Genomic DNA, 56,768 nt, shown 5'->3' on the forward strand with positions numbered 1-56,768 from the left:
TCCTGGGGACCACAAGGGGTGCAGCGTTTCCCAAACTCGTTCCTGGGGACCACAAGGGGTGCCTAGTACTACACAGCTGATTTCAAATCATTAAAGCTTGATGATGAGTTGATTATTTGAATCAGCTGTGTAGTGTTAGGGCAAAAACCAAAACGTGCACCCCTTCGGGTCCCCATGACTGAGTTTGGAAACACTGCTCTGCTGTCTTGCTACAGTAGAAGCATCAGGTAGCCTAGTGGTTAAGAGCGTTGGGCCAGTAAACGAAAGTTTGCTGGTTTGAATGCCCCTGAGCAAGGCAGTTAACCGCCAACAACAACTGCTCCCCGGGCGCCGATGATGTCGATTAAGGTAGATCCCCACACCGCTCTGATTCAAAGGGGTTGGGTTAAATGCGGAAGACACATTTCGGTTGAATGCATTCAGTTGTACAACTGAATAGGTATCCCCTTTCCCATAAGCTCCTCAGTCTAGAGAGTGATTTATTGCACACTGTCCTACACAACACAGTTCCCATGGACTTTCCCCCAGGCATTATCAGCTAAATGCTTGCACATAATGAGCCCTTTGGGGATTACTGCTCAGCAGCTCTGTGCTCCTCTATTCCAGGAGGATGATGAAGCTGATATAAGTTAAGGGTTTTACAACCGTAATCATCTGAAGAGTTTCCAGAGAGTTAGTAACAGAAATCCCTCCCCACTATCATTGTGTGGGACAGAGAGTGTTTGGAGAGAGATAGAGATGAAGAGTAAACATGTTGATATTTCCTCCCCGTATAGAGACGTGATATGACTGAAGAGCTTAATTTCACTAGTGTGCACACATACATACAAACACACACACACACTTGTATACACCAAAAAACGCTGCTGGGTTCTGACCTTTCCCACCCAAAACCAGGAAGAAGCCTGGTGAGTTAGCCAGCTTCTGAGCCAATCAGAGGTGAGGCTGCCCTAGAGTTGACCTTTTGGTGTGTTTACTAGAGGATCATTCCACTCGCTTACCAGTCAGACACAGCATGTGGCTTCACTGCAATTAGGAGTCAGGCGGTGAACCTCTGGTTAGTCTACAAAAACAACATTAGCATTTGTACTTTAGAGACATGCAATGTTTAACAGAGTTTTACAATAGTACTTAAATAGGGCCAAAGCAAACAGTGCTGAATTAATTATCTTGAAATTGCATCAAACAGTGGGTAACATAAGAACTTACTATTCAAGTTGTTGTTCATGTGTGCTCCCACCAGGGGCTGCTAGCGACCAGAGTGCCCCAAAGGCAGATGTGATGCTGCTTAAGGCCGCTACACACTTCACAGAGCGACGGAGCGTCGTATACGTTACAACATTTTTACCAGAGTGTGAGAGAGAGATTAGAAGCTACTCTTCCTGGGGTCTAAACAGTGTTAAAACAATTACATCACAGCAAAACACAACAACAGCCTACATCATCAATAACACAATACATCATACATTATTACTCTATTATACAACATTTACAATATAAAATACACTATACCACAATATGACAACATTGCATTGTGTGTGTGTGTCTCTTCACAGTCCACGTTGTGCTGTGAGTTGTTTTTTTTAATCTGATTTTATGGCTCGCTTGAAGTTACTTGATGTGGAAGAGAGTTCCATGTTGTCATGGCTCTATGTAGTACTGTGCATTTCCCAGAGTCTGTTCTGTACTTGGGGACTGTGAAGAGACCCCTGGTGGCATGTCTTGTGGAGTATGTATGGGTGTCTGAGCTGTGTGTTAGCTGTTTGAACAGACAGTTTGGTGCATTCAACACACCTCTCACAAACACAAGTAGGGATGCAGTCAATCTCTCCTCTACTTTGAGCCAGGAGAGACTGACTTACAGGTTATTGATATTGTCCCTCCGTCTACATTTAAGGGCCAGCCGTGCTGCTCTATTCTGGGCCAACTGTAATTTGACTGTATTCTTCTTTGCTTTACTTGACCATATAACTTGGCAGTAGTCCAGGTGGGATAAAACTAAGGGAGCTCTTACTGCTCTTTGCCTCAGGCTCACAGTGGATGAGTGACTTATCCACTTACACATAGGACCAAGAGCTTTTATATACCGACAGCATTAGCTATACATTTTTGTGCTTTTGTGGTAATCAATCCGATATGGCTGTGTAGTTTGTTGGCTGCATCCTCAACGGTGGAGAACGTTTTCATTACAGGGAAGTGTGAAAACAGTTGTGCATCATTATTCCACTATTGTCATCCAATGTGCCAACGATGGTATGTTAGTAATGATTTACCATCCCTCTTTTATCCCTTTCTCTCTCTCTCTCTCACTCCCTACACTTTCTAGGTCTGTGGTTTGATCTGGAGGTGTCCTACACTGGTTCCTTCATCATGACCCTGGAGACCAAGATGAACTTGGCCCGTCTGGGGAAGGAAGGAGAGGGGCTGGGGGAGCAGGGGAAAGAGGGGTGAGTATGGAGGAGGGGCTGGGGGAGCAGGGGAAAGAGGGGTGAGTATGGAGGAGGGGCTGGGGGAGCAGGGGAAAGAGGGGTGAGTATGGAGGAGGGGCTGGGGGAGCAGGGGAAAGAGGGGTGAGTATGGAGGAGGGGCTGGGGGAGCAGGGGAAAGAGGGGTGAGTATGGAGGAGGGGCTGGGGGAGCAGGGGAAAGAGGGGTGAGTATGGAGGAGGGGCTGGGGGAGCAGGGGAAAGAGGGGTGAGTATGGAGGAGGGGCTGGGGGAGCAGGGGAAAGAGGGGTGAGTATGGTGGAGGGAGAGGGGCTGGGGCAGCAGGGAAGAGATGGGTGAGTATGGAGGAGGGAGAGGGGCTGGGGCAGCAGGGGAGAGATGGGTGAGTATGAAGGAGGGAGAGGGGCTGGGGGAGCAGGGGAGAGATGGGTGAGTATGAAGGAGGGAGAGGGGCTGGGGGAGCAGGGGAGAGATGGGTGAGTATGAAGGAGGGAGAGGGGCTGGGGGAGCAGGGGAGAGAGGGGTGAGTATGAAGGAGGGAGAGGGGCTGGGGGAGCAGGGGAGAGAGGGGTGAGTATGAAGGAGGGAGAGGGGCTGGGGGAGCAGGGGAGAGAGGGGTGAGTATGAAGGAGGGAGAGGGGCTGGGGGAGCAGGGGAGAGAGGGGTGAGTATGAAGGAGGGAGAGGGGCTGGGGGAGAAGGGGAGAGATGGGTGAGGACATAGAGATAGGTGGTATTTAAAATGTTCTATTTACATGTGGTTAAAAAAGAGCACCCAGGGAGATATTATAAATCTTAAAATAAAGTACTTAATTATATAGTACTTTAAAGTATGTGCACCTCTTTGGCTATGTAGGCAATCACATGTGAGGAATTAGTGGCATTCAGGATGTATGATACTGAACAGAGTGACTTAGCAACACCTTTTCTAAATACTTATTGGTTCCATTCACTGCCTAACTTCATCTGGAACTGTCAAAGTGTTTTGTTTGACATCCAACAAAAATGCTATTTGTCAATTAGTGGATGCTGGGAGGGGATAATGAGAAGTAATGTTTTTTGCTGTAAATCTAGGATCAACAGCATGGCTTTGAGCATGTGCTAATGGCTGAATTGATAGGGTTTGTTCAGTGTTGTTCTACGCTAGTCCTGGGGACTCATAGGATTTGCAGGCTTTTGTTCCAGCCCACACTAACACACATGATTCAAGTACGTGTGTGTTAGTGCTGGGCTGGACCAAAAACCTGCACCACTTGAGCAGGATTGAAAACACTGCGTTTGAATGAGGGACATTGTTAACTTACACATTTGCATATTTTTTTCTCTCATTCCTTTATGCCCTCTCTCTCTGGATTCTACCTCTGACCTCGGTGGATGTGTCTTATTGCTGGTGAGTTTGGGAAAGATTTCTTTCTGCCTGGTATACTGAAATCATCCCTCTTTTTTTCTCTTTTCATATTTCACCCTCTTTTGTCTCATGGAATCAGCTTCCCTGCAAGCCAGTCGATCCTTTAAATGCCCCGGCAAGGAAGTCGTCTGGTACCAGATCTGTTTGTGCTGTCTTGCCATCTTCTATGGCAGTGGTCCCCAACCTTTTCTGAGTCAAGATCACTTTCTGAGTCAATATGCAAGCCGATATCTACAGCTCAGATTTTTTTTAAACATGACTTAAATGTAAGCCCATTAAAAACAGTTCTGTAACAATGAGGTTTGTGCAGTAGACTATAGGCCCAATATATTATCATTGCATATTTGCCCTGCCAATGTTGTTCTTCTCTGACCATTTTGAAATTACATTTAAAAACATTTAGGTATATGATCACACTGTTAATAGCAATGCAAGCTTATCGGAGCACTTTGCTATCGACTACTCCTTCAATGCAGCTGCAGTGCTAGTTTTAGCGTAAGTGGAAGTAGGGAGAACGCACATTTTATTGGTTAAAGTGTTGACCGTGCTGAATAACAACTTAAACATAAACTTACTCACAAAAACAGCAGCTCTTTGCTGTATTCGTAAACTTTTTGAAATCTCACAGTAGTAACTTTACTGTGCCTTCGAGGCTTCTTTTTACCGTCTATGGCTCGAGGAAACTGTGCACACACGATGATCTGAGCTACCTGATTGGCCAGTGGTAGGCCTATAGGTACACTTGATTTGCTCTTTGGGCCTGCTGTGTTGTCGGAGTTCTACCTTCAGACACATGAAATTGTAAAAGAATGGGAACACTGTCTTCCTGGTGCAACTAATGATGCTGAATCAAGTGCACCTCCCACCAACAGTGAAAAGAATAAAAAGGAACACAAGGCTTTATTATTGGGTTTTTTACAGAAATGTTTGGTGATCTACTAGGAATGGCTTGGAGATCGACCAGTCGATCGTGATCAACCGGTTGGTGACCACTGTCCTATGGCTTGCCAATGACCATAGGAATTAGCAAGACAGCACAAACAGATGTGGGACCAGGCTATTTCCCAGCCGAGGCCTCTGAGGGATCAATCGTTCTGGGAATGTTTAATAGGGGGTTTGATGATAGTTTTTGAGCTGCTCAGCAAATGCTCTTTGGAGTGTACTTGGTTTGACGAAAAGGGAAGGAAATCCCTCTGCAAACAGTGGGGATGGCCTTGTGAGCAGAAATATGACTTCTCATGCTGTACCACATGGGAGTCCTTTAGGCTTTAGTCTATGGTAAATGTTAGTCCCCGTTCAGGACTGAAGGAGTGTCAATACCTCAGCTTTGACCGATGGAACGAGCTGCTGTGTCCAGACTGGATTTGATGAGGGCTTCCTACGCACAAATGCTGCCAACACCGCTCCCCAATAACAACAGACAATTGTTCATACTCATTTTCATCTGTTTTCCACTTCCATTTCTTAAAGCTGACTAATACTCATCCCCTTTGTTCTCATGTTTTGTGTGTTCAGGCCCAGACCTCGGGCCTACTGCCTGGCAGACAGTGATGAAGAGTCCTCCAGTGCTGGATCGTCTGACGAAGAGGATCCCCCAGAAATCCCCATGGACATGCTGGGGGCGGAGGGGTGAGAACATCATTAGCATCAGACCGTGTCTGTCTGTTTCCATTAGTGTGTTTTTAGAGACTTCAGAGACTCTTTCTAACACTAATTGGTGAATTGCAGCTCATTTTAACTGTTAGAATATTACAATGAAGAAGATACAGAGAACACAGTCAATTATGCAGGCTAATAATCGTGCAGCAATTGTCGGTTACACTTTATTTTACAGCCCAGTTTAAGGTATTGTCCTAAGTGCCACAAACAGATACAGGCAGGAACTGCTTTCCGGCCCAGAGTGACAGAATGTACCCACTCACTGCCCTGTATCGTGGGTGGAGAGACTAATGAATATCTGATGATGCTGACTCACTCCCCCCGCTTCCTTTTCCGACACCTCTTTCACCTCCTCTCCCTCATTCTCTGTCCTCTCTCCCTTCTTCTTCCTCCTCCTCATCTCACCCTCCTATTACTCCATCTCCTCCTCCCTCAGTTTCGTCGGAGGCCACCGGCCCAGTAAGATCATGAGGTTTGTGGACAAGATCGCCAAGTCTAAGTACTTCCAGAAGGCCACGGAGACAGAGTTTATCAAGAAGAAGATCGAGGAGGTGTCCAACACGCCACTGCTTCTCACCGTGGAGGTGCTGGAGTGCCGCGGGGTGCTGGCTGTCAACATACCACCCCCACCCACCGACAGGATATGGTACGTTCCATCCATGCCCACCTCCCCTCACTGACAGGATAATGGTACGTCCCAATACCTTCATACAGTTACATACCACCTCCCCCCACCATTAGGATATAGAACGCCCCATCACCCTCATACAGTATACATAACACCTACCCCCGCAGACAGAATTTGGTACATTCCGCTCAATGGGTAAGGTCTGAATATTGCATATCCAGTGTGAATATGCATGTTATTCAGCTATAGAGATACATAAGAGCTTAGCCTGGCTTGTTGACACAGTAGCCCACATGTCCTCTACTGGTAATATGAAGTAGAGGAGTCAAAGCATTATAAAAAGGAAGACTAGACTAGTAGCTCACTAGTTCAATGGGTGTAAGAAAAACCTTCCCCAGGATATTAGGATACAGTAAGCCAATGGGTGTAACATAGGGAACCTTCCCCGTCCAGGTATGGCTTCAGGAGTCCCCCCCACTTGGAGCTGAAAGCCCGGCCCAAGCTGGGTGAGAGGGAGGTCACGCTGGCCCACGTCACCGACTGGATCGAGAAGAAACTGGATCAGGAGTTTCAGGTACGCTGAGACCAGGGAGAGTAGAGCAATAACGGCTCTCTACTTGGATTATGTAATAACTGTATTGTGTGATCTGAAATCCAGGTTTCCTGAATCGAGTTTTTCCTGAACATGGGATCTGCCTGGGAACATCTCTGGGCTCTATAGTCTTTCCTGGTCAGAAAGATCTAAGTCCCCCTAACTATTTGTGAATACAATTTGATTAATCATATCATCACATGAATGTATCTTTTGTTCAATATGTATCGAAAGCTTTCCATTTCTCTTAGCTTTGCATCTCTTCCCTTGTCAACAAAGTGAATGGGACAACAGAAGAGTGGTTTGTGATGTATTTACAGCAGCCCACCAAGCTGTACTTCAAAGACAGTATGCTTGTGGCTCTCTGTCTTCATATAATGATCAGGCTGCTCCTAGAACTCTGCCCTGAGGCACACCTGTTGACAACTCAGTTATTCTGCCAGGCTACGAAGTAGAACTACATGTATCCCTGTTTGAGACTTCTCTACATTATTATTATCCTTACCACACACACCCAGGCACAGAAGTACGCACACATCAGTTGTGAGTGGCTATGTATGGCTTCCCAAAAATACCAGACTCCAGACAATCCCCAAATCCAATCACACAGAATAAGATTGACTGCAGTCTCCTGGGTTTTTGTCCTAAATCTGCCTTTCTGCTGTTGTGGCCTGTTTGTTGTTTTCACAGAAACATATACTGTATAACTACTATAAATTGCTATTTTGTGATACCGGCTAGACCAGCACCTCGTTCAGCATTCAAGTGATAAACTAAGATTTGTGTTCTTGTCAAACATGCAGACAAAATGCTTATCATAAATGTAATAAATATTCGTGCCCCCCCTTTAGCTTGAAGTGTTTTCTGTTTTACTCCTAGTTACTCAAGTTCTCGTTTTTGTTCTCACAGAAAATATTTGTGATGCCAAACATGGACGACCTCTGGCTACCCATCATGCACTCTGCCATGGACACCCGTTCTAACGCCAACCTGGCTACTGTGACAACATCGACCGATGCCTTGAGGGACCCAGACCTCTCGGAGCCTGAACTCTTTGACATGTGAAGACAAGACTCTCCGTTTCTGGGGTGTTGCTAAGGATAAGTCACTGGCGATAGGACAGGGAGGCCCAGGCGACCTGACATCCCAGTAACCACTGGTGCCAGCGCCGCAGTGGGCAGGGCTTACTGTTCTCCCCTCAGAACAGTGGGCCAATCCCACAGCCACTCCAGACTGTGGATCCTCTACCAGGAAGTGAAGAAAGGCAGAGATGGAGAGACAGCCTGCTTACTTCTCACTTGGCTGGGAAATACTGCATCATTGGTTTGAGAGAATATTAATCCGAGGATGGTGTCAATCAGGCAGGTCATGGATTCACCTGGATACACAGACCATTTGGATTGTAAGTGTGTGTGTGGTCAGACAAATTGCCATGCAGTGTAAACTGAAGAACCACACTACCTGTGATATACAGCAGCTACACCAAACGTCATAGACGAACATGAAAAGTGTGTGTACTAATCGGAGTCCATGATATGCCCTGCATTTCTTTTTCCATTGAGTTTCAGACCTGAAACCCATGAAAAAAGAATGGGTGTAGATGGTCAGAGAGAAGGCTGTGTGTGTGATTTGTCACATGCTTCATCATCTAATGCACATATGGGCATTGTGAGACAATGTCTATCCCTCTCTCCACCCCTCCCCATACATCGCATGGCATTCCTTATGCAAACAGGTCAACGCCACTGTGCATCGATCAACAATACCATCCTACCCCCAAAACAACTCAAACTGCAGAAGGCAGGCTCATGTGGTAGTTACTGAATAGCCTGGGATGAATACCCTTGCCTGAGACCTGAAAATGTGTTGGATCCTCAAGATAATGTCTATGCTTTAGCTCAGCGTGCACACTCTTGTGGCATGGGTATGAAACCCGAGTCAGTCACAGATGAAGGCTAAATATAGTAGTTACTGACTGTATAGCTTGGTAGCTTTCACCAAACGCATAGGGCCTTCAGTGTCTTCTGTCCACCATTGCCTCAGCCATTCTGAAGTCAAACCACATTGTTGACGAGGTGTACAAATACCAACCATAAATCTATGTATTGTCACAATAGTCTTACAGCTATGATGTCAAAAGAGGTGTGTAGTGTAGACAGAAGGCCTAATGAATGTACCTGTAAACCAGGCAGTTCCCTAACTGGGTCAAATATAAAGGACCCTAATAGACTGCTAACTTAGGGCTCGATTCAATCAGATCCGCTTTAGGCGACATTTGCATAACGGTTGTTTTGCCGGTGTTGGAGGTGGAACTGCGTTCGAGCAATCAAATCCACAAGCGGCTTCTGGAATTATACCTAAAGCAGACATTGCCATTGTCTGTTTGGAGTCGCATTAAGAGAAATCCTATGCAGACTCGTTTACAAGTTCGAACATTGGAATGTGAGATGTTTTCTACACCTTAATTAGGCTGATAGAAAGCCTCTTTTTTTGTTGAATGATTTTCAATTTGAGCGTCATTATTTCTATATAGACTGTACTTTCTCATTCTGAACTTCTGTGTGGGCCGGTGTGGCTTTGTGACAATGATCACAAGAGCAGCTGCTCACCGATTTCACAGCTTCAACAGTTACACCTCCAAAACATCTTTGCGGGTGTCGTCTATCGCTGGTAAATGCTTGATCTGATTGAATCTAGGCATTACTTTGGCAGTGGTAGGAGATATTTTCAGAGTAAATTTTCTATCGACGGTTTTAAAACAGAGGTCAAATGCATTTGTCTCTACAAATGCACTTTCACACACACCTCTTTTTAAAACTGTTTCTCAACCTTTTTTGTACCAGCAACTGGCAAATCTGGCGTCTTATGAACTTGTACAGCAAGTCTCACAATACAGAAACAGGCTCCTGCCCTGTGGTCCATTCTAGTTCGGACAAGGCATGCTTAGTTACTGCCAAAGCTATGCGTTTCCTCTTTGGAGCACCACCGCGCTACATTACTTAATTGTCAGACACCCATCAGAGGGACTGATCAGCAACACCCCAGGGCCCAGAGGTTGAGCATCACTATCTCAGACCACGTTCACCAGCCAGGACACATTACAGCTTTCACACTCAGATTCTGAACATGTTAAGATGCCTGCAGCCGGTGATTCAAACAGCCATAACTAATGTCAGCCATACCGCTCAACCAATGGAAACAAGCCATTCAGTAAATACGACTGCTTTTCTTGATCAATTTTCTGTCTTGAAATACCTGACTTCATGCTGTGTACATATGACAAATATTAAACAATTTCAAACAGCAATGACTGGCGTAGATGGCTTTGAAACCTTTCAGATTCATGACATTTGCCAAGAAGAACTCCGTTCACAGGTGACATTTGGGTTGTTTGCCACAACTTTGTTCAAATGTTTGCGAGGCAGAAGTGCCATTTGAATAACCAGAAATTCTAGGCAACCAAGTGTGCGTGTTGAGGCCATGTCTTAGCTTCTTTCCTCATACGCTCCCGTTTGTTACATTTGCAGCGACGGGAAAAATCAGGAATTTCAGTTGCGTTGAGCGATGTCACTACAGTCCTGATATTTTTTTGCTTGCATGTAACTAGTAATGCTTTGACAATGGTAGCTGACATCCTAGGCTAAGATTAGATCATTCAAACTAATCAGTGCAGTTTGGGCCATAAGGACTTTGTGCTTTTGAGTTACAGGGACATTTCCCCATGTGGACAGAACACAGGTTCAAATGTCACTGAATAAATAGTATGTAGAAAAAAAAAAGCTGATTTAATCTGCCTATAAACATATACTGGTTTATTCCTTGTAGCTCTAAAATGAGGGAATGGGTACCGCCAATCACCCAAAGCCTTATGACGTATACAGATTAAAGATCAAAATACACACATGACAATTAGTGATTAGATGTGAGTTGCATTTAAAAGAGAAACTTGGGATGAAATGCCAAGTAACCCCAGTTATAACAAGCCTTTGATTTGTTCTTGCAGCTGTAGCTTGGCCGACAGAGCCATGGAGAGGGCTCCGCTGGTTCAAAGACAGTGCATACAGTTACAATAAATGAACATAACACAAAACATTCCACTACAAATGTGACTTTATTGGACAACTTAATGTTCAATAAATTGAGTTGTATTAGTTGAATTCTCTCCATGGTATTCATCTTGCGCCACATTGGACTTGTTCCATGACTGCATCTAGATCCATGACAAAAAGGGCACAAATTAGCCTACTATATCAAACTGACTGTCTGTTTGAAATGAGAATGGGTTATGTCAGAATACAAAAGGTAACTTCACCATCAATCAGAAGTCTAACGCGTAAAACATCATTCATAACCCCCCCCTCCCCCCCCCCATTGCACTACAGATGTCAAGATCACAGTATTCACCTTCAAGTCTTTGAGGGAAAACTGAATGATGCCGGGTTCCTTCGTAGAAATGAGCCACGCTGTTAATGGCTTACACGCCACCTGCTCCAAGACTTAAGCCACATTAACTCGACGATTCCCTGAAGTGGCAAAGGAAAAAAACATTTTTTTTGAATTCACCAAGACTGGAGATCACCACATTGATGTCCATGCCTGGGTTATGAGTCAGAACAACAAAAGTCAACTTCACTGTCAGTCAGAAGTCTAACGCGTTAAAACATCATTCATACAACCATGGATATTTTCATAGGTTATTGGATTGCCATTGCATGCAACTACCTCAAGAGAACACAAGGGGTTCCATGGTCCCAACGTGGACTCAAGGGGCCATGCTGCGGACCACGTGCGCAGTCTCCGCACATGATTGTGGTGTTCGTAATGCCTCCGACTTTTCTGAGGAATAGATTCAAAACATTAACGAAATGATTTAGCATCAAGGATGTTTAAAGTTAATCCAGATGTCGATAAATGAACCTTACCTTGAACGAGTCCTAAGTAGCTAGTTAGCCATTAGCTACTGGCCTTACTACTAACTTCCTTGCCAAATTACATAATAGGGATTAGTTGACATTCACTCACTACAGTTTTCAATGCATAATATTTTAGCGTCCATCATACAATGTGGGTAAACAAAATTCGAGTTTAGTCTGCACAGATTGAGCCACGCGTCTGTAATCAGCCATACGCGCCATGTTTCTCTTGCTTGATGTAATGTGACCGGAAAACCCCCGACGAATTTATACTTGCTTGCAAAGCATATCCGGTAGCTAGCTGTGTACTTATTGGTGGAGAGACATCCTAGAATTTCCCCCCTCCTCCACTGTTTCGGACATCGCAATCTAAGTCCAACACCCACATATTAATTTCAGGAAGATGCAAGTTGGACAGGCACAGAGCCAGAGACACTTAATTACCGAAGCAAGAAGAATAGCAACGCCACAGACAAACTGAAATGTTTTGATACCGTAACTCTTTGGGAATGCCACTTTAAAACTTGGTTGTATCGACGCATTGCATTCTATGTAACTCGTACTACCCCTTCTGGACTGTATGATGGACTGGACGGTTAGCAGTCGGGCCCTATTGTGGTTCATTTTCACGTTACTGTGTAGTATTGACCCACTTCAAATGGTAAGTAGCTAACCTAATTTACGATACTGAACCTTAGTGGGAGGAATTGGCATATTGGTTAGCTAGTTAGCTAATGGGTTTAGGGGTTAACTAACAAGAGAAAAGACGGGCATGGCACCACCTAGCTAATATTTACAACTAGTTAGCTAGCTGATATTTTTGGCTAAATGGTTATTAGCTAGCTTACGTTAGCTAGTATACTTGGCTGGTTGGCTAGCTAACAACCAGTTATATATTTATGCCGGGTTAACTAGTGTCGATTCCAACTAAGCTAAGGCCAATATTGTATGCTGTTAAATTGCTTGAAGTAGCTAACGTTACTGTAGTATTAGCTAGTCTCCTGTTTTTGTAGTAGGGGTAATGTTACAGATAATGTATTGTACAGCATATATTCAACAACCTAGCCATTAAGTCACACTAGTTGGCTAATCTAACCATGCCATAAGATGAAGCCAAGGCATTAGAGCCAGGCTAGGGACCCTGGCTAAATTGATACGGTTAGACTTTAGACCCCCATGTAAAGAGCCTGTCAGTAAAGACCAATCAGGTGAAGTTCTACCACCTCACTGGTTGCTGGAGCAAGCCCATTGCTCTGTGTTTAATGTTTCTTTCTAAATTGGGAAAAAACATAAAAGAAAAATATTGTCAAAGTGCTTTCAAAATGTAGCTATCCAACATGTAGCTTTCTGAATAGTAGTGCAGGGATGTTTAACACACTCAGTGCCCCATTAATTCAGCATGCTTGTTCTGGTTGTGCGCACACTCTTGCAGTCAGACTTGTAGGTAGAGCTGGGCAAAAATCCATATAACGATACATTGACTTTTGTCATGATAACAATAAGTTGAACTATAAGTTTAACATTAATGTGCACCAGTTTATTTTTATTTATTACCCTTGATAATACTACTTTGAATGTTGTAGCTATCAGTTTTCCCATCAACAGTCACCCATATTAGAAAACGTATTTAATTTAAAACTTTACATTTCTCTAGTAGGCCCCTAAAGGTTATTTATCGTAATGAATGATATCAGCAAAATGTCCATGATAAGTGGTGGATTTGGTTGGTGTTGATAATTTTCGGTTTATTGTCCCAGTTATACTTGCAGGCCGTGCTACCATGTGCGTATAGACAGAGTTCAGTCTGTGCATGCCCTGTTTGACTGTGTGTGTGTGTGTGCGTCCTATCTTATCACAATGCCAACGGCTGTGCAGGCACTTTGTGTGGCTGTATTAGGGTCTACGTGCAGCCGCGGCAGAGACAGTGCCACTGAATGTTGACGAGTGGAAGGGAGCTCAAGTGGCCATGCACAGAGAAATCACAACACAAACATGCTTGATGTTTTAAGTCTCTGCACACACTAATATCTGGCCATCCGACCTGCCTACGTGCATTGCATGTGGGCAAAACAAGTAGACAGTTAAAATAAAACCACAGTGACATTTAATGCAAGGTGGTGATGAGGTCAAGATGCTCAAGATGGGACACGCAGGCTGTTCAACACAAAATACATATAACCTGGTCATGCATGGCCATTTGCACACCATGTCAGTTTAATTTCTTCACCTTTTCAAAAAAACATTTCCTCTTAGATTTTGATCTGTGGTCACCAGAAGTGAAATGATAATGGGCGTCATCAGTTCCTGTCTTAATTCATGCCTGCACACAAACTGTGAGCGCTACAGCAAGTCTACAAATGGGAGGAAACATTCAGACTGTTTTGGAAATGTTCCATTGAAGGTGAATTAATGGAGGCAAGGTTGATAAAGCACTTGATAGAGTCAAGCATTAATTACCTTGTTCAAATTGTCGAAGTTGCTGTCAATAACACCTCTTCAAGGCAATGGTATAGTCTGATGTAGTAGGTCAGTTAACAGGGATCCTGCAGATTTGGGTTGGAAGGTCATTTCTACATTCAGTTCCACTAAGTATTTCTGAAGCAGCTTGTACTGTGTCCGGTTTCTGTTCTCCATGTCCCTTCTGGAGGGTGCATCTAGCGTCAATGTTTTTCACTCTCTTTTTGATTAGGCCTATGAATTCTGTAGGCTAGTGCCTCACTTAGTGATTCCAGTAGTGGTTGAGAGCTAGCATACATCCCTACTTTATCACATTTGAACACATTTAGGCCTAAGTCTAGATGCAATGTAAAATAATAATACACTTTCTCACCTGTCTCTACCTACCAGTGAGACCTTTAGCTCTAAGCATCAGTAGCATTACATTACACTGAAAAATTACTTGTTTTCCCCTCCTTTGTGTTCCCTCTTCCCTGGGAGGCTTTGATTCCTATTGACTAACGGTGGGAAACCTGCCAATCACATGTACCTGATACCACTGCACGAGAAGTCTTAGGCATGTTCATTCTGTCTCTCTAATGGAACATGGCCTCATTGCAGAGGCAGAGTGAAAGCTCGGAACCTGCCAAGAATTGTTTCGCCAAGTTCGGGTACATTATGTAACCCTAGCAGTGTTGCGCAATGTCTGACTTCTTTCCCTGGTAAAAAGCATTAGGACATGTAAACCAAATGGGGCCTGCTCCAATGACCCTTTCTCTCTACTCCCGCTCCCAGATACAGACCAGTATAGAACTGAACTCCCCTCCCCTATACTATCAATCATACCGTATAGCCTAACAACCGCGTACAGATGTCCCAAGGATGTACTTTTAGGCCTGAAGGTGTTAAACGTTGTTTCGAACAGAGTGTTGCTTCTCACAAACTTCAACCGTCTGACAGATGTTCCAGAGATGTTGATTTTGAAACTGAGAGCAGGCTGGAGGTTTGTGGGGATGAATAATAATAAATCGACATTGATGGTTATTGTTTTACTGTTCCTGGTACAGTTCTTATGAGGTGATAAGCCAGTGGGAACAACCACAGGTGTCCAGTATTGACACAAGCTCTCTCTGGTGTGTAGACTGTAAGATTACAGCAGGGTTAACTGAACAAACAAACCCAGGAACACACACGGTTCCTTTTTTTACCAAAGACATTTTAAGATAAACTGCTAAATAAATGAGCTGTAGCTAACAAACAGCCCGTAAGTGTAGTGGTTAGGTTATTATTGCTTTGATTTCATCAGATAGGCCTAGCTTCATACAGTAACCTTGGTTTTCTTTCGTTGCTCCAGCAGGCCGAGTGTGTTTGGTCTGGTCCATTTTGTAGACGGCTGGGAGGAAGACAAGATAACAAGGCTGTCTGATTCATAGAAGGCCAGGGGTGATTCACTGAAGTGTACTCTGTTTGTTCTGGATGCCCTGTGCTCCTCAGGCCCTAGCTCGCTGGTGGGTGGGGGGGGGGGGGGGGGGGGGGGCATATTGGTGTCTGGCCTAACAGGACTTAGGTCTAGTTCTCCCTTGTAAGTGTCTGAGTGCTGGGTAGGGCCTCGAGTAATTATAGATCAGTGATCTGCCTTTAACAGAAACAGCGGGGGCTAGTTATACTATCCAGAGGGCCCTTTGCAGGGGATGTTTCATCCCATTGAATTAAGACATTCAATTCTATGTTCTACTGTCCTAACTTTGTTTCGGCTGGAGGAGTGTGGATGGGGTTAATGGAGTAGGTTGGTACACACACAAGTCAGGCACGGTATTAGAATCCCTCTGGCCCTAGCTGCCTCCTTTAGCTGGGTCATGGCTATAAGAGATGTATAGCCTTTGTGAAATGTGAACGTCAAAATGTTTTTATTTTTTGGTGTATTTTAGCTATCCCTAACCCTTCCTAACCTTAACCTGCTACGTTAATTATCCTAACTTGCTAGGGAAAGGTAAAATCTTACAAAAGCTGTATCCCATCTAGTCAAAACCCTTGAGCAGCCAGAGCACTCTACAGTACAGACACCCCCACCCGGCCTCGTCCTGTGCCAAAATCAAAATGAAGACTACGGATCGCATATCAGTGTGATGTTTAAAAAAAAAAATATCCCTTGCACTCACTGACCACAGAGACTTCCAAGGAAAGAAACACCCCCTTGGCTTGACCGGGCCTCTGTCAGAGCTTAAAGTGTGGTCAGTGATTCAGCCGCGGCATACGCCCACTTACGCCTGCATACATTTCTCTTTCTTTGGTTGTTTCATTCCCTCTCTCCAAAATTGCTGTCCATATTGTGCTACTGAACCCAGTCAGTCTGCCCATGTGGGCTTGTGGCCCTCTCACAGAGAGAGTGATATGAGAAGGACTGGAGAGAAATACAATCACATGTCCATCTCAGCCCACTCTTCATCTGTGCGGTGACTGAGAAACGCATTCTCCCTGAGTTTCACAGTAAAGCAAGCCGACCATGCTTGCTTTATCAGCCCAATAATTTTTTTTATGTAACCTTTATTTAACTAGGCAAGTCAGTTAAGAACAAATACTTATTTACAATGACTGCCTACCCAGGACGACACTGGGCAAATTGTGCGCCACCCTATGGGACTCCCAATCACGGCCAGTTGTGATACAGCCTAGCATTGACCCAGGGTCTGTAATGACGCCTCTTGCACTGAGATGCAGTGCCTAAGACCGCTGTGCCACTCGGGGGCCAAAATAGTGATATTGGTGACTCTGCAGACAGCAGCGTGGCTCTTTTGCAGAAGTTCTTGAATCTTGGCGCATGTGTTCCTCCTCACACCTTTTGTGCACTAGCTGCACTCTTCAGTCTCCCAGTCCTGACCCCCAGACCCTTACCTAGCCTTCCTCCCCACTCTTCAGTCTCCCAGTCCTGACCCCCAGACCCTTACCTAGCCTTCCTCCCCACTCTTCAGTCTCCCAGTCCTGACCCCCAGACCCTTACCTAGCCTTCCTCCCCACTCTTCAGTCTCCCAGTCCTGACCCCCAGACCCTTACCTAGCCTTCCTCCCCACTCTTCAGTCTCCCAGTCCTGACCCCCAGACCCTTACCTAGCCTTCCACCCCACTTATCACAGACTCCATTTTGAAAACAACTGTGTTCAATTAAAGGCTCTGCATGGTCACTCTGACATCTGAAGTGGCCATATAGCATTTACTGCAAAGCAGCCTCCAGTCTTCAGAGCTTTCATGCTTATTGTGCTTAGCGGAGCAGAGCTATTGTGAAGGAAGTTGTCAAGGGAGTGAGTTTGTTTTATACAGGATGTACCGCCCCAACCTACTGTCAACGCGGACCTATACAGAGCCCTCCGCATTGTAAAAAAATTATATTTTAGAAATGAGGCACACGGAGATGCGGTACAGAGCTTGAGTTGGTCTCTGCGTGCCTCGAGAGGCTCCTCAATGCAGTCACACCCTCCATACAAAGCCTCCAACCAAATTTTCGGATCAAGCATAACTTGGCCTTTTCGGCTAAAGGCGTCTGCATGCTTCCCATCCGAAACAGTTTGGAACAGTTCATCAGCTGTGCACATGGGGGGAAAAGAGGCAAGCTGAAGTCTGTAGTAGAAGTCTGTGATTGGTCAACAGTAAGGATTCTTCAATTAACTCTCTAAATAGTGCACCACACATCTATCTTAATTAGGTGCAAAATTGTGACTAAGATCTCCTTGGAAAAGACGCTAACTCAAGAAATCTGTCATAAATTATCTTTTAGATTAATTCTGACTTGGTGTCTCAAGATGGTCAGATAGTACTATTGATCCTTTTCTTATTTTTCAAGCGATGGTCTTGTTAGGGACTATGCGAGCACAGACGAACAGAAGCTTGCAGAAGCCTTAACTCCCCCTCAGGCAGGTAGCTAGCGAGACCTAACCCCTCATCTGCTCCTAAGTGTTTTACACAGCCAGTTTGGGGAGGGGGTAATGTTTGGCGATATGGGGCAGCAGTTAACCCTCTGGCATCCCTGCATCCCCCCCATGTCCCAGTCTAGTAGTAGTATTCAGGATATGTATTCAGTTAATGAGGGAAACAGTCCTTCTCAGTATTGGCGTTCCTCTGAGGCCTTATAAACGGCAGGAGGTTCTCTGTTATGGCAGCACTTTGTCTGTATTCCTATGTAGTGTAGACTATTTTATAGTTAGTTATGTATGATCAAACTGATTATGAATCCGTGTTCAATAATACCACAATTTAATTAGTAGCAACCGTTCATTATTAATCACGTACACAATACAACGGCACACATGGCTCTGATATGGCTATAGTTTCCATTATTATAGTGTCTAGCCATAGAGGCCATTGTCATATCAGGGCTGATATGGCCAGAGCTCTTTGGTCGACAGAATGTACTTGCATTGGCTGTAGATGAAACTCTTTTTGAAAGAGGTGAATACTAAGATTAGGCCCTTGGCTTATGTTGAATACCACTAAAGAAGACTATCTTCTGTTCCCCTATAGATGTGCTTTAACAGTATTTTGTGTTCTGTCTTGCAGAGTTTCTGCCACGCCAGCACCGTCTCCCTCCCCGAAAGCCTGCTCTTTGTGTCCACCCTGGATGGAAACCTACACGCCGTCAGCAAGAAATCAGGCTCTATCAAATGGACGCTGAAAGAGGGTAAGGAAGAAGAGAGTCCTGAGTAATTCACTAGCGCCTTTGTTTGTGTCTCTCTCAATCTTTAGGTGCTGTTTGAGTTACACCTGTGAAACAAAGTGCCATTGTTGTTCCACAAGGATCTCAACCGAGACCCCTTTAGTTTGTGAAAGTGAAGACCAGCTCTGTGTTTCGTCTTTTGTTGAATGGTGGAAACCAGATTCAGATCAGAAACATTATTTTGAGAACTAATCACACAGTGTACGAGGCAGTGGGGAGGAATGCACGTGTCGGCCTACTTTTTTACCTCAGCTGCGTATCATTGCATGTACCAATACTGTAATTACAGCTATTGAAGTACTGAATGGTTAGAGAAATCAACACTGTGAACGTGGGAGTAGGCTGCCGATCAAAAACTACAGTAGCTGTGTTATTCTCAGGCCTACCTCTCATAAAGGGATGTATTGATAGATTTATTTTTCACTGTGTAAATGGCATTTCTGGGTTTAGATAATGGTGGGTGTTTTCACTGTATTTTCTGCTCTCCCGGCGCATGAGTAAATGCAGTGAACGCTTTGCTCACACATGCTAACCTGGTAATCATTAACCTGGAGAGAGTGGGACAGATATAGCCTTTAATCGTGGTCAGCCATAATAGGCAGGGGTGAACTACTCTGCTGTATTTATATTTCTCTTGTTTTTCTTCTACTTTATTTTATAGTACTACTGATAATGATTACTGCGTTGTTGGAAAAGAGCCTGCAAGAAAGACATTTCACTGTACTTGTTTGTGCACATGACAATAAAAAAAACACTTTCATATCTAAACATCCTGTCTGAGGTTACGTGGTCAGAATGAGCATTGGTATGATTAGCATACTAAAGCAGGGTCCATTTACTAGAAGTCATGTTGCTAGGCTAGTAACGTTACTGAAACACAATTTCGGATTCAAGGTGAAACCGTATCAGATGGGCTGAATAACAGGGAAACGGTGGATCACAAATGGTTGACCTTTCATGTCAAACCAGCGAGTCACACCTGATACCGTATAACATCATTAATAAACATGAGAATATGGAATCGGTCCCATCTGAGCCCTGTGTTTCCTCAAAATGCCCTTTTAATATGAACAGGGATAGCACCAGGTCACCTTTCTCAAACATCTGCTGTCGTCCCTTGAAGCCTAACTAACTAAAGCCCACATCCAGGAGGTAGGCAGGTCTTCCTTGAGGCCTAACTGACTAATGCCCACAGAAGGAGCCTGGGGGGAGGTAGGAACCTGTCACTCAGGCCCAGCAGGTAGGACCCAACCCAGGGTTGGCATGAGTCCCATCCCTGGTGTGTCCTTTTTATGGGGCAAAACCACGCCCACAAGTAACCTAGCAACATTCAAAGCCGTGCTTATTGGTCAGAGTTCGGAGATACTGTGAGCGGGAAGAACCCTAAAGAGGAATCCCCGCGAACTGGGAGTTCGTAGTTTGATCGTGCCTGCCATGCCACTAACCGCGGGAGATGCGCAGTTTCGCGGCCTCGTTTTGAAATTAGCTTAACTAAAGGCGAGCAACAAGTGACTGTAGATGGCTAACATTACATTATTGTCAGTAATGGTGAATGAATGGAGCTAGCATCTCTTTTAGTTGCCTACTAGCACAAATGTCATGTAGCTAAGTATCTCAATAGTCATTTTGTAAACACTTCGAACTCCTAGTGTGGTCAACGCACTACTAGACAGCTTCAGCCCAATCGGCGATGTAAGCTAGCGATAACACTTGATATTATTCACAGTTTACTTATCTCCAAAAACAATTAAACTATCCATGATGTCAATGCTATCCATCTGGTCAATTAGGCTGGTTGCAGTCACTAACTAAAAAGCTACATAGTTAAATGCAACTTCATATCCAAATTCACGGGAAATGCAAAGTATTGTAATGAAACAGCAAGGAGCAGGTCTCGAACCCTCGACCTTCTAGTCCGAAATCCAGCACGCTATCGACTGTGCCGCAAAGGCATGCTCAAGCGGCAGAGTCGATTTCTGCGCTTATAAACCCAGGGTCGTTACAGTATGGATGGCAATGTTTTGGTGGCGATTCTGTCTGTAGCGTTTGTTCTTTTAAAACGCAGGAACAACTGAACTCTGACCAATCAGCGCGGCTTTGAATGTTGCTAGGATAAATGCTATGCGTGGATAAAACGACGCATCACTGTCTTGACCCTGCTGCACCTACCAGTGACATTTATGACACACCGGCCAAGTATACTCTTTCATACGACAACACACACATTAATAGTCAGTGTGTCCTCAACAAACAGTTACGCTATCAGGTGAGGTGCATATTCAGTGAAGGGAAAGAACATTGAGGTCAGAACACGGCTCTCTATTGTTACAAATGGAGAAAACGTTCTACTAAAAAATATATACATCTCCAGCATGGTCGTCCATAAAAGATGTCATCACCACCAGTCATGATCGTAATCATTTGTATACCCTAGTATTTCCATGGGTGGGCTTTGTTGTTCCATCTACGATGTTCTGAGTGTTGTTCCCTACTGAATATTCCTTGGGAATACAGCCATTTTTCCCCCCACTAGTTGGTCTAATTGATCTTCTCACATCAGAACTTTTTCAAGTTCAACTTTTTCAAGTAATTGATCTGACTGGTCAAAAGACCAATTAGTAAAAATAAATGTAATCACAATTGGGCTACCTGTGTAAACGCAGTTCCAGGTAAACCACCCAGCACAGACCTCTGCCAGTCAGAGCAGAGGTTACATCTGGCTGACCTTGTGGACTCCGCTGCCACTGTGTGCGTTTGTCTAGTAGTAATGTCATCACGTCCTGGTCCCTGTGTGTGCCCATTTGGCAGGGTGGCCTGGGGGCTGTATCACATTCAGTGGGGTGTGACATTACAGGACATTCAGATAGTAATATATGATGTAGAACAGACCTGCTTCTCTATCATGTAGAATAGGGAATCATGTCCGCTCTATACAATACATTTCTAGCTGTGAAGTTCAGAATACGACCTGGGTCTTTACAGTGAGTATTAATGTGTCCCCTGTAGGCTACTGGCCACTGTTTATTTAGGCTATACTGTTGACATTAGATAAATAAGTGGCATTGGCCTCTTATCAGTTAGGACAAGTGTGGTTTAAGGAGCCGCTTAACCTGAGACCAACATTGCAGGGGTCTATGCTGACCATTTTTTCAAGGAGCATGTGTGGCGTAAGTTGAAAAATAAAGGCGCACACAAATATTAATTTAGGAGCAAAATTAAAAATATTTGAGTTATTAAAGCTGGATCCTTCATTTTTATTTTCTCAAGGTCAGAGAGTGAAAGGTCCCTGACCTTAAAGTTTTCAGTAAACTTTCTGATTTAATTCTGTGTTTGGGAGTAATCGTTTATGGACTGAAGAACTATGGGGTTTATATTCAAACAGGAAAGACAGCAGTGTAGTGGTTCATATTGTGTACTGTATACATGCTGCTGATTCTTGATCAACCGGTACTGTCATCATTTCTAGTGTACTATTCATGGCACTGATGACTGAAAGGCACATTTTCTTCTGTTTTCTTTTGTGGACAGATCCTGTTCTGCAGGTTCCAACGCATGTGGCAGAGTAAGTATCCTGAAGTGTGTGTGTTTGTCAGTTTGTGTGTGTGTGTGTGTGTGTGTGTGAGTCTGTCAGTTTGGATGTCATAGTGTATTGAGTGCAACAGTGTGCTTAACACAATGTGCTGAGCATGCAGAACTGTGTTTTGTCCTGTTCTGCTTGAGCAATAAGATTGTAATCTATTCAAAATACAACAGGGTTCATTGATGACTGATCTGACAATGTGTAAGCCCTATCCAAAAATCTAATCCAACTTTATTTAGGCCTTTAGTGCACAGGTGTCATAACACACTTCACCTTGAATTATGTATGATCTGTCGGAGTGTTAACATTCTCTACCCCATCTCTCTCGCCTTAGGCCAGCTTTTCTGCCTGACCCTAACGATGGCAGCCTGTACTCTCTAGGAGGGAAGAACAACGAGGGACTGACTGTAAGAGGAACCACTGAACCCCCTTATTAGACTAACAGGGTCACCCATCACTAGAGGAACCACTTAACCCCCGTATTATACTAACAGGGTCACCCATCACTAGAGGAACCACTGAACCCCCTTATTAGACTAACAGGTTCCCCCCTCACTAGAGAGGAACTGACAGTTTCCTCTTTCTCTAGAAGGCCACTGCATATCTGCCAACCACAGGTGATAAGCAAGTCACGCAAAACATGTAGTGCACATAGGTATGTGTGTGTGTGTGTGTGTGTGTGTGTGTGTGTGTGTGTGTGCGCGCGCACATCATGTTTCTGTTTGGCGTGGTTGTAGTAGCAGAGTCTGTGTGAGATCACGAGTATGTGGTTTGTGATGAAATAGCATTACTCAACATTGACCCCTTGATATTGATCCACTCACAGTAAACATGCTTATGAGTGGGCCAATGGACATTTCCCTGTTTTCCACAGAAACTGCCTTTCACCATACCTGAGCTGGTCCAGGCGTCGCCCTGCCGCAGCTCTGACGGGATCATCTACATGGGTAAGTCTTCCAGTTCTCAGACCTGGAGTATATGACGACACACACTGACATGACATGTAGACATTTAGAACAGACCAGGAACAGTTTGGACTACGTTGTCATGGTTATCTACTCTACCAAGCGGGACTACCATTCAAGTCCCGATCAGGCTGACCTTGAATGAATGAATATAATCTTGTTAGAACTAGAAGACTTTATACTACATTTACATTCCTTTCACCTCACGGTCATCATAACCCCTGCTCCTTTGAATATGCTGCGGTACGAAGGCGTGACCGTAATCTAACCTATCTACCGTGCCATTGTTCAGCGGAGAAAATGGATGCCACCTTTCTTCTCAGTCCTGTAGACGTTTTCACACCCATTCACTGAAGCCACTGCGGGCACAAAGGGAGAATATTCTGTGTTAATTGTCTAACCTGTTGGCCAATGGCAATTTTCACCTCACATTGTGCTAGACAAACAACCGTAATCTTCAGTCTAAAGCCGTCCTCCAGAGTCAGTTTGAGGAGCAGCTCAGCCAACAACATCCTACTCACGGGTGGGGCCACCAGCACTGCAGATGGGAGACTGTTTCGTAATCCATCAGGCTAGTTATTACAGTTCAGCCAGAATAACGATTGGTGTCACTCCCTTCACCAACACAATAGAGAGACAGTGCACTACCAGGGCATGGGGTGTTTTTAATAAGACTATAGGTAGGTTACACCCATTACCCTCTGGGAGAATGCTGGATGCTTGTCTAGCCCACCTTTACTTAACTGAGGTTGCCCGCCCTCTGTCCCTCCCATTCACTCAAAGTATATTAAGGATAATAAACAACTCAGATTGAATGTGGTTCAACTGCATGTATGGCTCTGCTTTCAGACCAGAGACAAGTAGGTTTTTACAATGTTATTAGGCTGACTGCTCTGTGTTTCCAAGGACTGGGCGATGTGGCCTAGAAAGAACCATGCATAATGCACATTCTCTAATAATTTTTCACTTCTTGTAGCAGGCATTATAGAACATTAACACGGGTCTCATACACAATCTCTCAATTACAAGCCCACGTGCTCGTGAGTAGCCAGCTAATCTTTATATTTCAAGTTTAACCAACTTGGATCTATTTGGTAGTTAACAAGATAGAACAGTTGAATTGTTATGAACACACTCTTCTGTCCGTCTCCAACTGTTTGAACAGCATGTTAGCCTGCGTGCTAGCCAGATGTTGAAATNCATAATGCACATTCTCTAATAATTTTTCACTTCTTGTAGCAGGCATTATAGAACATTAACACGGGTCTCATACACAATCTCTCAATTACAAGCCCACGTGCTCGTGAGTAGCCAGCTAATCTTTATATTTCAAGTTTAACCAACTTGGATCTATTTGGTAGTTAACATTTTTACATTTTTAGTCATTTAGCAGACGCTCTTATCCAGAGCAACTTACAGTAGAGTGCATACATTTTTATTACATTTTACATACTGAGACAAGGATATCCCTACCGGCCAAACCCTCCCTAACCCGGTGCGTCGCCCCACGGACCTCCCGGTTGCGGCCGGCTGCGACAGCGCCTGGGCGCAAACCCAGCCCAGCCTGGGCGCGAACCCAGAGACTCTGGTGGCGCAGCTAGCACTGCGATGCAGTGCCCTAGACCACTGCGCTACCTGGGAGGTTAACAAGATAGAACAGTTGAATTGTTATGAACACACCCTTCTGTCCGTCTCCAACTGTTTGAACAGCATGCTAGCCAGCGTGCTAGCCAGATGTTGAAATCAAGTGGCCTACCTAGAATGAGAATGAGTTGCCAATTCTGTATATATTTGTGTTTTTATGCATATTGCATATTTATTGAAACACAGACTAGACAGCTTGAATAATAGGCTTTGGCTAAAATTCTCCTAGTGGTACGCAATGCCACGTGCGACAGAAACTGAGCATGAAAAGGAGATGAGACCAAAAAGACACAAGAAGTGGACATAAAAACAAATGAATTCAATATATATCACTCAGCCCTATTGTGCTCATGATGTTCTTATGTCTGTTTTTGTATCACTTTGTGTGTATGCGCAGGTAAGAAGCAGGACCTGTGGTACGTGGTGGACCTGTTGACAGGGGAGAAGCAACAGACCCTCACTTCCTCCTTTGCTGAGATGCTGTGTCCCTCCTCCTCCCTGCTGTACCTGGGACGTACCGGTAGGCACCTGTAGCCCACACCACACCCACCTGGCTGGCTTGGGGTCTAAACATCTCCATGGGATATTCATTATTCACTTCTCTCCCTTAAGCCACTGGGTAATACCTATGAGGTTCAGTTAGGCCCAGGCTCATAGAGATGTGTTCTGTCTATTCGTTTCTATGGATAGACCCGTTTTCCCCCAACCCCTGTCCCCTCTACATCCCTGCCTCTTCCTGGCTTCACCTGGTCAGCCCTACCTATACTTCCCCCACAGCCCCAAATCTACTTTCTTAATCTCCATAGGTATCTTCTCTCCAGCCTATCCCAGCTAATTTGTTTGTACTGTCTAAAGGCGTCAGCATGCTTCAGGTCAGCTGGCAGCTAGCCGAAGTCAGCTATGCGAACCGAACGTGTGTGCTCACATACTCCCTTAAAAGACATTCGCTTGAAAAACGAGAAAAACGCAGCTGTAGTGCTATTTGTCCATTTTTGAGACACCGTAGTCAGTATACACTTCCTCAAAATAGTCAGAATTAATCTAACTCAAGGAATCTATCATTCATTTGAAAGTTTTTTTCCCGAGGAGATCTTTGTTGCGCAATTTTGAATCTAACTAAGATGTTTGGTGCATTATTTCTCAATGAAACAATGTGCATGAAAATGAGTCGTCTCTCGTCGAATGACAACAGACTTCATTGAAGAATCACTACTGTTGACCAATCTCAGACGAAGGGGCGTAGACTTCGGCTACCAACTTCGTCTTGCGTCCAGACAGAAATGTGTGTGCCCGAACACTCAAAAACCCTCACTGAAGTCCAAAACAAACAAAAACATCGCTAAATGTCATCATAATATATGCACAAACTCTTCCGAACTGTTTCAGCTGGGATCAGCTCCCCTCCCCCAATCCTAACCTTAACCATTAGAGGGGAAAATGTGAATCTGACCCAAGATCAGTGATTAGGGGCAACTTTCCTGCCTTGGAAATGCTACGCTACTTCCATGCCCATTTGTACTCCCAGTTATTACTGCGGTGATCTGTCACACCCTGTGTCCTATGGCATCTGCTTAATTTTGATGTCACTTTAGATGACTTGTTTGTGGCTTGTTGTAGATATTTATGGCGTTTGTAAAGGTCAGGCTGCCAGGGCAGCAGTCCAAGAAGTGGCCTATAAATGCTTTGAGATGTGGTATACCTCTGTCAGGGGAACATGAATTTGGACTTCTGTCATGTTATCCTGTGTTTTTCTAAGTTGGCCACTGTTGTCACCATAGCTAGCATGGCTGTATAGTTGTAATGAGCGCTCTCACCATTTCTTCCCAAAACACAATATCACCATGGTTTGAGTCCTGCTGAGTTTACTTTCACTACTCTGGCATATCCTACATGTTCTAGGCTACAGTATATGATGTTGTCCCTTCCCCAGAGTACACTATCACCATGTACGACACCAAGAGTAGAGAGCTCCGCTGGAATGCCACCTACTTCGACTACGCCTCCACGGTGCCTGACGACGACACCAAATACAGTAAGACATGCTTTTACATCTCTCCATAGCGACAGTGAATGTAGGCTATGTATGTGAGAGACTGAGTTGTTTGCGATATGCTGTCTGGTAGGGCTGTGATGATGCCAGTATCACAATATATTTTCCATGGCAAAAATGAAAACAGTAAGCAGATGTAACTCTTTGGTCCTGTAAGAACCTGCAGGATGTAACATATTGTGTGCTACAGCTTGGAAAATAAATACCTCTGATTCTGGATGACAACAATGATTTTTGTTTCCAACATCAGGGCTGTTTTTCTAAAGAAGTTAAATCCGCTTCATGTTTTTGTTTTCTTGCCATGATACTAACGTGTATTGTGTTACTGATATCGTCCCGGCCATGCTCTCTGGTTGAAAGCATATCTCATGCTACATAGATCCATAGATGATTTTTTACTGTCATTATCCTCACAACATATTACTATTGAACATCATCCAATATCAAGGAAACTAATATTAAATATCCTCTCTCTCCTCACGTTTCTCTTTCCCTCTCTACCTCTCTTTCTATATGTGTATTATCCACCTCACGTCATCGTTCACATAGTTGCAATGGTGCAATACATACACCCAGTTTACCTAACCCCCCCTCTCCCCCTCCCCTTATAGAGATGGCCCACTTTGTCTCCAATGGTGACGGGCTGGTGGTGACAGTGGACAGTGAGTCGGGTGACGTCCAGTGGATCCAGAATTACAACTCCCCCGTGGTGGCCATGTACATATGGCAGCGCGAGGGCCTGTGCAAGGTGCCGCTCACCAACGTCGCTGTGGAAACGCTGCGCTACCTCACCTTCATGTCAGGCGAGGTGGGCCGCATCACGCAGTGGAAGTATCCCTTCCCCAAGGAGAAGAAGCCCAAGAACAAGCTCATGTAAGTAGACTGTGTGATCGACAGTGGCTTTTCTTTAGTTACTCGGCTATGGAGGCCGCAAAACCCTGACTTAAAATATGACTTTGTAGGTGGCTTATGCTTTCATAGAAAAACACAGACAATTGGATGAAACCTTTTCATTGTCACTTTTGGACAGGGAAGAGTCTCCATTTTACCCTCATGTCATTGTTTTTCAAGAGTAAATCCCCCCAGGGGTGGGTATTTTAAAGTGTAGAGCTCACTACTGTTTTAGCTTGAACTTTCATGCAAATCTTCCCATAACCATGGGCATTGAATGTGCAAACAAATATATTCTGCAATGTAGAAAATAGCAACAAATAAATAAAACCCCTTGATTGAGCAGGTGTTTCCAAACTTTTGACTGGTACTGTATATATTTGCATATCTGAGATGAGGATTCCGTCCTGATGGGTTAGGAATAGAAGCCCCACCCTTTTCTATAAACAATGTTGATTAGTTTCTATCAGCTCCAGTCTATGCTCAGCAAGACTCCAAGCAGAGCCTCTCCCCTTTAGCATTTGCCACAGCATTTCTGCCGAGACCATTCTCCTTTGACTTCTGTTGAATTAATTTATCACGCTTATTTAGCCACTTCCTTCTCTCTTTTATGATTAATTAAATTATTTACTCTGAATCTCTGTTTTCCTTCAAGACATTTCTTTTGTTAACAGGGGCCCCTTTGAAAATGCTTTAGCTAAACTCTTGAAGTCTCACAAGTAATTTAAGATGGGTTGAGTAAGTTGATTTTGCAAGCAGCACGTGTTACGGGTGATCTCCTCATCCTGAGAACAGGGGTTGGCCCCATCTCTACCTGTCGTGTTAGAGCTTTGACATGCATTCCAGGGCTCTGAATCATTGATGGGGTGTATTGAAGATCTCTTTATATCTATGTTTGATGATTGCACGAGCCAGTGGTGGTGTAGTCAGGACTTGTAGAGGTGTGCATCATTTGTTCATAAAGTGATACATCTAACCAACACAGATGGACTCTTTCAGTCGTGGTTTCACAATACAGTTTTGTACTTCTATTTACACCAGCTTTCAGAAGAAAGGAGAAATAAGAGTTTCAGTGGGTGATCTTGTAGTGTGTGTGTGAAATTGTCTGTTTGTAACCAATAGTGCAGTTTTCTGACTCAAGTCAAAGCTGTCTACAGTATAATAGAGAATGTCCCTATTCTAAATGTCCTGGTTGAGGTATACTATTAGGCTTCTCTTCCTTGTTTAAAGCTAACATTAAGACTATCCTGTTCTGTTTTCACAGGGCCACACTCTACGTAGGCAAGTACTCCACCAGCCTGTACGCATCGCCCTCCCTGGTGCATGATGGGGTCACGGTCGTGGTGAGTGGCACTAGGCTCTTCTGTGTTAGAACAAAATGTGACATTCCGTCTAGAATCTAGAACATCACCAAACAACTGGAAGCTTCTGGGAGCTGATCTCTTAGCCCAAGATCAAAGATGTGAGTTAAGAGTCACAGGGACCCTGCACTAGTGTTGGTTTGGTTGTTTACCTGACCACAACACAGGTCACAATCCCCTCAGGCCTGGGTCCCTGCAGCACAGAGGAGCATGGGATAGTATCAGCAAGATCCCTTATTTCTATCTATTTACAATAAGATGTTGAGATTAATTTGACGTAATCCATTTGATCTTGACATCCCACCACTTATTTCAGTTTCCTTCCAAGTAGTAAAGGATGTATTCATTTAACAACATTAAACTACACTAAGTATGTGGCCACCCCTTCAAATGAGTGGATTCGGGCTATTTGAGTGCTGAAGCGTGTAGCGCATAAAAATCGCTTGTCCTCGGTTGCAACGCTCTCTACCAAGTTCCAAACTGCCTCTGGAAACATCAGCACAAGAACTGTTCGTCAGGAGCTCCATGAAATGGCAGAGCAGCTGCACACAAGCCTAAGGTCACCATGCGCAATGCCAGGTGTCAGCTGGAGTGGTGGAAATCTCTTCCTCATTGGACTCTGGAGCAGTGGAAACCCATTCTCTGGAGAGATGAATCACGCTTCACCATCTGGCAGTACAACAGATGAATCTGGTTTTGGTGGATGCCAGGAGAACGCTACCTGCCCGACTGCATAGTGCCAACTGTAAAATTTGGTGGAGGAATAATTGTTTGGGGCTGTTTTTCAAGGTTCCCCTTAGTTCCAGTGAAGGTCAATCTTAACACTACATCATACAATGACAATCTAAACGATTCTGTGCTTCCAACTTTGTGGCAAGGAAGGCCCTTTCCTGTTTCAGCATGACAATGTCCCTGTGCACAAAGAGGTCCATACAGAAATTATTTGTTGAGATCAGTGTGAAAGAACTTAACTGGGCTGCACAAAGCCCTGACCTCAACTCCATCGAACACCTTTAGGATGAATTGGAACGCAGACTGTGAGCATCAGTGCCTAATCGTCCAACATCAGTGCATAATGCTCTTTTGGCTGAATGGAAACAAGTCCCTGGAGCAATGTTCTGACACCTAGTGGAAAGCCTTCCTAGAAGAGTGGAGGCCGCAAAGGGGGACCAACTCCATATTAATGCCCATCATTTTGGAATGAGATGTTCGATGAGCAGGTGTCCACATACCTTTGTCCAGGTAGTGTATATTAACATTGAACTACTTAGTACTTGAAAAGGATGTGACTTCCCTAGTTAAATAAAGGATCCATAATAATCTAGTGGTTTGTGTGTCTCTTGTAGCCCCGCGGCAGCACCTTCCCCATGCTGGAGGGTCCTAACAGCCAGGAGGTAACAATGGAGGAGGAGTGTGTGATCACCCCCAGGACCAGCGTCAAATTCAACTCTGCCCTGAGGGAACGCAACCACATCAACTTCATGAGGAACCACCTGCTCCTCATAGGTAGAAAACACCGCTCTCATGCATTTTCCACCCCTCCCCCACCCTCCCCAGTGTCTACGCCTACCCCACCCACCCCCCCCCCAGTGTCTACCTTGTGTTATTATAGTGCTCTCTGCTGGATGCTCAGTCAGTTCTCAGATGTGGAACACAAGCATTGTCCAAGTCCATGCAGTTGTGGCAGTAAAATAAGGATGAATGTTGGTTTTGAGAGTGATATCAGCATGATATTTAAGAATGTGTTATTGATGTTATATAGATGTTATTACACACACTGTAATATCATCATAGTGATGATGCTGATGCTGGTTGGATGCGTTTCTCTCCCAGGTCATCATGAGACGCCTCCTGATGCCCATAACAAGATCCTGGAGAAGTTCCCTGACAGTATCCCACGCCAGCAGGGCAATGTCATCCCCACCACCACAGAGAAGACCCTAGAGGAGGTGTGTGTTTCAGTCCTTCAGCATGCCAACTAACCTCTCCTCTTTGATTTTGTTGGGGTATAAAAAATATCTTCTCCCTCGTCCTCCCCTAGAAGGTGAATGAGAGTGACATGGGAGAAGGCCCCACTGTGGGCCCCAGCCCTCCGGCGGTCACCTCCATCCAGGAGCAGCGTGGGCAGACCACACCGGTGAGGGTGGAGGCCCCTGTGGACTCCATGCTTAAAGACATGGCCACCATCATTTTCAGCACCTTCCTCCTGGCCGGCTGGGTAGCCTTCATCATCATCTACCCCAAGGTGAGAGAGCACTGACACCTAGTGGTGATCTGGTGTGTGACTGTTACTACCTGGCTGTACAGATTGTCAGTCAACAAGCTGAACATGCGTGACAAATGTATGACGTAAAGCCACAGTTTAGTTCCAGTATGATGGTAGGCTTTGTGTTAAATGTAGGAAGTAAAGCCACAGTTTAATTCCTGTATGATGGTAGGCTCTGTGTTAAATGTAGGAAGCCACAGTTTAGTTCCAGTATGATGGTAGGCTCTGTGTTAAATGTAGGAAGCCACAGTTTAGTTCCAGTATGATGGTAGGCTCTGTGTTAAATGTAGGAAGTGAGGCAACAGTTTAGTTCCAGTATGATGGTAGGCTCTGTGTTAAATGTAGGAAGCCACAGTTTAGTTCCAGTATGATGGTAGGCTCTGTGTTAAATGTAGGAAGCCACAGTTTAGTTCCAGTATGATGGTAGGCTCTGTGTTAAATGTAGGAAGTAAAGCCACAGTTTAGTTCCAGTATGATGGTAGGCTTTGTGTTAAATGTAGGAGGCCACAGTTTAGTTCCAGTATGATGGTAGGCTTTGTGTTAAATGTAGGAAGCCACAGTTTAGTTCCTGTATGATGGTAGGCTCTGTGTTAAATCTAGGAAGCCACAGTTTAGTTCCTGTATGATGGTAGGCTCTGTGTTAAATGTAGGAAGCCACAGTTTAGTTCCAGTATGATGGTAGGCTCTGTGTTAAATGTAGGAAGTAAAGTCACAGTTTAGTTCCAGTATGATGGTCGGCTTTGTGTTAAATATAGGAGGCCACAGTTTAGTTCCAGTATGATGGTAGGCTTTGTGTTAAATGTAGGAAGCCACAGTTTAGTTCCAGTATGATGGTAGGCTCTGTTTTAAATGTAGGAAGCCACAGTTTAGTTCCAGTATGATGGTAGGCTTTGTGTTAAATGTAGGAAGCCACAGTTTAGTTCCTGTATGATGGTAGGCTCTGTGTTAAATCTAGGAAGCCACAGTTTAGTTCCTGTATGATGATAGGCTCTGTGTTAAATGTAGGAAGTAAAGTCACAGTTTAGTTCCAGTATGATGGTAGGCTTTGTGTTAAATGCAGGAGGCCACAGTTTAGTTCCAGTATGATGGTAGGCTCTGTTTTAAATGTAGGAAGTAAGGCCACAGTTTAGTTCCAGTATGATGGTAGGCTCTGTGTTAAATGTAGGAAGTAAAGCCACAGTTTAGTTCCAGTATGATGGTAGGCTTTGTGTTAAATGTAGGAAGCCACAGTTTAGTTCCAGTATGATGGTAGGCTCTGTGTTAAATGTAGGAAGTAAGGCCACAGTTTAGTTCCAGTATGATGGTAGGCTCTGTGTTAAATGTAGGAAGTAAAGCCACAGTTTAGTTCCAGTATGATGGTAGGCTTTGTGTTAAATGTAGGAAGCCACAGTTTAGTTCCAGTATGATGGTAGGCTCTGTGTTAAATGTAGGAAGCCACAGTTTAGTTCCAGTATGATGGTAGGCTCTGTGTTAAATGTAGGAAGCCACAGTTTAGTTCCAGTATGATGGTAGGCTCTGTGTTAAATGTAGGAAGCCACAGTTTAGTTCAGTATGATGGTAGACTCTGTGTTAAATGTAGGAAGTAAGGCCACAGTTTAGTTCCAGTATGATGGTAGGCTCTGTGTTAAATGTAGGAAGTAAAGCCACAGTTTAGTTTCAGTATGATGGTAGGCTTTGTGTTAAATGTAGGAAGCCACAGCTTAGTTCCTGTATGATGGTAGGCTCTGTGTTAAATGTAGGAAGTAAAGCCACAGTTTAGTTCCAGTATGATGGTAGACTCTGTGTTAAATGTAGGAAGTAAGGCCACAGTTTAGTTCCAGTATGATGGTAGGCTCTGTGTTAAATGTAGGAAGTAAAGCCACAGTTTAGTTTCAGTATGATGGTAGGCTTTGTGTTAAATGTAGGAAGCCACAGTTTAGTTCCTGTATGATGGTAGGCTCTGTGTTAAATGTAGGAAGTAAAGCCACAGTTTAGTTCCAGTATGATGGTAGGCTTTGTGTTAAATGTAGGAAGCCACAGTTTAGTTCCAGTATGATGGTAGGCTCTGTGTTAAATGTAGGAAGTAAGGCCACAGTTTAGTTCCAGTATGATGGTAGGCTCTGTGTTAAATGTAGGAAGTAAAGCCACAGTTTAGTTCCAGTATGATGGTAGGCTTTGTGTTAAATGTAGGAGGGCACAGTTTAGTTCCAGTATGATGGTAGGCTTTGTGTTAAATGTAGGAAGCCACAGTTTAGGTCCAGTATGATGGTAGGCTCTGTTTTAAATGTAGGAAGTAAGGCCACAGTTTAGTTCCAGTATGATGGTAGGCTCTGTGTTAAATGTAGGAAGTAAAGCCACAGTTTAGTTCCAGTATGATGGTAGGCTTTGTGTTAAATGTAGGAAGCCACAGTTTAGTTCCAGTATGATGGTAGGCTCTGTGTTAAATGTAGGAAGCCACAGTTTAGTTCCAGTATGATGGTAGGCTCTGTGTTAAATTTAGGAAGCCACAGTTTAGTTCCAGTATGATGGTAGGCTCTGTGTTAAATGTAGGAAGCCACAGTTTAGTTCCAGTATGATGGTAGGCTTTGTGTTAAATGTAGGAAGCCACAGTTTAGGTCCAGTATGATGGTAGGCTCTGTTTTAAATGTAGGAAGTAAGGCCACAGTTTAGTTCCAGTATGATGGTAGGCTCTGTGTTAAATGTAGGAAGTAAAGCCACAGTTTAGTTCCAGTATGATGGTAGGCTTTGTGTTAAATGTAGGAAGCCACAGTTTAGTTCCAGTATGATGGTAGGCTCTGTGTTAAATGTAGGAAGCCATAGTTTAGTTCCAGTATGATGGTAGGCTCTGTGTTAAATGTAGGAAGCCACAGTTTAGTTCCAGTATGATGGTAGGCTCTGTGTTAAATGTAGGAAGCCACAGTTTAGTTCCAGTATGATGGTAGGCTCTGTGTTAAATGTAGGAAGTAAGGCCACAGTTTAGTTCCAGTATGATGGTAGGCTCTGTGTTAAATGTAGGAAGTAAAGCCACAGTTTAGTTCCAGTATGATGGTAGGCTTTGTGTTAAATGTAGGAAGCCACAGTTTAGTTCCTGTATGATGGTAGGCTCTGTGTTAAATGTAGGAAGCCACAGTTTAGTTCCAGTATGATGGTAGGCTCTGTGTTAAATGTAGGAAGCCACAGTTTAGTTCCAGTATGATGGTAGGCTCTGTGTTATATGTAGGAAGCCACAGTTTAGTTCCAGTATGATGGTAGGCTCTGTGTTAAATGTAGGAAGTAAGGCCACAGTTTAGTTCCAGTATGATGGTAGGCTTTGTGTTAAATGTAGGGAGTAAAGCCACAGTTTAGTTCCAGTATGATGGTAGGCTCTGTTTTAAATGTAGAAAGTAAGGCCACAGTTTAGTTCCAGTATGATGGTAGGCTTTGTGTTAAATGTAGGAAGCCACAGTTTAGTTCCTGTATGATGGTAGGCTCTGTGTTAAATCTAGGAAGTAAAGCCACAGTTTAGTTCCAGTATGATGGTAGGCTCTGTTTTAAATGTAGGAAGTAAGGCCACAGTTTAGTTCCAGTATGATGGTAGGCTCTGTGTTAAATGTAGGAAGTAAAGCCACAGTTTAGTTCCAGTATGATGGTAGGCTTTGTGTTAAATGTAGGAGGCCACAGTTTAGTTCCAGTATGATGGTAGGCTTTGTGTTAAATGTAGGAAGCCACAGTTTAGTTCCTGTATGATGGTAGGCTCTGTGTTAAATCAAGGAAGCCACAGTTTAGTTCCTGTATGATGGTAGGCTCTGTGTTAAATGTAGGAAGCCACAGTTTAGTTCCAGTATGATGGTAGGCTCTGTGTTAAATGTAGGAAGCCACAGTTTAGTTCCAGTATGATGGTAGGCTCTGTGTTAAATGTAGGAAGTAAGGCCACAGTTTAGTTCCAGTATGATGGTAGGCTCTGTGTTAAATGTAGGAAGTAAAGCCACAGTTTAGTTCCAGTATGATGGTAGGCTTTGTGTTAAATGTAGGAAGCCACAGTTTAGTTCCTGTATGATGGTAGGCTCTGTGTTAAATGTAGGAAGCCACAGTTTAGTTCCAGTATGATGGTAGGCTCTGTGTTAAATGTAGGAAGTAAAGTCACAGTTTAGTTCCAGTATGATGGTCGGCTTTGTGTTAAATGTAGGAGGCCACAGTTTAGTTCCAGTATGATGGTAGGCTCTGTGTTAAATCTAGGAAGCCACAGTTTAGTTCCTGTATGATGGTAGGCTTTGTGTTAAATGTAGGAAGCCACAGTTTAGTTCCAGTATGAAGGTAGGCTCTGTTTTTGAAATGTAGGAAGTAAGGCCACAGTTTAGTTCCAGTATGATGGTAGGCTCTGTGTTAAATGTAGGAAGCAAAGCCACAGTTTAGTTCCAGTATGATGGTAGCCTTTGTGTTAAATGTAGGAAGCCACAGTTTAGTTCCAGTATGATGGTAGGCTCTGTTTTAAATGTAGAAAGTAAGGCCACAGTTTAGTTCCAGTATGATGGTAGGCTCTGTGTTAAATGTAGGAAGTAAAGCCACAGTTTAGTTCCAGTATGATGGTAGGCTTTGTGTTAAATGTAGGAGGCCACAGTTTAGTTCCAGTATGATGGTAGGCTTTGTGTTAAATGTAGGAAGCCACAGTTTAGTTCCTGTATGATGGTAGGCTCTGTGTTAAATGTAGGAAGCCACAGTTTAGTTCCAGTATGATGGTAGGCTCTGTGTTAAATGTAGGAAGCCACAGTTTAGTTCCAGTATGATGGTAGGCTCTGTGTTAAATGTAGGAAGTAAGGCCACAGTTTAGTTCCAGTATGATGGTAGGCTCTGTGTTAAATGTAGGAAGTAAGGCCACAGTTTAGTTCCAGTATGATGGTAGGCTTTGTGTTAAATGTAGGAAGCCACAGTTTAGTTCCAGTATGATGGTAGGCTCTGTGTTAAATGTAGGAAGTAAAGTCACAGTTTAGTTCCAGTATGATGGTCGGCTTTGTGTTAAATGTAGGAGGCCACAGTTTAGTTCCAGTATGATGGTAGGCTCTGTTTTAAATGTAGGAAGTAAGGCCACAGTTTAGTTCCAGTATGATGGTAGGCTCTGTGTTAAATCTAGGAAGCCACAGTTTAGTTCCTGTATGATGGTAGGCTTTGTGTTAAATGTAGGAAGCCACAGTTTAGTTCCAGTATGAAGGTAGGCTCTGTTTTTGAAATGTAGGAAGTAAGGCCACAGTTTAGTTCCAGTATGAAGGTAGGCTCTGTTTTTGAAATGTAGGAAGTAAGGCCACAGTTTAGTTCCAGTATGAAGGTAGGCTCTGTTTTTGAAATGTAGGAAGTAAGGCCACAGTTTAGTTCCAGTATGATGGTAGGCTCTGTGTTAAATGTAGGAAGTAAAGCCACAGTTTAGTTCCAGTATGATGGTAGCCTTTGTGTTAAATGTAGGAAGCCACAGTTTAGTTCCAGTATGATGGTAGGCTCTGTTTTAAATGTAGGAAGTAAGGCCACAGTTTAGTTCCAGTATGATGGTAGGCTCTGTGTTAAATGTAGGAAGTAAAGCCACAGTTTATTTCCAGTATGATGGTAGGCTTTGTGTTAAATGTAGGAGGCCACAGTTTAGTTCCAGTATGATGGTAGGCTTTGTGTTAAATGTAGGAAGCCACAGTTTAGTTCCTGTATGATGGTAGGCTCTGTGTTAAATCTAGGAAGCCACAGTTTAGTTCCTGTATGATGGTAGGCTCTGTTTTAAATGTAGGAAGTAAGGCCACAGTTTAGTTCCAGTATGATGGTAGGCTTTGTGTTAAATGTAGGAAGTAAAGCCACAGTTTAGTTCCAGTATGATGGTAGGCTTTGTGTTAAATGTAGGAAGCCACAGTTTAGTTCCTGTATGATGGTAGGCTCTGTGTTAAATGTAGGAAGCCACAGTTTAGTTCCTGTATGATGGTAGGCTCTGTGTTAAATGTAGGAAGCCACAGTTTAGTTCCAGTATGATGGTAGGCTCTGTGTTAAATGTAGGAAGCCACAGTTTAGTTCCAGTATGATGGTAGGCTCTGTGTTAAATGTAGGAAGCCACAGTTTAGTTCCAGTATGATGGTAGGCTTTGTGTTAAATGTAGGAAGTAAGGCCACAGTTTAGTTCCAGTATGATGGTAGGCTCTGTTTTAAATGTAGGAAGTAAGGCCACAGTTTAGTTCCAGTATGATGGTAGGCTCTGTGTTAAATGTAGGAAGTAAAGCCACAGTTTAGTTCCAGTATGATGGTAGGCTTTGTGTTAAATGTAGGAAGCCACAGTTTAGTTCCTATATGATGGTAGGCTCTGTGTTAAATCTAGGAAGTAAAGCCACAGTTTAGTTCCAGTATGATGGTAGGCTTTGTGTTAAATGTAGGAAGCCACAGTTTAGTTCCAGTATGATGGTAGGCTCTGTTTTAAATGTAGGAAGTAAGGCCACAGTTTAGTTCCAGTATGATGGTAGGCTCTGTGTTAAATGTAGGAAGTAAAGCCACAGTTTAGTTCCAGTATGATGGTAGGCTTTGTTAAATGTAGGAGGCCACAGTTTAGTTCCAGTATGATGTTAGGCTTTGTGTTAAATGTAGGAAGCCACAGTTTAGTTCCTGTATGATGGTAGGCTCTGTGTTAAATGTAGGAAGCCACAGTTTAGTTCCAGTATGATGGTAGGCTCTGTGTTAAATCTAGGAAGCCACAGTTTAGTTCCTGTATGATGGTAGGCTCTGTTTTAAATGTAGGAAGTAAGGCCACAGTTTAGTTCCAGTATGATGGTAGGCTCTGTGTTAAATGTAGGAAGTAAAGCCACAGTTTAGTTCCAGTATGATGGTAGGCTTTGTGTTAAATGTAGGAGGGCACAGTTTAGTTCCAGTATGATGGTAGGCTTTGTGTTAAATGTAGGAAGCCACAGTTTAGGTCCAGTATGATGGTAGGCTCTGTTTTAAATGTAGGAAGTAAGGCCACAGTTTAGTTCCAGTATGATGGTAGGCTCTGTGTTAAATGTAGGAAGTAAAGCCACAGTTTAGTTCCAGTATGATGGTAGGCTTTGTGTTAAATGTAGGAAGCCACAGTTTAGTTCCTGTATGATGGTAGGCTCTGTGTTAAATGTAGGAAGCCACAGTTTAGTTCCTGTATGATGGTAGGCTCTGTGTTAAATGTAGGAAGCCACAGTTTAGTTCCAGTATGATGGTAGGCTCTGTGTTAAATGTAGGAAGCCACAGTTTAGTTCCAGTATGATGGTAGGCTCTGTGTTAAATGTAGGAAGCCACAGTTTAGTTCCAGTATGATGGTAGGCTCTGTGTTAAATGTAGGAAGCCACAGTTTAGTTCCAGTATGATGGTAGGCTCTGTGTTAAATGTAGGAAGCCACAGTTTAGTTCCAGTATGATGGTAGGCTCTGTGTTAAATGTAGGGAGTAAAGCCACAGTTTAGTTCCAGTATGATGGTAGGCTCTGTTTTAAATGTAGGAAGTAAGGCCACAGTTTAGTTCCAGGATGATGGTAGGCTCTGTGTTAAATGTAGGAAGTAAAGCCACAGTTTAGTTCCAGTATGATGGTAGGCTTTGTGTTAAATGTAGGAGGCCACAGTTTAGTTCCAGTATGATGGTAGGCTTTGTGTTAAATGTAGGAAGCCACAGTTTAGTTCCTATATGATGGTAGGCTCTGTGTTAAATGTAGGAAGCCACAGTTTAGTTCCAGTATGATGGTAGGCTCTGTGTTAAATGTAGGAAGCCACAGTTTAGTTCCTGTATGATGGGAGGCTCTGTGTTAAATGTAGGAAGCCACAGTTTAGTTCCAGTATGATGGTAGGCTCTGTGTTAAATGTAGGAATTAAAGCCACAGTTTAGTTCCAGTATGATGGTAGGCTCTGTGTTAAATGTAGGAAGCCACAGTTTAGTTCCAGTATGATTGTAGGCTCTGTGTTAAATGTAGGAAGTAAAGCCACAGTTTAGTTCCAGTATGATGGTAGGCTTTGTGTTAAATGTAGGAAGCCACAGTTTAGTTCCAGTATGATGGTAGGCTCTGTTTTAAATGTAGGAAGTAAGGCCACAGTTTAGTACCAGTATGATGGTAGGCTCTGTGTTAAATGTAGGAAGTAAAGCCACAGTTTAGTTCCAGTATGATGGTAGGCTTTGGGTTAAATGTAGGAGTCCACAGTTTAGTTCCAGTATGATGGTAGGCTTTGTGTTAAATGTAGGAAGCCACAGTTTAGTTCCTGTATGATGGTAGGCTCTGTGTTAAATCTAGGAAGCCACAGTTTAGTTCCTGTATGATGGTAGGCTCTGTGTTAAATGTAGGAAGCCACAGTTTAGTTCCAGTATGATGGTAGGCTCTGTGTTAAATGTAGGAAGTAAAGTCACAGTTTAGTTCCAGTATGATGGTAGGCTCTGTGTTAAATGTAGGAAGTAAAGCCACAGTTTAGTTCCAGTATGATGGTAGGCTTTGTGTTAAATGTAGGAAGCCACAGTTTAGTTCCAGTATGATGGTAGGCTTTGTGTTAAATGTAGGAAGCCACAGTTTAGTTCCAGTATGATGGTAGGCTCTGTTTTAAATGTAGGAAGTAAAGCCACAGTTTAGTTCCAGTATGATGGTAGGCTTTGTGTTAAATGTAGGAGGGCACAGTTTAGTTCCAGTATGATGGTAGGCTTTGTGTTAAATGTAGGAAGCCACAGTTTAGGTCCAGTATGATGGTAGGCTCTGTGTTAAATGTAGGAAGTAAAGCCACAGTTTAGTTCCAGTATGATGGTAGGCTTTGTGTTAAATGTAGGAAGCCACAGTTTAGTTCCAGTATGATGGTAGGCTCTGTGTTAAATGTAGGAAGTAAAGCCACAGTTTAGTTCCAGTATGATGGTAGGCTTTGTGTTAAATGTAGGAAGCCACAGTTTAGTTCCTGTATGATGGTAGGCTCTGTGTTAAATGTAGGAAGCCACAGTTTAGTTCCTGTATGATGGTAGGCTCTGTGTTAAATGTAGGAAGCCACAGTTTAGTTCCAGTATGATGGTAGGCTCTGTGTTAAATGTAGGAAGCCACAGTTTAGTTCCAGTATGATGGTAGGCTCTGTGTTAAATGTAGGGAGTAAAGCCACAGTTTAGTTCCAGGATGATGGTAGGCTCTGTGTTAAATGTAGGAAGCCACAGTTTAGTTCCAGTATGATGGTAGGCTCTGTGTTAAATGTAGGAAGCCACAGTTTAGTTCCAGTATGATGGTAGGCTCTGTTTTAAATGTAGGAAGTAAAGCCACAGTTTAGTTCCAGTATGATGGTAGGCTTTGTGTTAAATGTAGGAGGCCACAGTTTAGTTCCAGTATGATGGTAGGCTTTGTGTTAAATGTAGGAAGCCACAGTTTAGTTCCTATATGATGGTAGGCTCTGTGTTAAATGTAGGAAGCCACAGTTTAGTTCCAGTATGATGGTAGGCTCTGTGTTAAATGTAGGAAGCCACAGTTTAGTTCCTGTATGATGGTAGGCTCTGTGTTAAATGTAGGAAGCCACAGTTTAGTTCCAGTATGATGGTAGGCTCTGTGTTAAATGTAGGAATTAAAGCCACAGTTTAGTTCCAGTATGATGGTAGGCTCTGTGTTAAATGTAGGAAGTAAAGTCACAGTTTAGTTCCAGTATGATGGTAGGCTCTGTGTTAAATGTAGGAAGTAAAGCCACAGTTTAGTTCCAGTATGATGGTAGGCTTTGTGTTAAATGTAGGAAGCCACAGTTTAGTTCCAGTATGATGGTAGGCTCTGTTTTAAATGTAGGAAGTAAGGCCACAGTTTAGTTCCAGTATGATGGTAGACACTGTGTTAAATGTAGGAAGTAAAGCCACAGTTTAGTTCCAGTATGATGGTAGGCTTTGGGTTAAATGTAGGAGGGCACAGTTTAGTTCCAGTATGATGGTAGGCTTTGTGTTAAATGTAGGAAGCCACAGTTTAGTTCCAGTATGATGGTAGGCTCTGTGTTAAATGTAGGAAGCCACAGTTTAGTTCCAGTATGATGGTAGGCTTTGTGTTAAATGTAGGAAGCCACAGTTTAGTTCCAGTATGATGGTAGGCTCTGTTTTAAATGTAGGAAGTAAGGCCACAGTTTAGTTCCAGTATGATGGTAGGCTCTGTGTTAAATGTAGGAAGTAAAGCCACAGTTTAGTTCCAGTATGATGGTAGGCTTTGTGTTAAATGTAGGAGGCCACAGTTTAGTTCCAGTATGATGGTAGGCTCTGTTTTAAATGTAGGAAGTAAGGCCACAGTTTAGTTCCAGTATGATGGTAGGCTCTGTGTTAAATGTAGGAAGTAAAGCCACAGTTTAGTTCCAGTATGATGGTAGGCTTTGTGTTAAATGTAGGAAGTAAAGCCACAGTTTAGTTGAAATGCTGAGTTATGGATATAACACAAACCTGACCTGAACACTATAGCTCACTTATACATGTACTTCCCAGAGTGTTCACAAACAGCAGCAGCTGCAGCATGAACAGTTCCAGAGGCAGTTGGATGAGCGGCTGGATCTCCTGAGGAGACAGCCGTTCTCTCCCCCGGGGACCGACCTGCCCCTGCTGGCCCCGGACGCTGACTCAGACCACAGCAGCCCCAACGGCACCCCCAACATCACCCCCCGTGCATCCAACCACTCCAACCTATCTGTGCCCGAGCTGGGCAGCTCCGCCAACGAGCACGAGGACAGAGGTATGGAGGACACAAGTGGATACACACATTGATAAAGACACACGCATTGATGCACACAATTACTCACACATACTGTACACACTCACTTACAATAGGTCTAGCACTGCTCTGTTCATCTTGATGCCTGGCAATTGTTTTGAAAATGAGAGTAAGATAGTCTTCTGATTCCAATATCTGATGTGCTTTTTTTTTATGGTTCATCAGATGAGGACTCCAACATGGTCAGAGTTGGAAAGATAACGTTCCGGGCCAAAAATGTTTTGGGACACGGTGCAGAGGGAACCATCGTGTATAAGTAAGTCTCAACCCAGGCTAATGTATCTACATTTTGTAACAAAGTGAAATGAAAGTCAAGTGAAGTGTCTTTTTTGAGGCTGCTCAGTTAGTCGTTCAATCATCTCTACTCGTCATATAGACTCTCTGGAGAGTCTTTGGCCGCATCCCCATTATTTCTGTGCAAGTGGGTAGAGAATTGGGACACAACCTTCGTTTTTTATTTATTTTGATAAATGTTCAGTTTTACAAACATACAGACAAGAACTCAACCTTTCTTTGTAAAGTGTCTGTTTAGGAATGTTCTACTAACCTTCCCTTGCTCTGTCCCCCAGGGGTCAGTTTGACAACCGTGCCGTGGCAGTCAAGAGGATCCTCCCAGAATGCTTCAGCTTTGCTGACCGTGAGGTGGACCTGCTGCGCGAGTCGGACGAGCATCCCAACGTCATCCGTTACTTCTGCACAGAGAGGGACCGCCAGTTCCAGTACATCGCCATAGAGCTGTGTGCCGCCTCACTGCAAGAGGTACTGCAGCCTAACTGACCACCAAACCCAGGGGTCTGCAATACCCGGCCCACGAGCCAAATGCGTCCCACAAGCCAAATTTATCTGGCCCTCCAAAGTTGTCATAAGCTCTACAACACCCTCTCTCTTCCTGACCTTTCGGCTTACGCTCTCATTCATTTATTTATTAATTCATCCTCTTAAACTTGCTTCTTGTTACTTTTACTCACTCACTGGATGTGGACTCTTTGTGTTTCCTCTTTCAGTATGTGGAGAGACAGGATTTTGATCGGCATGGACTGGAGCCTGTGATGCTGCTGCAGCAGACCATGTCAGGACTGGCACACCTGCACTCCCTCAATATAGGTAAGAATCACAAGATGTGCACCTCCACTAGGTTTTAATATAGCTTTTCATGAAGAACACAAAGGTTATACTCAAATGTTTCTATGTAAGTTACAGTTAGGGCAAACCATATAGTAATATTTTCAATAAGATTCACAAGACTACTGCAGCTGGACTAGGTACAGTAAACATCTAAGATCTCCTAGGTTACAGGTTATTCTTCCAGCCTGATCTGGTCTTCTCCACTCTTCCCGTCCCCAGTGCACAGAGACCTGAAGCCCCACAACATCCTGGTGTCCATGCCCAACGCCCACGGTCGGGCGCGGGCCATGATCTCCGACTTTGGCCTGTGTAAGAAGCTGGCGGTGGGCCGACACAGCTTCAGCAGGAGGTCCGGGGTGCCCGGCACCGAGGGGTGGATCGCCCCAGAGGTCCTCAATGAGGACTGCAAGGACAACCCTGTGAGTGGTCCCTCTCTCTACTGGAGACATGACTGGTCCGGATTTTACAGATAGCAGCTGTCATGAAACAAAAGCCTGTGTGACTGTCGCTGTCTGATACTAATTTAAATTGATTTGAATGCAGTTCACTGTCACATACTTATCTTGCCTTTATCAAAGACAATGATTGCTAACCATCAACAGAACGCCATTATTGAACTCCTAACCTCTCTCTATTCCTCTGTAGACGTGCACGGTGGACATCTTCTCTGCAGGCTGTGTGTTCTACTATGTGGTGTCCTGGGGATGTCATCCCTTTGGCAAGTCCCTGCAGAGGCAAGCCAACATACTGCTGGGAGCCTACAGCCTGGACCAGCTACAGCCCCACAAACATGGTGAGGACATCACTTCCTGTTCTCAGACCCACAGGAAGGCAGTGAGGGGAAGTTGGTGTAGGATTGGTTTTGAAGTGATTTGATTTAAACCAGGATGTTGACTGTCTAAGAAACAGTAGTTTCGTGCTGGTGAGTATCAGTTCAGCCTTTGAAAGTACAAAAAAGAGAGCAATAAGTTTACATTGGACAGTTTTGGTAAAGGCAGTATGAGAGTTATTATAGACAGACGGGGTCCTGATGTTATTGCAATTTTGTTTAATGCAAACCCAAACATTGACAATCAGTTGTTTCACATCAGAGACCTCTTGTGGAAAATTTGATCCAAAGAATCGACAAAGACTCATTTATAGTTATAATAGTGAATCTTTAATACAGATGAGAAGCTGCTAGGTAGATCCCTCTCTGATCGCAGTCAGGGAAGGAGCTCCAAGAGTAAATGGCTACATGTCCCTTTTACCGTGGAAGGTAATAATACAATCATATTGTTACAAGTTATTTTATACAAGCAACAGTTCCAGAACACAATGGCCTTGTTTTAGGGTGCAGACATAACAGGAGTTATGAAATGCATAACATCACAGTCCAACACAGAACAATAACATAACCCTTGAGAAGTGACAATAGCTCACCCCAATTCTGCCACAACACCGCCCCATAGTGACTGAGTGTTTGGTCTGGTCTTTCTCAGAGGACATCGTGGCCGCAGACCTGATAGAACAGATGCTGAGCATGGAGCCCCAGAGGAGGCCTTCTGCTGAGAGCGTGCTCAAACACCCCTTCTTCTGGAGCCTGGAGAAACAGCTGCAGTTCTTCCAGGTCACAATCAAATCCATTACTTTTCTATTAAAACTGTTCCACATAAATCAGTATAGCACGAGGTGCAACTGTGAACGGAACATTTTCCAATAACGACATTTTCTTTGTTTAAATAAAAACCCATATTTCATCTTGTTTCCCCTGTAGGACTTGAGTGACAGGATAGAGAAGGAGCCGCTGGACGGACCAATCGTAAGGCAGTTGGAGCGAGGGGGGCGGGCCGTGGTGAAACTGGACTGGAGGGAGCACATCACAGTGCCTCTACAGACCGGTGAGAGACTGGCCTGAGATCAGTTGTAGCTACAACCACATACCTGTTTTACAAGACTTTGTCCACATCATGAGTGTAGACTGGTAAAGAGACTGGTCCGAGTTCAGTTTTAACCCTACCACTATGCTAGTGCCTTTAATAAATTAAAGGGTATATATTTCATGAGTTAAGAAATGATATGACCTACTACAGTTTTGTACTGAAAACCTGGTTATTAGTTGCCCAGTTAGGGTTAATGTTTCTCAAGTGCAGTGATTATAAAATGCAGTGACGGTGGATGTGGTTTGCATTTCCTGTCAATCCAGACTGCAGCATTTAGCTGAGCTCTTCTCAACCTGAAAGGCTGCTTTGCTTCCTATTGAGTGTTCATCTTTATAGGGCTGTTTCATAGGGTTGTTCTAATCTTAATATGCTACTTACTGTATATGAAAGAAATGGTAAGAGAAGGTTCGCTGTGACTGTTGCACTCATGAGTTTTTAATTTGCATGTCAGTCATTTGTCTATTTAGCTTGTTATGTTTTCATGCCTTGTGGAGAACTAGTCGGCTGAAGATTTCCTGACAGGTAGACTATATTTATAGGATATCTAACTTTAAACCAGGACATTGTGAGGTATTTCAATCTTGCTGTATTATGAGACTTTTAGGATAAATTATACATTTTAGGATAAATTATTAGAATGTACTGTGTGGATTAATCATTGCATGTATTTTCTCTTGGCAGACCTACGCAAATTCCGGTCGTATAAAGGAGGGTCTGTCAGAGATCTTCTCCGTGCCATGAGAAACAAGGTATGAGTGTCTTTTCAGCTAAATTATGTGTGTTTACCTGATTAGATGTCAGTTTATATGAATCCTTCTTCTGTTGTCCCTCCTATAGAAGCACCATTACAGGGAGTTACCAGCAGAGGTCCAGGAGACTCTGGGCTCCATCCCTGATGACTTTGTCTCCTACTTCACTTCCCGCTTCCCCCACCTGCTGCGCCACACCTACCTGGCCATGCGCACCTGTGCCCACGAGAGGTCATTCCTTCCCTACTACTCCAGCTCAGAGCAGCTCTCCTGGATACGGACTCCCTACACACACCCCGGGCCCAAGGCCACAGAGCTGCTGCAGACACACATGTCGCAGCCGGAGGAACCCACACCGTCAAACACAGTACCCTCACAGCCTGAGAAGGTGTCAAATACAATTCCATCCACAGCACCCATACAGTCAGTGACCGTATCAGACTCCACACCCATACAGTCACTGTCAAACACAACAACACCCCCACAGTCAGTGCCAACCACATTACCAGTAGAGCCAGTATCATCCACATCATTACCAGTCCAACCAGTACCGCCTACATCACCCTCATCCACACTGCCAGACCTGCCCCCACAGACAGTGTTGCCCTCAGACCCCCCCACACCCTCAGAAACCCCCCTTACAGATCCCGTCCCACCTGAACCACACATGCTGCCAGTGCCACATCCAGCCACACCGGACACGGCGCCTGCCTGAGAGCCGACGTGGGGTGGTGGGTGAGTGCTGCACAGAGGAGCATTGCCTTACGAGTGGACACATACTGGTGTTCTGTTGCTCTGTCCTGTGCTGGTGAGGACCAGGCCTGCAGTGCCTGGGAGCTGCCGACAGGGGGGAGCAGCAGCCCAAACCAAGTGCCTTTCCTGCTCGACTGAGACAAAATGGCTCCGAATGGAACCGTCCCAAGGTCCCTCGACGCATCAAGAAGCCAGGGTGGAAATGAGCTAGTGGGGGCCGTACTGTGTACTACAGAGAGAATCTGTTTTATTTGCAATGGAGTCCCTGCTAATGTCAAGTACTGTGAGGTATTGTTGGGCACAAAATACTTGGCAAAGCAAGGGAGGAATTCTTCTGTTGATGTTGAAAGACAAGTCGACAATGGTAGTTTTACTGTGGAATCTTGTTATTTCTCTTAATGAGCCTATACACTGTAAAGAGGTGTATATTTTTGTATAGGTGACGACTTGATAATGACTATCGTTGAAAATCATGGGATGTGGCCATTGTGCCTTTTTAAATAACACTGTGTTATGTATGTGAGCTCTGAGGGTAGACGTCTCTGGAATAGTTTTGCTTGCTGCTGCAGATGCTGCTAGTGACGGCTTTTCTCTCTTGAATAACTACTATTTCAGTGCCTGTCTTCCTGTGCAGGCGAGCACAGATATGCCAAAGGGTGTTTGAACTGAACACTGGTAAAAGCATACTGTGTTTGTCTTTTCTACTTTTATCTCTGATAGCTTTGTGCTGTACATCAGACACAAGGCAATATGTGATCTGATAGTTTTTTTTATTGCAGGACATCACCCAAAGTCTTGTTTGCTTGACCTCTGACACACTAGGCCTTTAGTAAAACTGGTTCAGCTACAAGTCATGATAGGATGATTACAGAAAGCATTCACTTCACATTCTGGTTTTTGCTGTCAGAGGAATGATGTGTTTTCTCTCATCCTAGCTTTGATGAAGGATGATCCAATGCAACATGTTTTATTCAATCGTATTGTCTGTATAATGATTGGCAGTTAAATAGGTCTTCATTTATTACATGAATTAACTGTTATAGTTTGTTCATATTTTATTTTTAAGTGGAATGCATTTACTTCAGGTTTATTTTATACTGTTCATTGTACATCAAAAACCCCAAGAATGTACAGTATTTTGTCTAATGCAAGCTGTTTAAAGTTAAGTGAAGAGGGTTTTCTGCAAAAGTGAACAGTAAATCTTTTGCAGTCTCGTCTGACGATGCCTTTTACTGTTAAGATTTAATTTCTAACATGCCATCCTGAATGCAAGAATAGTTTGTTTTATGATATTCCATTTTCAGTTTTGCAATTGTCTCCTTTTGCCAACATGTCTGCCATTGTTGGAGTGAAAATGCCAAATTAAATCAGCATTAATATCTGTTACTGTGTTAGTTTGCAGATATTTTGAGCTTGTGGAACTAATGCTGCGTTCATAACCAAGTGGGAAGGTGGTATTTACCAGTCGGTAGACTGGGAAAAATCCAATTGAACCTACCTACAACTTGTAATTGCTAGTGGGAAACTCAACGATCGTCCCTGATCTCGACTTCTCCCACATGCTGACCTCTGACATCACCTACTAAGGAAGTGACTTCACCAACAGCATTTTCGGCAGTTAAATGTAGCACAACATTTATAAAAGGCAATCTATTAACGTTTTTTAACTTGAATTTGTTAACAACCATGAAAGCTGTACTTTTAGTTGGTGAATTGTGATTTGGTGTAACAATGTATGCAGACCCTTTTCTATGCAACCTGATTAGATGTCAGTTTATATGAATCCTTCTTCTTTTGTCCCTCCTATAGAAGCACCATTACAGGGAGTTACCAGCAGAGGTCCAGGAGACTCTGGGCTCCATCGCTGACTGTCACCTACTTCACCTCCCGCGCCACACCTACCTGGCCATGCACACCTGTGCACAGGAGGCACTTCCTTCCCTACTACTCCAGCTCAGAGCAGCTCGCGTGGATACGGACTCCCTACACACACCCCGGGTCCAAGGCCACAGAGCTGCTGCAGACACACACGTCGCAGCCGGAGGAACCAACACCGTCAAACACAGTACCCTCACAGCCTGTGATGGTGTCAAGCACATATCTATCCACAGACCCCATACAGTCAGTGACCGTATCAGACTCTACACCCATATAGTCACTATCAAACACAACCACATTACCAGTAGAGCCAGTATCATCCAAATCATTACCAGTCAAACCAGTACTGCCTACATCACCCTCATCCACACTGCCAGACCTGCCCCACAGACAGTTGCCCACCCAGCCCTCAGAACCCTCCACACCCTCAGAAATCTCCCCTACAAATCCCGTGCCACACTGGACACGGAGCCTGCCTGAAAGCCAGGTGATGGGTACGGCACAGAGGAGCGTTGCCTTGGGGTTGTAGGCTGGGTTTCTGTATAGCACTCTGTGACACCTGCGGATGTAAAAAGGGTGTTTTATAAATACATTTGATTGATTGCCTTACGAGTGGACACATACTGGGGTCCTGTGGCTCTTTCCTGTGCTGGTGAGGACCAGGCCTGCATTGCCTGGGACCTGCCGACGGGGCAGCAGCAGCCCAAACCAAGTGCCTTTCCTACTCTACTGAGACAAAATGGCACAGAATGGAACCGTCCCAAGGTCCCCCGATGCATTAAGAAGCCAGGGTGGAAATGAACTAGTGTGGGCAGACAGAACCTGTTTTATTTGCAATGGAGTCCTGTCTCATGTCAAGTATTGTTGGGCACAAAAGACTTGGCAATGCAAGGGAGGAATTCTTCTGTTATGTTGGAAGATTTAAGTCAACAATGGTAGTGTTACTGTACAACGTTCCCTCAGTGAGCCTTTTCACTGTAAAGAGGTGTATAGTTTTGTATATGTGACTACTTGATAATGACTTGATCAATGATAACCATATGATGTGGCCATTTATGCCTTTTTTTAAAAACACTGTGCTATGTATGTGAGCTCTGTAAGGGTAGATGTCTCTGAAATAGTTTTGCTTGCTGCTGCAGATGCTGCTTGTCTCTCTTGAATCAATACTATTTCAGTGCCTGTCTTCCTGTGCAGTCATGGAGAGATATTCCAAAGGGTGTTTGAATTGAACACTGGTAAAGGGATGTTTCTTTTCTACTTTTATCTCTGTTAGCGTTGTGCTGTACATCGGGCACAAATAAATATATTTTTTTATTGCAGGGCGTCAGCCAAAGTCTTGTTTGCTTGATCTCTTGACACACTAGGCATAACTAAAACTTGTTCGGCTACAAGTCATGATAGGATGATATTCACCTTCAGTATTCACCTTACATTCTGGGTTATGGGCTTTAGTTTTTTTGTCCATTCTTTAATGGAGGAATTATATATATTCTCTCATCCCATATTCCTTAATGATGATCCAATGCAACATGTTTTATTCAATCATATCCATTGAATAACAGATTAATAGGTATTTAACTGTAATAGTTTAATATTTGATTTATTTTGTACGGTGTTTTTATGTACTGTCCATACTACACACTGTTTCACGATTTTCTAATTTTGCATTGCCAACGAATATGCAGCTGTTTAAGTGAAAAAGCCAAATAAATCAGCGTTATATTTGTGCCTTTGAACTTTACATTTTTGTCAGTTATTCTTGGGACTAAGCAAACACAATACATTCATTATTGCCTGTTATGTAACGGACTTCCACTGCAAGCCTGAGCGGGTCGATGCCAAGTTGCCATTGGCTGCCTTGTTGGCCCTCAACTCTCTTTTTCTCCTAAACGAAACTTACGGATAAAAACAAGCCCCCTCATGACGTCGTTCCTCTGATCTGACGTAGTTCGGGTCCATGGTTTTCAATGGAGTGACTGAGGGTGCTAGCACTAGACACCACCTATCTAGTACAGCAGCAGAAATATACCAGTTGAAAAGAGTAGTCTTTTATCACACCGAGTCTTCTAAAGCATTAACGACGTGCGGCGTATTAAGAGCTAAACATATTTCTGTTGGCAATGGAACAATTTAAAGAGGTGAGGAGAACTATTTCAATTATAGGCTACGCTTGTCGAGAGTGCTCTCCAAAGGAAAGACACATTCTTAGCCCTTTATTTCTGTTTGGTGTAAAGTGTATCTGCTGTAGGGAAAAAAACTACATTGAAGTCTTATCTTTGCAATCTAAAACTGGAGTACATTTTTTTACAGAGGACATCGCCGCCAACGTCTGGTTCATCTTCGCCCGCTCATTGGTAAACCCAATATTTGTTTTTCTTGGAGACTACAGATTCAACTTGATTTTTATTAAAAGGATGTATGTAACTACTTAGTATTTTTAATGTTCAAGAAACTCTAACTGTAGCTAATAGGCTTGAGCCATTTTATTTGGAACCGTGCATTGGCCTGCATTCCCTTGTGCTTTTATAATCAACTAAACATTTTAACAGCTTCGTTGGCTTGAAATAGGTTATATTTCAAATATTCGTTTCAATGTCTAGCTATGGGCATGTCCACAATCTTGCAACGTAACCAATCACACATCATCTGTTGGAGACACAGGTGAAGTGGTGAATTAGGTGAGCTTCTGCTTCAAAGAGTACCACAATATGAGTCATAATACCCATAGAACCTAGCGGTCAAACCGGGAAATGGTTCAAATCGTTTTTAAACCATTCATTTTTCCCGTAGGGGATTTTAGACTGTTATGTGTAAACTTACCCTGACGTGACGTTTTGATAACTGTGTAAATCTCTCTCGGACAAGGTGACTTATTAATATATTCGCTGGTACCCCCACCCCCCCACCCCGAAAATTGAAATGCTAATTAGCTGCTAATGTGGCTATCCTACAGAACTACAAATACTATCTGGACGAGACTGCTGAATCCAGGCAAAGGTAAGAATCTCTGGATTAAATATCTAATGTTAGCAAAATGTAGTAATGCAAAAATTGGCCAAATAAAAAAATGTTTTGGTCATGTTTTAAAATAAAACAATACCTGTTAGCAAAGGTGTCAGCTAGAGAGACATGCATGCATTTGTAGTCTTGCATGATGTCTACTTTGGTGCTAATTATCATTTTTTAATCTGAGAGTAAATAGAGCTGAATGTATTGATTTAAACGTCACCTTGTCTGAAAGAGATTTACACGAATATCAAAACGTCACACCAGGGTAAGCCTACACAAAACACAAAACTTGTTTTAAGTTTTTCTAAAAGGGGAAAAATGAATGGTGGAAAAATAATTTCAACCATTTCCCTGTTTGACCACTAGGTTTTATGGGTATTATGTTATGACACATCCACTGTGGGGATCTATAAAGGGAGCCACTTGCCTGCCAACTGAGGTTCGTTCAGTTTGCTCGAATATTTGCTACGTCGTGAAACGGTTTGTACTGAAGGACACGTTTTCCCTAAACGTTCTTGAATGTTCTTGAACAGACTGAGGTACGTTTGCTCCGGTTTGTTGAGTGTAGCAAGGTGTGACTTGAAGCAATTGGTGACGTGAACTCAGCAAAAAAAGAAACGTCCTCTCACTGTCAACTGCGTTTATTTTCAGCAAACTTAACGTGTAAATATTTGTATGAACATAAGATTCAACGACTGACATAAACTGAACAAGTTCCACAGACATGTGACTAACAGAAATGGAATAATGTGTCCCTGAACAACGGGGGGGGGGGGGGGGGGGGGGGTGTGTAACAGTCAGTATCTGGTGTGGCCACCAGCTGCATTAAGTACTGCAGTTCATCTCCTTATGGACTGCACCAGATTTGCCAGTTCTTGCTGTGAGGTGTTACCCCACTCTTTTACCAAGGCACCTGCAAGTTCCTGGACATTTCTGGGGGGAATGGCCCTGGCCCTAGCCCTCACCCTCCGATCCAACAGGTCCCAGACGTGCTCAATGGGATTGAGATCCGGGCTCTTCGCTGGCCATGGCAGACCACTGACATTCCTGTCTTGCAGGAAATCACGCACAGAATGAGCAGTATGGCTGGTGGCATTGTCATGCTGGAGGGTCATGTCAGGATGAGCCTACAGGAAGGGTACCACATGAGGGAGGAGGATGTAACACACAGCGTTGAGATTGCCTGCAATGACAACAAGCTCAGTCCGATGATGCTGTGACACACTGCCCCAGACCATGACGGACCCTCCACCTCCAAATCGATCCCGTTCCAGAGTACTGGCCTCGGTGTAACGCTCATTCCTTTGACGATAAACACGAATCCGACCATCACCCCAGGTGAGACAAAACCGCGACTCGTCAGTGAAGGGCACTTTTTGCCAGTCCTGTCTGGTCCAGAGATGGTGGGTTTGTGCCCATAGGTGACGTTGTTGCCGGTGATGTCTGGTGAGGACCTGCCTTACAACAGGCCTACACGCCCTCAGTCCAGCCTCTTTCAGCCTATTGCGGACAGTCTGAGCACTGATGGAGGGATTGTGCGTTCCTGGTGTAACTCGGGCAGTTGTTGCCATCCTGTACCTGTCCCGCAGGTGTGATGTGCGGATGTACCGATCCTGTGCAGGTGTTGTTACACGTGGTCTGCCACTGCGAGGATAATCAGCTCTCCATCCTGTCTCCCTGTAGCGCTGTCTTAGGCATCTCACAGTACAGACATCGTAATTTATTTCCCTGGCCACATCTGCAGTCCTCATGCCTCCTTGCAGCATGCCTAAGGCACGTTCACACAGATGAGCAGGGACCCTGGGCATCTTTCTTTTGGTGTTTTTCAGGGTCAGTAGAAAGTCCTCTTTGTCCTGTTTTCATAACTGTGACCTTAATTGCCTACCGTCTGTAAGTTGTTAGTGTCTTAACGACCGTTCCACAGGTGCATGTTCATTAATTGTTTATGGTTCATTGGAAAAGCATGGGAAACGGTGTTTAAACCCTTTATAATGAAGATCTGTGAAGTTATTTGGATTTTCATGAATTATCTTTGAAGGACAGGGTCCTGAAAAAGGGACGTTTCTTTTTATGCTGAGTTTATTTTACGGGCAGTGGAAATGCTGAAATTGTTCCACAACCTAACCACTCCCCATTTTTAACTGGTTATTCAGTAAAGCGCTGTTTCCGTTCAATTGAACATTCCAGATCGTAAAAACGTACTGAACACAGCCCTGGTCATTCTTGTTTCTCTTCCTTCTGGATGTGACTGCATCCACTAAAGCTCTCCTCAGCATGACTAGATTTCTAGCTTCTTACTGAGCCATTCTCTCGTTTGGTTAAAACCTACGTTTACTCGTTTGTGAACAGCCCACACTCCGGCCAGCAATATGCTAGTTACCTTAGCCATAAGGCAGTTGCTAGCTATATAATGCATTACTAGCTTCATGGCCGTGGCATTCACACTGTGCTAGCCCTAGCTAGCATTAGCTGTGAGGCTTCTAACTAGCAAGCTAGCCACACTAGCAGTCCTACCTGCACATAGTGGCATACACATGGCTAGATAACTTGGAGTCCCCTACCTGCTCAGGTAGTGTTGCTGTCACGCCTATGAAGGCTAATTCACAACAATGCTGAAAAGCCAACTAGCTACTGGCCAGCTTGCTTCTCTCGTTTAGTACACCTCACGATGCTATGGTGATATGAGACTCAAGACCGGAGAAGCAACAATATTCACGCAGTTGTCTTCGGCTAAGGTGGTACTAGCTAGCGAAGCTATTAGCCAAATAGCTAACACGGCTAAAGGCCCTTTTCTTACCAAGTACATAAAATAAATAATATGAGCACGTCTTGTTTAATGACACCGTTCACACCAATTTACAAATATCGTCCTACCGCAACCCGCCAGTTATTTATTCGGAACAGGTTAGATATTGTTATCTGGGACACTGCCACTGACAGGTCTGTGGGTTCCTTGTGTGAATGAATTTCTCTCGATTTTTTTATGTTTGCAATGCAGCAATGTATCTATTTAGCCAATGCATGTGTTTCTATTTTGAAATGGTTGTCAATTTCATCTTCATGTAGCATATCACCGCTGTCTCTATAGCCTATTTCCCGCCCTCTAGGAAACTATGGCGCGCCGTGCATGGCTTGTGAGGAGGAGAATCTGAATGTGACTTGCCTCTGTCTTCTAGGCTACACAGAGTGCCCAGAGTGCAGGAGCCCCTTCTACACGCTCACTGTAAAGTGGCTCGTTTGCGAGAAGTTGTGTGACCAAAACAGTTAACTGTTTAGATCCATTTAGCAGCTTTCTCAGCCTGTCATCTAGGCTTTGACAACTAGAGTAGAGTAACCCCTGCAGTTGTGTTTCATGAAGGAAGCATGTCGCTTACGTCTAATCCCCAAACCGGCAGGTAGCCTAGTGCTTAGAGCTTTGGGCCAGTAACCGAAAGGTTGCTGGATCGAATCCCCGAGCTAACAATTTAAGAATCTGCCGTTCTGCCCCTGAGCAAGGCAGTTAACCCACTGTTCACCGGGCGCCGAAGACGTGTATGTCGATTTATGGTAGCCCCCCGCACCTCTCTGATTCAGAGGGGTTAAATGCAGAAGACACATTTCAGTTGAATGCATTCAGTTGTACAACTGACTAGGTATCCCCCTTTCCCTTTAGCCCTGTCTTTGGACCTGTCTATTGTGCTTGATGCAATTAATTTCTCAGCAACCTTTGAGCAGCTGGAATGCGTGGAGTATTAAATATCTCTCCTTTTAAGACACGTTTGCTGATTGCCCTTACCTCTGCAAAGCGAGTGAGTGAGCTGCATGCACTTAAGTTCACCATTCATGCCTACAGTTGCCCTGGGGTTCCCCCAAGTAACGTTGTTACTCAATTCCGCCTTTATGCCTAAGGTCAGCAGCAATTACAATTGTATCGCCTTGGAGCTAATTGATTTCCTCCGGTCACCCTTCTACGCTACAGAAGAATGGCGTCTCCATCGTTTATGTCCAGTACACATGTTGCGCTTCTACTTGGACAAACTAGAGCATGGCAAAAGGGTGACCTACTCTTCGTTTCCTGGGCGCCCCCTTGCAAACGTGGGCCCCTCTCTCATCAACAGCTGTCCCATTGGATTGCGGAGGAGGCTATTATATGCTTATATTAGCAAGGGTTTACAGCCCCCGGAGATTCTGAGTGCTCATTCCACCGGTGTTTTGGCGTCTTGGGCACTGTGCAAAGGCATCTCTTTACAAGAGATCTGCACCATTCACACCAACATAGGCATAGAGCTATGGCATACTGTTTTTGTCTTACTATAATTTTTAGACAGAACCCAATGAGAGAGAAAATGTTGAAAAGTATTCTCTGTCTGACATTGCAGTAACGTTCATTTTCAGTTCTAAGTTAAAGTTTAAAATATGTAATTTACGGATGTTGAAAATGTCTATTCTTTAGGTTTGTCAAACGATTAAAATAGTTAATTGCGTTAGTTAATTGCGATTAATCACGATTATTGAAAAAAATTAGAATTTGCTCAAATTTGGCCCTAAAAGTTTAGTCCATTTTTTTTTAAAGCAGTGGCAGAAAGAAAAAAAACATAGCTCCTGTGATATTGGGCATAACTTTTACATGATTTTGTTTGGGGTGGACCTCATTAGAATAATACCCAGTGTTATTTGCAAGTGTATATTTTAAAACGTTATGTCGATAGAGAATATTGTTGTAGTTAGTGTTCGGTTGGTTGTGTCTATAAACTTTGAACATGATCACTGCCAGTTCTTCAGCTTTTGAAATGGCTAATATAAGTGCAAGTGACAGATGAAAGCAATAATAAATCATCTACATTTTGCTTTCAATCAGAACCAAATATTTTTGGGATTGAGACATAATACTTTCATCATTGACATGAGATGTCAGTGAAATTGTTTACGGTTACTATTTGACCCTATGAAACCACAAAAAAAAATACAGATTTTCAACGTCTGGCAGAGCCGTCTTTTCAACATCCGAAAAAAATACAGATTTTTATCTTTCACTTAGAACTGAAAATGAACATGGCTTTAATGTCCGACACCATTTCAACATCCAGAGGAGTCGTCTTTTCAACGTCCCTAAAATATGTATTTTAAACTTTCACTTAC

At 43.8% G+C, this 56,768-nt stretch overlaps 2 protein-coding genes, 1 long non-coding RNA gene and 1 other non-coding gene across 4 annotated transcripts; 2 read left to right on the top strand and 2 right to left on the bottom strand.

Moving 5' to 3' along the window:
• Positions 1 to 2,326: 2,326 nt before the first annotated feature.
• On the top strand, positions 2,327 to 10,035 carry LOC129848731 (testis-expressed protein 2-like; the record flags this gene model as incomplete). Its single annotated transcript, XM_055915833.1, is given in 5 exon segments — positions 2,327 to 2,447; positions 5,375 to 5,482; positions 5,949 to 6,158; positions 6,594 to 6,714; positions 7,642 to 10,035. Coding segments are annotated over 5 exon segments (716 nt in total), but the record flags the coding sequence as incomplete, so codon positions are not given.
• A 615-nt stretch (positions 10,036 to 10,650) lies between these two features.
• LOC129848733 (small nucleolar RNA SNORA50) lies at positions 10,651 to 10,792 on the bottom strand. Its single transcript, XR_008758537.1, has one exon. It is a non-coding gene; the product is annotated as a small nucleolar RNA SNORA50 (small nucleolar RNA).
• Positions 10,793 to 10,824: 32 nt separating this feature from the next.
• LOC129848732 (uncharacterized) lies at positions 10,825 to 11,908 on the bottom strand. Its single transcript, XR_008758536.1, has 4 exons — positions 11,655 to 11,908; positions 11,455 to 11,568; positions 11,137 to 11,255; positions 10,825 to 10,942 (listed from the first exon to the last, which is right to left on the bottom strand). It is a non-coding gene; the product is annotated as an uncharacterized LOC129848732 (long non-coding RNA).
• A 61-nt stretch (positions 11,909 to 11,969) lies between these two features.
• On the top strand, positions 11,970 to 50,382 carry LOC129848730 (serine/threonine-protein kinase/endoribonuclease IRE1-like). The gene is made up of 22 exons (XM_055915832.1): positions 11,970 to 12,306; positions 18,629 to 18,749; positions 22,314 to 22,347; positions 22,700 to 22,772; positions 23,240 to 23,312; positions 25,372 to 25,494; positions 26,905 to 27,006; positions 27,636 to 27,897; positions 29,180 to 29,258; positions 30,623 to 30,782; positions 31,110 to 31,225; positions 31,318 to 31,521; positions 41,932 to 42,175; positions 42,380 to 42,470; positions 42,784 to 42,973; positions 43,219 to 43,318; positions 43,559 to 43,758; positions 43,985 to 44,132; positions 44,821 to 44,948; positions 45,096 to 45,219; positions 45,943 to 46,010; positions 46,099 to 50,382. The coding sequence occupies exons 1-22, from the start codon at positions 12,226 to 12,228 to the stop codon at positions 46,723 to 46,725; spliced, it is 3,348 nt and encodes a 1,115-aa protein (XP_055771807.1). The 5' UTR covers positions 11,970 to 12,225; the 3' UTR covers positions 46,726 to 50,382.
• The last annotated feature ends 6,386 nt before the right edge of the window (positions 50,383 to 56,768 follow it).

This window comes from Salvelinus fontinalis, unplaced genomic scaffold (assembly GCF_029448725.1).
Source record: "Salvelinus fontinalis isolate EN_2023a unplaced genomic scaffold, ASM2944872v1 scaffold_1138, whole genome shotgun sequence".
Lineage (NCBI taxonomy): Eukaryota > Metazoa > Chordata > Actinopteri > Salmoniformes > Salmonidae > Salvelinus > Salvelinus fontinalis.

Excerpts from the sequence above, each read along its gene's own strand:
- LOC129848730 (XM_055915832.1), top strand. The coding sequence starts at position 12,226 with ATGATGGACTGGACGGTTAGCAGTCGGGCCCTATTGTGGTTCATTTTC. Across the intron at positions 25,495-26,904 it reads GCTGTACCTGGGACGTACCG|AGTACACTATCACCATGTAC; the intron begins GTAGGCACCTGT and ends TCCCTTCCCCAG. Across the intron at positions 43,759-43,984 it reads AGGACTGCAAGGACAACCCT|ACGTGCACGGTGGACATCTT; the intron begins GTGAGTGGTCCC and ends ATTCCTCTGTAG.